The 70,713-nt window shown below is 32.1% G+C and overlaps 7 protein-coding genes, 1 long non-coding RNA gene and 1 other non-coding gene across 20 annotated transcripts; 4 read left to right on the forward strand and 5 right to left on the reverse strand.

The window, feature by feature from the left end:
* The first annotated feature begins 11,856 nt into the window (after positions 1 to 11,856).
* Positions 11,857 to 12,496, forward strand: LOC129877478 (monothiol glutaredoxin-S6-like). The gene has a single exon (XM_055952991.1). The coding sequence runs from the start codon at positions 11,972 to 11,974 to the stop codon at positions 12,281 to 12,283; it is 312 nt and encodes a 103-aa protein (XP_055808966.1). The 5' UTR covers positions 11,857 to 11,971; the 3' UTR covers positions 12,284 to 12,496.
* Positions 12,497 to 15,735: 3,239 nt separating this feature from the next.
* Positions 15,736 to 16,871, reverse strand: LOC129877488 (uncharacterized). Its single transcript, XR_008763547.1, has 3 exons — positions 16,744 to 16,871; positions 16,601 to 16,641; positions 15,736 to 16,046 (listed from the first exon to the last, which is right to left on the reverse strand). It is a non-coding gene; the product is annotated as an uncharacterized LOC129877488 (long non-coding RNA).
* Positions 16,872 to 18,643: 1,772 nt separating this feature from the next.
* LOC129880818 (systemin-like) lies at positions 18,644 to 24,509 on the reverse strand. Of its 4 annotated transcripts, none has more exons than XM_055955026.1 (11): positions 24,417 to 24,507; positions 24,234 to 24,274; positions 23,082 to 23,172; positions 22,948 to 22,988; positions 22,542 to 22,608; positions 22,390 to 22,430; positions 21,746 to 21,809; positions 21,557 to 21,597; positions 20,654 to 20,702; positions 20,462 to 20,499; positions 18,644 to 19,066 (listed from the first exon to the last, which is right to left on the reverse strand). In XM_055955026.1, the coding sequence occupies exons 1-11, from the start codon at positions 24,448 to 24,450 to the stop codon at positions 18,953 to 18,955; spliced, it is 621 nt and encodes a 206-aa protein (XP_055811001.1). In that variant the 5' UTR covers positions 24,451 to 24,507; the 3' UTR covers positions 18,644 to 18,952. The 4 variants fall into 4 exon arrangements, with proteins under 4 accessions (XP_055811001.1, XP_055810999.1, XP_055811000.1 ...); XM_055955024.1 differs by having other exon boundaries at positions 20,462 to 20,502; positions 24,417 to 24,506; XM_055955025.1 differs by having other exon boundaries at positions 20,462 to 20,502; positions 23,085 to 23,172; positions 24,417 to 24,504.
* A 3,786-nt stretch (positions 24,510 to 28,295) lies between these two features.
* On the reverse strand, positions 28,296 to 29,989 carry LOC129877496 (protein MIZU-KUSSEI 1-like). The gene is made up of 2 exons (XM_055953009.1): positions 29,459 to 29,989; positions 28,296 to 28,640 (listed from the first exon to the last, which is right to left on the reverse strand). The coding sequence occupies exons 1-2, from the start codon at positions 29,870 to 29,872 to the stop codon at positions 28,296 to 28,298; spliced, it is 759 nt and encodes a 252-aa protein (XP_055808984.1). The 5' UTR covers positions 29,873 to 29,989.
* A 1,117-nt stretch (positions 29,990 to 31,106) lies between these two features.
* TRNAW-CCA (transfer RNA tryptophan (anticodon CCA)) lies at positions 31,107 to 31,178 on the forward strand. The gene has a single exon. It is a non-coding gene; the product is annotated as a tRNA-Trp (tRNA).
* Positions 31,179 to 32,191: 1,013 nt separating this feature from the next.
* On the reverse strand, positions 32,192 to 37,874 carry LOC129880819 (uncharacterized). Of its 3 annotated transcripts, none has more exons than XM_055955028.1 (5): positions 37,521 to 37,871; positions 33,317 to 33,367; positions 32,935 to 33,068; positions 32,746 to 32,837; positions 32,192 to 32,659 (listed from the first exon to the last, which is right to left on the reverse strand). In XM_055955028.1, exons 1-5 carry the CDS (start codon positions 37,797 to 37,799, stop codon positions 32,478 to 32,480), a joined length of 738 nt encoding a protein of 245 aa, XP_055811003.1. In that variant the 5' UTR covers positions 37,800 to 37,871; the 3' UTR covers positions 32,192 to 32,477. The 3 variants fall into 3 exon arrangements, with proteins under 3 accessions (XP_055811003.1, XP_055811005.1, XP_055811004.1); XM_055955030.1 differs by having other exon boundaries at positions 32,192 to 32,648; positions 37,521 to 37,869; XM_055955029.1 differs by lacking the exon at positions 33,317 to 33,367 and having other exon boundaries at positions 37,521 to 37,874.
* Positions 37,875 to 40,411: 2,537 nt separating this feature from the next.
* Positions 40,412 to 45,549, reverse strand: LOC129880821 (glutathione hydrolase 1-like). Of its 3 annotated transcripts, none has more exons than XM_055955031.1 (7): positions 45,352 to 45,549; positions 44,200 to 44,546; positions 43,168 to 43,686; positions 42,820 to 43,055; positions 42,429 to 42,693; positions 41,503 to 41,640; positions 40,412 to 40,867 (listed from the first exon to the last, which is right to left on the reverse strand). In XM_055955031.1, the coding sequence occupies exons 1-7, from the start codon at positions 45,362 to 45,364 to the stop codon at positions 40,640 to 40,642; spliced, it is 1,746 nt and encodes a 581-aa protein (XP_055811006.1). In that variant the 5' UTR covers positions 45,365 to 45,549; the 3' UTR covers positions 40,412 to 40,639. The 3 variants fall into 3 exon arrangements, with proteins under 3 accessions (XP_055811006.1, XP_055811007.1, XP_055811010.1); XM_055955032.1 differs by lacking the exon at positions 45,352 to 45,549 and adding an exon at positions 44,824 to 44,910; XM_055955035.1 differs by lacking the exon at positions 45,352 to 45,549 and having other exon boundaries at positions 43,168 to 43,631; positions 44,200 to 44,290.
* A 7,009-nt stretch (positions 45,550 to 52,558) lies between these two features.
* Positions 52,559 to 56,914, forward strand: LOC129880822 (DNA-directed RNA polymerases II and IV subunit 5A-like). Of its 2 annotated transcripts, none has more exons than XM_055955036.1 (5): positions 52,559 to 52,667; positions 54,094 to 54,304; positions 54,555 to 54,734; positions 56,313 to 56,426; positions 56,587 to 56,914. In XM_055955036.1, exons 2-5 carry the CDS (start codon positions 54,104 to 54,106, stop codon positions 56,710 to 56,712), a joined length of 621 nt encoding a protein of 206 aa, XP_055811011.1. In that variant the 5' UTR covers positions 52,559 to 52,667; positions 54,094 to 54,103; the 3' UTR covers positions 56,713 to 56,914. The 2 variants fall into 2 exon arrangements, with proteins under 2 accessions (XP_055811011.1, XP_055811012.1); XM_055955037.1 differs by having other exon boundaries at positions 52,562 to 52,667; positions 54,097 to 54,304.
* A 3,961-nt stretch (positions 56,915 to 60,875) lies between these two features.
* Positions 60,876 to 65,539, forward strand: LOC129880823 (uncharacterized). Of its 4 annotated transcripts, none has more exons than XM_055955041.1 (8): positions 60,876 to 61,091; positions 62,415 to 62,500; positions 62,858 to 63,001; positions 63,107 to 63,215; positions 64,319 to 64,442; positions 64,623 to 64,660; positions 64,778 to 64,947; positions 65,175 to 65,539. In XM_055955041.1, the coding sequence occupies exons 1-8, from the start codon at positions 60,974 to 60,976 to the stop codon at positions 65,277 to 65,279; spliced, it is 894 nt and encodes a 297-aa protein (XP_055811016.1). In that variant the 5' UTR covers positions 60,876 to 60,973; the 3' UTR covers positions 65,280 to 65,539. The 4 variants fall into 4 exon arrangements, with proteins under 4 accessions (XP_055811016.1, XP_055811013.1, XP_055811014.1 ...); XM_055955039.1 differs by adding an exon at positions 62,125 to 62,272 and having other exon boundaries at positions 61,008 to 61,091; positions 64,623 to 64,947; positions 65,175 to 65,537; XM_055955038.1 differs by having other exon boundaries at positions 60,880 to 61,091; positions 64,623 to 64,947; positions 65,175 to 65,537.
* The last annotated feature ends 5,174 nt before the right edge of the window (positions 65,540 to 70,713 follow it).

A 70,713-nucleotide genomic window follows, 5' to 3' on the forward strand; every position in this document is an offset into this window, starting at 1 on the left:
TAAGATTGGTAAATGAGTTAGCAAAAGGAATAAGAGTCTAGTATATTAAATAGTTCAAGGTATTTGAAATTTGCTTCATGGAAAGCATCTAAGAAATGATAAGAAAATAAGACATCATGTGTAGATCTTTAGTTCAAAGTTGAAGATTGTACGAATTTTTGCCCTTGTGTTCAGTTATGACTATACAATGTCGATTGGTTTGACACAGACTTATGAGGGATGTAACAACGACTTTTCTTAAGGTTTGGTTTTGATTTGAATGACAAATAGTGAGGTATCGAAGATTATGTGATTTATGTAAGGTTAGACTCTCAAATTATGGTAGGTGACTTATGAATGCACTACGAGATGAGATATAGTTCTTCGTGGTTATTAAGGATATCAAATTGGATTGATACTACTCTGTTGATGGGTTATACGAACTATTGTGATGCGTTACATAGGCACTAGAGGGTAAATAGAGGCTATGTGCTCATAGTATGTAGAATTAATCAGGTGACCAAGAATTTCTCTAAGTTTTGGTATGGGGAACAAACTGGTTGATTGTGGATAGCAAAAAAATCAAAGTGATGGAGTCAGATGAATGAAAATGTTTGATATAAGTATTATGGGAGAAGTATCTTGTGTTATTTGATCTTGATTTCGTACATTCTTATATAACTACCTATTTTATTTCGGACATGATTTGAAGTATGATTCGCTCCTTATGCCCACAAGTGTTTCTACTTCGGTGGATGGATCTCTAGTGGTTGATCGGTGTACCGATTCTGCGAATTCTTTTGATAGGGTAGGATGCTTTTCCAAACTTGGCTATTTCAGTTATGATAGATTTGGTGTTGTAAGGGATTGTTGAATTATAATAGTGATTTTTCATGCATAATTCTTTTTATAAGAATTTGTAGAAGAGCTACCATGAATACTTATAGTTGTCCGACAGTCTTAAGGTTCAACTCTCGTCGGGGTCTCGTTCTGGCTATGTATGGTAGAATGTGGGCGGCCAATGAGTCTAGTGTTATCGCTCTTAAGGATTGTTTACAATCACAACTACTGATCTACCATATTCGATAGTGTTATTAGAAATTTTGTATGCTTGGGTGTATCGCTCGCTAAGAGGGTATTCAATCATTTCATTCTTTGGGTTAGATAAATCATATTCTCCAGTAATGAGTACCTAATATCTAAAGATCAGATTTGTATAGCTTAAGATCGTGGGAAGCTTTGATAGTGAGAATGGAATCTTGACAAAACCTGCGATGGTTTGCACATTATGAGTATATGGTGGTTGTTCAAGTTCACTTCTGGTTGTAGCCGATATTAATTTAGAACTTCATCGTAAGTATGTGAGAAAAGACTCGCCTTGGTGGTTGTGCTATGATTCAATAGGTTTCGATTCAAATGGAATTCATGGGTTAGTTTGTGTCTTGGTAATCACTCCTGATTAATAAATCTACCAAGGTTTGATTCAAAAATTCAGTTCTTAGTAGTTGATCTTGATGGAATGGTCTTAAGGAGGATCTCACTTGGAGGGATGAACACCGACTCTAGAATATAATAACTCAAGCTTTAGGTAACATCGGATATTCTTTCTTTTCCTTCTTTATGTTCGAGGACGAACATGATTTTTAGTGGTGGATAATGTAATGACCCGTTAGGTCATTTTGAGAACGAGTCTTCTTTCCTTCATAAAAGACTCATTCCGTACATTTAAATTGTAAATTTTAGACTATTCGATAACTTCATTTAATTAATTGATGGGTGATTTTAAATAATTAATTTAATTGATGGGCTAAAGTGTTAATTTATTTAATACTTATACCACTTTTCTTATATTTAATAAATTAGGTTAGTAGGGTTTGTCATTTTAGTACATAATTAATTTAGAAAAGAAAAAGAAGGGAATAAATAATAATAATAATAATAATAATAATAATAATAATAATAAATTATATATATATACACAATCTGATGGCATTAAGCCATCAGATGTGCAGCGGCAAACAAGAAAACAAAAACCCGCAGAAATAAGAAAAAAAAAATACGGAGGAAGAAAGAAAAGAAAGGGGAAAAGAAAAATAAAGGAGAAGAGAAAAATAGGGATTTTCATTCCAAAGCGTCAAGGTAATTATTCTCATCCTTTTCATTAAATTTTCATGTGATTATGAATATATTTTTAGGGTATATTGGTGGAGAAACAATGTTGAAATAAGAAAATATGACCCTAGGGTTCTTCATATAAAATCTTGATTTGGGAGTCGAATAACGATCCGTTTTAGCTGAAATTTGACATGTGAGTTTATTTTATCATGAGTGAACATAATCGGAAAGAAAATTTCAGATTTGACTTCAATGACATAGAATGAGTTAGTTCCTGAATTTTGATATATTAAAATAGATAATTAAATATTAGGTATATTATATTTTATGAATTACATTAAATTTATAATATTGGGGAAATTAGAACCTAACCCTAGGCTTAAAATTTGGAAATATGAGAGTTGACATGTTATTTGACGTCAACATTAAGAACTTGATTATAGATTTGAGTAGGTTTTGGGTCTAGGCTAGACATATAATAATATGAGTGTTGTTAGTTTCAAAATCTTATTGTGGTTATTTATTTGACTAGATTACATTGATTTGGAGACCCAACGAAAAGGGAAGGCTCAAGTACCGGTGTAATTGCTTGATTAATTAAGGCAAGTGAATTTCTAAACCTCAGTTTAAGCTTATAGATGCTTGTATTTCCGTGTCATATATACTAGGGAGTAATGAGAATTGGACTGGGTTATTGACTGTATGATTGACCTTAAAAATGGAGATGAGGGATATAAAATGGTGATCTAATGACATATATTGGTGGAATTGATATGTTGTGATTTTGGACATGTAAAATGACTATGTTTATGTGAGATAGGAAAAATTATTGTTGTTGTCATATTATTATCGTGAATTATATGAACATGAATTGATTGCGTTGGTTTTGACATATTGTGTTAAGATTGAAAATGCTATGAAACAAAAGGGGTCGGGCCACACGCTCCGTGGCAAGATATATATGTTGAGGGGACGGGCCACACGCTCCGTGGTAGGTATTATGAAACAAAAGGGGTTGGGCCACACGCTCCGTGGCAAGATATATATGTTGAGGGGACGGGCCACACGCTCCGTGGCAGGTTAGATGGACAGAAATGTCCCCCATGGGTTTCGGACTGTGATTCAGCGGATGTGTACCGATAGGACAGACATGCATCATTTTATTGCACTGCATTGCACCTTTCTGATATTTGTGACTTTGTGTTTACCCCCATATTGCTCTGTGTGCTGAACTTGACTTGGTATGATTCATTGACGAGACTATTGATGAATATTTGTGGACTGTATTACTGTTATTATTGTACAATTGTAGAGTTGGGCTGATTTTATGCAGGTTGTAGTTAAGGAGGTTCGGTTGGGAGGACAGGAGTACTTGTATCTATTAAGCTTTGCTTAGTTTTAGTTATCCACTTGCTGAGTACCGTGTTGTTTGGTACTCACCCCTTGCTTCCACACTTGTGTAGGTTGTGAGCCCAGACCTGCTTGATCTTATACTGTTTTCCACTACAGCCGAGGTTATCAATTTCGAGTGTTGAGGTAGCTGTTACATCCATCTAGCGGACACCTCTTACTCTTTTATTATGTTTTAGTCCTACTCTAGTGACAAAGACATTGTGACTATATTTTCTTTCGTACTTCGGTAATTTATTAGTGGCTTGTATACGTGACAACCAGTCTTGGGGGATTTTGGAGATTATTTATTTGTTTTTGACTAATTTAAACCTTATTTTATCTCAATTACTTCCGCATTTACTTTTCGTTGAGTTTTAGGCTGACTTGTCTCGGTGGGTTGAGATGAGTGCCATCACACCCGAATTTGGGTCGTGACATCGACCCCTTTGTTTCATATCATTTTCAGTCTCAGCACAGTATGTCAGAACCAATGCAATCAATTCATGTTCATATGATTCACGATAATAACATGACAACAAAAATAATTTTTTCTATCTCATATCAACATAGTCGTTTCATATGTCCAAAATAAATTCATAATCTCATCACATCAATTCCACCAATACATGTCATTAGATCGCCATTTTATACCCCTCATCTCCATTTTTTAGGTCAATCATACAGTCAATAATTCAGTCCAATTCTCATTACGCTCAGTGCACATAACAAGGAAATACAAGCATCTACAAGCTTAAACTGAGGTTTAAAAATTCACTTGCCTCAAATAATCAAGCAATTACTTCGGGATTTAAGCCTTCCCTTTTCGTTGGGCCTCCAAATAAGTATAATCTAATCAAATAAATAACCACAATAAGATTTCGAAACTAACAATACCCATATTACCATATGTCTAGCTTAGACCCAAAAATTCATGCAAATCTATAAACACGTTACTAATCTTGATGCCACTTAACATGTCAACTCCCATATTTTCTGAATTTTAAAACTAAGGTTAAACCTCAATTCCCCCAATAACATAAATCTAATTATGTTTGTATAATACACTATCCTATTATTTAATTACTTATCTCAATATATCAAAACTTGAATTATAATGTGATAAAAGATAAAAATAATTCAACTAGAAATGAAAACCCACCACCAGTAACCCTTGATGATGAACCACTGGTCAAAATTGACCTATACTATACCAATCCATCATAATATAATATCCCTTATAACTAACACATCATAGAACACTATCATTATACTTTGCACTACGTGTCATCATTATCTTACTGTGACTACAATGTGGTTTGCCCTATTCTAACAAGTTTTTTTTTTTTTTTTTTTTTATACAGAAACATGAATGCCTTAAGCCACTTTTCTCTATTAATGTTATTATACTGATAATATATGTATAGTAGTATCCTAAAAATTGAAAGAATTGGAGCTTTAATTAGCTCTTACATGAATAAGTGCTTCGTCCCCCTTTGCAGTTCATTCGACGCCGCAGATTGTTCTCATCTATTCTCCCTTCTCTTTCTTTTCTTCATTAATTAAGAATTAAAAGTGACAAATCCTATTAACTTATTTTAATAATTATGAAATAAGTGGTATAATATATTAACTAAATTATCAATTTAGTCCTTTAATTAAATTAGTTATCTAAAGTTACTCCTCAACTAAATAATCGTAGTTATCGAATAATCCAAATAATCCATTAAAAATTTATGAAAAGAATCTTTTATGAGAGGAGGAGAACTCGTTCTCGAAATGACCTAACGGGTCATTACATCAAGTCTCAAACGCTAACACATAATCTTTTATATCTCTACACAAACTCTCACAATTTCTATTCTTTCAATAAATATTAAGGTCATTTTTAGCCATCACCCATCTTTTGAGGTCTAAAAAATGGATGTGGTGATGAAGTTGGGAGCAGAAAGTCCAGTGGTGATTTTTAGCAAAAGCACTTGTTGGATATCATAGCATCGAAACCTTAATTCGAGTTTTGGAGCAAATCCTACGATTTACGAGCTCGATAAATTAGTTTCAAATGGAAAAGAAATGGAGAAGGCATTGGTTGAATTACTAGGGTGTAAATCAAGTGTGCCATCAGTGTTCATTGGAGAAAAGTTTGTTGGTGGTTCTAATGAGATTATGAGTCTTAATGTTAGAGGCAAGCTAGGGTGTAAAACAACTGCTTCTAAAGGCGAATGCTATTTGGATATAGAGATCATCAAGGGCGAAATCAAAATTTTTCACTAGGGATCGAATTCAATACATGTATATAAAAGTAAATACACGAATAAGCAGAATAAATATTGACATCAATTAATTACTAGCTAGCTAGTAAGTCTATATAATATTCGTCCCAAAGTATAGTTCATATTTAGTAGTCCTATCCAATATGCATCATAACAAAATGCAAGACACAGATTAAATTATATAGTACTTATTTTATTTTATTTATTTATTTATTAATGTACTTATGATAAAAGTATGCTTTTACAATGGTAATTAATTACTCCTTTTTTGATGCACCACCAAATGAACCATGCACATGTGTTGACAGATTGCATCTTGCTTGAAAGCAAATACTATCACATTGTACAATAACTGAGAGTTTAAGACAGTCAGAAATAAAAGTATGAAACTAAACTCTACGTTAAGGAGTTTATCTACCAAATGGTATAAATATAATTATTTAAATTACTATCGGGTTATCGGTTAACCCGTTAAGAAAAAACCTAAAACTGTGAAGAACCGATAACCCGATAATAAAAAAGTCAAAATCGTTATCAAAATCGCTAAATCAATAACTCACATTATTGATAAGCCAATAGTTGTTTTTTAGTTTGGGTTATCTGTTTTGGTTCGATTTTGAACAACCCTACTTTGTAGTAGCATAGCCACATACATTGATGGGTGTTCAATTGAACACTATTCATCAAATTACACTGTATATATAGAAAATTATACAAAGTATATAGGTCATAAATTTGTGCAATACATACTCTATTAATTTTTGAACACCTTTAATTTAAAGGGATTTTTTACTTCGCCATTGGACGGCATTTGCCTCTGTTGAAAGGGTCTCGTCATAATTTATTCCTCTGATTTGTGTGAATCCTATTGCCACTAACCTTACTTTATATCTCTCAATTTCTCCACTTAAATAAAATTTTACAGTATATTTTAAAATTCATAAACTAAAAATTCTAACTCCACCTATATTTACGGCGAGATCTCTTTTGGAACTTAGCTGTTCATTCTTTGGCACAAAAGGGAGGGAATAGAAAATTTTAGGAGCATAAAGGCATACAAGGACGCTAGGAATCGATCTCGTTAAACTTTAATATAAAATGACAAAATACTTCTTATCAAGTAGCATCAAATTTTATCAAAAAGAAGTTACATAGATCTGAATTATGTCCCTATCTATGTTCTAGCGGATTTCAACCATGTACAAAGAATATTATATGAACTTTAATTAGTTTTAAAAATAAAATCCATCAAATTTTAGATCTTCAATGGCCGTTTTCAATGGTACGTAATATGAGTTTTGTTGTACCACAAATTTCGTCGGAGTCAAAAATTTTACTTAGTGTATATATATATATATATATATATATATAGCTAGACACATAAAAAGTAAGGAGAGTCAACGCATATATATATATATATATATATATATATATATATATATAAAACTAAAATTTTAACCTACCTAAACATTATAATATTATGATGAAAGAGTGTCATTTCACAGGAATACAGTCTCATTTCCAAACCTAACCAAATTATTATGAAAAAATTATGCGAATAGACAAATATATACTAGTTAATTAACTAATATAGCTATAGTTTGAATTAATTACGGCTCGCGGCAAACATCTAACTGCAATTACAGTTTGAGTTTTGTATAATTCGCGCAATCATATAAATATGTTGTGCGCGATTATACAAATGTTGTGCACGAATACAATTTGAGTTTTGTATAATTCGCGTGATTTATAAAAATGATGTGCATGATTATACAAATATTGTGCGCGAATTGAATTGTATAGATAAATATACAAATACTACAAATTGTGTAGTGAATTATACAAACGTAGTGCATGAATTGTATAGTGAAATATACAAACACTATACAAAAATGTGAATTGTATAGCGAATTATACAAACATATACAAACAATGCGCAAATTATACAAACGTTGCTATAACTATAGCTATGAATTGTAATTAGCAATCTGTTGGGAAAAACGGACTAATACAAAAATATATATAGTCAAAATAGTAGAAATACAATGGGAAAAATAATGATGGAGTATAATTAAGATATTTTTGAGTGGCTATATGCGAAAATTTCTCAATTATTATTACATATAGTAGGTGTAAACGAAATTTTGAGGAAATGATAATGAAAATTAGGGTTCATCTTAAGTTTGAGAGATGATGTGTGACATCATTGTGAGAAAATGAAAATAAACCAATTAAATTACAATGGAGCAAGTTACTAAATACAGTACTAGAAAAAAGATCACCGCATATTAATAAAAAATTGTGTTATAAAACATGATTTTCCCACTCATATCTTAACGAATTAACCAACTCATTAGAAAAATGCATGGTATATTAGAAAACAAATTCTCACTGAATTAACAGTTGGAAACTTCCTAATTTTTTCATGTGAAACATTACTATTTTTCTTTTCTCATCTATTCAATCAAAATATTTGTGAAAATAGCCCGTGAACATTTTTTGGTGAGAAATTCTAGTGGGAAAATAGAAAAAAAAATTAATATTGATAATGGATAAAAGTAAAAGACCCAGCTACACATAAATATACAAGTGGGCTAAGGCCTCATTTGTTTTTATTAACATTTGGTCGTCTGAATATGAATGCACATCTGAATGATTAAGATGTTGTTTTAAAATTTGAACACTGAATGATTAAAACTGTTTATTTTTTAACATCTGAATGTACAAAAATTATTTATATGTACATAATAAAAATACATTAAATAGTAAAAAGTAATAAAATAAAATCATTATTTGATTGTAAAAAATGAAACTCTTATGCTTGCTAGTGATGATGGAGATAGTTTATAATGATGGTGGTGATGCTAATAGTTGTTGTTGATGATAGTTGTGAGGGTGGAGGTAATTGGTATTGTGGTGACTGTCATAATGGTGATGATTGGTAGTGGTGTTGGTGATGAAATTGGCTAATATTAGTAGTTGGTAGTGGTGACTGAAAAATGTGTGGTGGTTGATGATGTGTTTGTGGTAGTTGAAAGTCGTGCTAGGTATGATGATGAAGGTGGTTGGCAATAAAGATTGACCACAATAATGGTAATGGTTGATAGTAGTGGCGGAGGTGGTGACCGAAAAATGTATGATGATAGTTGACGTTGGTGCTATAATTGTGATGGCGGAGTATATTGTTAGTAAGAATTGACTGTAATAGTTGTAGTAGTGATGGAGGTGGCGGAAACTACAGAGACCAGAGTGTTGTCGATAATGGATATAGTTATAATGATGAACGAGATCGATAAGCGTGCATGGTAGCAATTGACAGTAGTGGTTAGCAGTGATGGTGGTTGTGATGATAGAGGTGGTTGGTGGTAGACGATGATAATGGTGGTAGACAATAGTGATTGTGATGGTAACGGTCGTGATGGTAAAGGTTGTTACTGGTGATGGCTGGTGATTCTCGATAATGTGATGATCAATATTATCAATATAAGAATATCTCTTAAGATATTAAGACTCTATTCTAGTTCTTAATGATTAAGACCTATTCAGACCAATTAAATAGTACTTTAAATCTTAATGAAAACAAATTCAATTAATGGTCTAATGTCTGAACCATTCAAATTCAGAATTCGGACCTCTATTAAGTGCACACAAATGAAACCTAAATGAACCTAACCCTTCTAACAGTAAGTGGGACAGTTTTGCAACATCATTTCCCTAATTTATTTGCCTTTTAACACTTGATGAACAACAAAAGGACGGGCAGGGTAAATCTAAACACTTTGACCAATTAGTTTATAAAATATATAAATTTCGTATATTTTTACTAAATATACATTTATACATACTTCTACCCAACATAGACATTATCATTATATATATTGTGTATATTTTAGTCATATCAATAAATTACTTGATCGAACTGTATATATTCGTGACTTTCCCTGTTAACGAAAGTCATGACTTGCTTGTATATATCCTTTATTTGCTAATAACATATTATATATGACCTTTCGAAGTTGCAACAGACCCTTTATATTTTCTAGCTCAAGGACCTAATTTCACTTTTACGATAAGGAGATCGATGCAGTATACACTCTATTTTCCTCATCACGTGATTTAATGTTTGGAATATTTGACAAGAATTTATTCCAATTATGTCCAGCTAATAACTAAAGCAAAAGTCAATAGTAAAGTTGTAAGAGTTATCTAGAAACCTCTTCAGTAGTACGGATAATATTATGGATTTCATGCAAAAGTATATGTTTTAGGACATTATCACAATCCAACTTCATGTCATGTATTATTTATTTTGATTCAACAAATCTTATAGTTTAGTGATCATCGAGTTTAAAATATGTTTACTATGTGAATTTATGTTATATATATATTTTACAAATTTTTCACTTTTTATCTAATGTATCATATGTCGTCTTTCTTTAACAATTAAATGTCAATATTATGTAAGTCGTACGTCTTTCTCTGTAATTAGCTTTCATCGTCCTGCCTTCTGTCATAGTCATCATGGATCGATCGATATCTCAGATTTCATTTCCCCAAATCAAAATTAAGATGCCTATATGTTTTATAGGGTTGAAAAAGAATAAGAGAATAATATTGGATTGTAAGACAATAATAAAAAAAAAGAGATCATTTTATAATCCTTGTAGTGTATTCGTTTCCGTTATTTTCTTTTTATGGATTGGATCATAAAGTTTTCAATAAAATATTGTTTTTTTAAATAGATTATTCTGTGCGTGTGAACTAGATTATATTATTTGGATAAATTAAGTACGTGAAAATTATTTTTGATAATAGATGACTGTGAGAAGAGTCTGATATATCTATCTACTTTGATATCATAGTAATATGTATGATCATCTTTTTAGAAATAATTCTCTCTCTGTCCAATTTATATGACTTGCTTTTTTTTTGAGTCAGTCCAAAAATGAATGACACATTTCTATATTTAGTAACAACTTAACTTTAAAATATTCATTTTACCTTTAATGAAATGACTTATAGGTTATAACCACATAAATATTTATGACTTATTTTAGACCACAAATTTCAAAAGTCTTTCTTTTTTTGCTTAAACTCCATATCAAGTCAAAATGCATCACGTAAATTGAGACAAAAGAAGAATAACTATTAAAAAGAACACACTTTAATTTTATTTATTATAGGGTACGATCCATTGACAAATATAGGGGGTGTTCACGGTTTGGTTAAAAACCGATCCAAACCAAAAACCAAATCAAACCGATCAAATAAAACGATTTTTCATTTGGTTTGATTTGGTTTAGTTTTACATTTTAAAAAAAACGATAATCTTTGGTTTGGTTTTGATTTTGTTCAAAAAAATCCGAAGAAATAACCGAACCGAACCTACAAATTATATACATAATTTTTTATAATTTTATATACATAACATATTGTTTTTTATAAACACTTTTTAATGCAAAAAATACAGCATACTAATTTAAAATAGTAAGGTATGATACGTCTTTTATTTGTACAACCATATCATTAACTTATGCATTATTCAGTAAGTTTATTTTGTTTAGTACATTGGATTATGTAACAAAATAAACAGGAAGTTAAACATAATTAAAGTTCTGGTATAAGAATTATAAGATCCAAAATGACACGAAGATAATTTATTTATTTTTAATGAGTTATTGTTTTTTCTTCTCTTTTGAATGAATCGTTTCTTTTATTTTTGTGTATGGTTAATAATCGAATAACCGAATCGAATCAAATCGAAATCGATAACAATCAAACCGATGATTGTATATTTTTATTAGTTTGATTTGATTTTAATAATTTTAAAATTAATTAAATTAATGTAATTTTAATTTTAATTTTAATTTTAATTTTAATCAATAATCAATCCAAACCAAATCGTAAACAGCAGTAGAAAAATATATGCTCAAGGAATAATAGTTTGCATATCCACCGTCTTGTCCTTTTTGTAATCTTTTAATATTTTGTCGTTTATCGTCAATATATCCCACCACTATAACCCTTATATATACCCTTCTACAAATTCATGTTTCTCATAACAATTGTCAAGTCTCAAACTCACTACAAGCTACAAAATTTCTTCTCCACTTACACATCTTCACACACACACAAAAAAAAAAACATCAACTTGCTATATATATATATATATAGTAAAAACCATATAATTTCTCTTAATCAAGGTCTAAATTAACATGGATATGGTGATGAAATTAGGAGCAGAAAGTCCGGTGGTGATTCTCACCAAAAGCACTTGTTGCATCTCTCACAGCATCGAAACCCTAATTCGAGGTTTTGGAGCCAATCCTACAATTTACGAGCTTGATAAACTTTTGAATGGGAAGGAAATGGAGAAGGCATTGATTGAATTACTAGGGTGTAAATCAAGTGTGCCAGCAGTGTTCATTGGAGAAGAATTTGTAGGTGGTTCTAATGAGATTATAAGTCTTAATGTTAGAGGCAAGCTCAAACAATTGCTTCTAAAGGCTAATGCTATTTGGATATAGAGATCATCAATTTACTAGCTAGCAAGTAATCAGTGATGCAATCAGAATTTTTCACTGAGAAAAAAATCAATATATATATATAAAAGTAAATACACGAATAAATTAACGCATTTCAACGTGTAGTATATATAGATTATATATAAAGATCAAAATTTACTAGCTAGCTAGCAAGTTTAGATTTTGAATCCTAATTTCATTGCAGCAGTTACAAGTCTCCCATTTACTATTTTGATGTACTAATAATAAAGATAGAGTTTAATTTTTATACAATATTAAAATGCATAAATATTATTCGTAAGTTTTTTTTTTATCTTGGTGAATATTTATATATTATTGTTAAATGTCATGGAAGTATCCTCAACATGTAGTTCTTATTTTATTCTATATATATTGTGTGGCTTGAAAAGGTTGAGTTTTCTAAGTTTATAAAATGAGATTATGGAAGTGTTGGAGTGTGTGATCATTTAATTTCAAATATTATCAGACTATTAGTCAATATATACTTTTATTTATTTCATTATGTTTTCAACAACGCGCCTTTTTAGTATGAGTCTAATTTTTTCGTAGGCCAAACACATGAAAAGACTTTTTTGATAATTGATATCGGTGAGAATACTTGAACCCATAATGACCTCCTTGCTCTAATATCATAAAGATGTGTTGCTCTATATATCTTTAAACACCTTAGAAAAAAATATATTTTTATTTATTTAACGGAAAAGGGCCAAAACTACTCTTCAACTATTCAAAATAAAGCACATATACCCTTAAACTATATTTTGGCTCAAAAATACCCTTCACGATATACTATTGGCTCAAAAATACCTTCACATCATACTACTGGCTCACTTCTACTCCTCTGTTTGACGGAATGAAATGTAGCATCTCATGTGTATTAATTTACGCCACATAAGATCTCCACATAAGCACTCCATCACACCAATCAATTAAAAGACCCAAACCCATATTTGATTTTCGTAGCTATGGTTTCCTTAACGCCCATAGTTATGACTGTCATAATTAATTTGCAGCAGTTTTTAAGCAACTCCCGTAACAATTTGCAGCAGTCAGACACCCCTGCTTGTTGGCATGACTTTAGGAAGAACACTTTAGCTACTTCCCAAGCATCTATTGATCACGTTGAATGTACGATTATGTTGCTCTACAGCTCACTCAAGGCCCAACCGCACCCATCTTCTTCTTAGAAAAGCACTTGCTTGATCAAGTAGCACATTTGTTTAATTGTTATTTTGGATAATTAAACCTATCATCCTTTATTAGCTATGTCTACTGGATGATAACTATAGTTTAGCAAATTAAATAGTCAATTAATAATTTGCTTAAAAACTGCTGCAAATTAATTATGGCAGTCATAACTACAGGAGTCAAGAAAATCATAACTACGAGTGTCAAGAATGAGTTTGGGTATTTTAATTGATGGGATAGGGTGGGGTGCTTATGTGAGGATCTTACGTGGGGTAAATTAATACACATGGGATGCCACATTTTATTCCGTCAAACAAAAGGGTTGAAGTGAGCCAATAATATGACGTGAAGGGTATTCTTTGAGCCAATAGTATGAAGGAAATGGTATTTTTGAGCCAGAATATAGTTTAAGGGTATATGCGCTCTATTTCAAATAGTTAAAGGATAAATTTAGCCCTTTTTCATATATTTAATTTTATCTTCAACATATTCCCTTACGTTTGATTTTGATTTTTTTCATAGGTCAAGCACGTGGTTTTTATTTCTTGACAATTAGATGTGGCGGTGAGATTCGAACACACAACATCTACCTACTCTGATATCATGTTAAAGTATGTGATTATTCATCTAAAAACTTCAATTTTAAGAGAGAGAGAGAGAATGCTTTATAATATATATACAATATTATATTTGTGTAGTGATTAGGTGCAAGGGAAAAGAATACTTGTACTCCAAAAAGAAAGACTATTTATAAGCAACTATCCCCTTATTTTCACACTCCCCCTGTTTTTACTTGGTAATTCGCTATTACTGTTTGATACCATTGGAGTGTATATATATATACTCTTATGGTATCAAAGAGAGGTAGAGAACACTACTCAGTTACTTTTTGATACCATTAGAATATGTGTATATATAACATGCAGTGCTTTAGTAAAAAGACTACTCAATTACTGCTTGATACCATCAAAGTATATAGTTATCATCAGAGTATATATAAAGATATACTCTGATGGAATCAATGATAAAGAAGTTGTGATTTAGTGAATATAACAAAGAGGCATGCGGGTACATATTTTGGATCATGGATTCAACTTAAATAAATAGTTTAAATTTAATCCAATTTAAATAAATATTTTACCTAATAGGTCCAATTTATGTAGTTTTTCCTAGGTGCAAAGGCTCTTTATCTACTCTAAACATGTAGATAATAATTGGGCTAATTCAAGCACTGGGCTTCATAATGGATTATTGGATCTGGGTTTTGATTGACCCACGTTTAGTTCAGGCTAAATGGACTAGATTTTTGCCTATGCTGTTTTAATTTTCTTCTCATGTCTCCACCAGTTAACTACTAGTCGGTACCTAAAGTAAATTCGAATTAATCGAACAAATAAATTTCTGGAAGCAAAATAAATTTTTGACTTTCCCTTTACTCATCTAGTTGAATGATGCAACTAAGACTTGAAATTAATCTAGAATAGATTGGTAATTGTAAGATCGTACGAGGCTTAAGAGGTGCTCATTAATATCTTTTTCCGACTCTATTAACTTTGAATATTACTTAAAATGTGAAATTTATAGTCTTGAGAATAAGATAATGTATCATTTATAAAAGGTAAAGATAATCTAAATAATATAAAAGTTATGATTACACGGTATATAACTAAATCTTTTTACTATTTTATTGAAGGAAAACTCCAGCCTAGTGTAAAAGCTTGCCCAAGCTGCCCTCGAAATGGGATTCACCGTAAAATTGATTTTCGACGGAATTAAAAAAATATATATAATAGAATTGTAACTTTAGAATATACAACCCTAATAAGAATGTATACACTTATTTCATACATTATGAAGATAATGATAAACGATATATTTTATATTCTATAGGGACTATACTTGAAAATTGAAATATCATTATTTCTGGTACGAAATTTCTACAGAAATGGAAAATTCCCTACCGTCTATTGATTTACATAATTAATAATGACGATTTAGGCTTACAATGGAACTTAAAAATCAGTCTTTATCAGTTCTTTCAATCAAGCAAGCGACCAACAATTGTCATCAAAGCAAGAAGTACAGATCATAGACAGAATCAATTTGAAACTTGACAAAACTCGCAGCTACTAAACTTTCAAAAGGATGCTTTATTAATCTATCAGTTGATAGTAAAAGTATTTTATCACTAGAAAAAATCAACCAAATTACGTTTTTTTAAACCTCCTCCCCCCTAAAGAAAATTTCACTCATTAACCAAATTTTATTTCTTTACCCCCTCCATTAACAAGCTCAATAATACTATTTTCACCTATCTTTCTCGTGACACGAACATTCAATCTACCTGATGATAGTAGTGGTACTTACCACTAATTAAACAAACTTCACTCGTCAATTAAATTACATTTGAAAATTCTTCAAAATATTCAAATATGTACAAATTTGATTGTTTTACATCTAGGAAATATCATTGCCAGTCTGAAAACGAGGAGGTTTACGTTTTCCTGGAGGTGTTTGAACGTCTTGCTTTTCCTTCTGGCCTTAGTAAATCTCCTCCCTGTTATTTTGAAATAATAATAAAATTATATTCTTTACTGATAAATACAAAAAAAAAAAATTAAAACAAAATGAAAATCATATATAATGTGTTTGGTACGACGGAAGTCATTATTCAAGAAAATATGTTTTAAGAAAATATTATTTTGTAGTGTTTATTACCAAAATTATATTTAAAATGGAGTCATTTTGGTAAAAGTCTCTTAACTTTAGTATTTGATTTAACTAATATTTAGACATTATTATTAATACTAAAAAATTTCGTTATAATTATACCTTCTTATTTGCTAATTTATTATTAACTTTCAATAGAAATATATTTCCACTCACAAGCAAAAAAATTTTGAAGTATTAAGGAAATTAATGAAAGGAGAAAAAAATATTAAATACTAAAAGAATTTCTATTACTAAAAAAAATAGAACAACAACAATAAATTCAATGAAATTTTACAAAATGGAGTATAAAGAAGGTAGATAGTACGCAAATTTTATCACTACCTCTCCGAAATAGGGAGGTTGTATTACCGACAAGAATATATATATATATAAAGTTACCTCCTCATTTTCCAACTTTGATTGTTCATGCTCATCATTTCCTGGAGAATAATATCGTGATCAAAGTTATAAAAATAAACTTCTTAATTAAGATAAAAGGTTTTACTAAAGATGAAAAAGAAAAAGAAATACTATATATATACCTTTACCAAAAGAAATAAGGAATTTAATCAGATCTAGAAATTTGTTCATGATATCTTGGAAAAAAGTTGCCATAGATTTTCTTGATTTACTTCAATGGATAATATCAGTTATGAGCTTTATAACAACACATATTATTGAGCCCTTCTCCTTTAATTTAATTTAACCTAAAGTTTTGATTAATAATGTAATATTAGTAAGATATTTTTTTTCCACAATAATAGATCTAAGTTTGATTCTCATAGAAGATCACAAGAAATAATGATGACCCAAGCACTACATGTTGTCTATTCGATTTGTAATACTTATCCGTTCAAATTCATTTGATCTGCTTTTTTTAAAAAAATTATTTTAAAATGAATAATTTTTTTAATAATTCTTTAATTTTCAACTTTATACACATGTTTAATATAACAAAATTAATTAATCGTTCATAAATAATTTGCCATTTGATAAGTGTGCATAAATATTGGAGAAATTTTGATAGGTTTCACAACTTATGGGAGTTTCATATTTATGAGAAAAATATAACTTAAAAAAAATAATCTAAATGGCATGTTCAAACAGAATTTCAACTATCAATCGGATTTAAATCATGATTTCATATAGCCTGTTTAAACAGGCCCTTAAAATTTGTTTTGAAATCAGAGTTTGTTTATGAAATGTACATAAAATCTCAATTTCAAATATTTATTTATAAAAGGAACATGGAGATAAATGATTTATTAATGAGACGCATTAGAATATTTGGATGTCTTGTTTATGAAGTATAATTTGCTCATTTGGTAAAATTGTATAAGAATTGAGTAAATTTTGATAGTGTTCAACTTGTGAGGTTTTCATGTTTATGAGGAAAAAATAAAATTTTAAAAATTTAAATTATATATCCTAAACAAAACTTCAACTTCAAATAAATCTATTTGAAATTAAATTTTCATATCACATATTCAAACAAAAACTTTCGAGTCAATATATTCGAATAATAATTTTCAATTAAGTGACCTAACACAATTAGATGATTCATGTACTCTAAGCTGTCTATTTAAATTCTGTCCCCATACTCAATTTGGTAAATTTCAAAAAAAAAAATTCTATAAGTTTTAACCACTGAACGAACTGAAATATAATTAAAATAGTGCCCTAAAAAGGCCATTTCTGCAAGTGCCAAAGTCTAAAGTTGGTAGAGCCAATATAATAGGAGTCTTTATGCATGTTTTCCGGGAAAAATTTGAAAAAAATATTATTTATTCGTGAGTTAAAGATCAAAAATACATCTAAAATTATTTTAATTTTTTGAGTTTTATGTTTAAAATTTAGAGTGTGAATTTTTTACCAAAGCTATCTTCCTATCTTTGTCCTTCCTGACATATATAATAACTCTATTAGCTGACACATTTTTATTATATATATATTTTTAATTAATTTACTTAAAACTATAAAATTCTCCCCTTCCAAGCAGGAGATATCAACGACTCGACTGAGATGAGATCATCACAACTGAGAAGGTGGAGAAAAAAAGAGTTGAATGTCGCGATGGAGAATACATTAATTTATATGATAATAATTTAAAACCTTTAACCTTAACTATTAACCTAATATTAATTTATTTAACTTTGCCATCGTGGAATTATTTTATCATGTGGCAAAAAAAAAATTAAAAAGAAAGTGTATTATGCACACCATCAAATTTAAGTCTAGGTATGCTTTGCTAACCATCGAGTAATAATTCAAGTAGAATATTCGCACTCCAATAATTCAGATATGAAACTCAAAAAATTAAAATAATTTAAATTTTTTTCTACCCTTAACTTTTATTCTTCTAAATAAATCAAAGGAAAGTAGGTAATTATGTTTAAAAAAAAAGGAAAAAAAAGTCAATCAAAAGAAAAAAAGCAACAAATACATAACAATCCAATAAGCTTCTCAAAGTACAATAACCAAATTACACTTGAAAATACACTACAAAGACAAATATCTTTCTAATAACATTCTTAACTTGCTTCGTAAAGCAACAAATACATAACAATCCAATAAGCTTCTCAAAGTACAATAACCAAATTTCACTTGAAAATACACTAGAAAGACTAATAACATTCTTAACTTACTTCGTCTCGGAGACGAATTCAGAATTTTAACTTATCGCTCTAAATTATAATTCTTTTTATTTATCATATTTTAGATAGATCATACATATATATTAAATGGGGAGTTCTAGAGTTTATTATTGTCTGTTTGCATTCTGGGAGGATCATGCTTTGATGGAGGTGTTGAACGGACCGCAAGATCTACTCGTATTACAATTTTCTTCTTTTCCTCCTCTCTTTCCTGTATTTTTTAAAAAATAAAATTAATATCCTTTTATAAATAAAAAACAACGAAAAAGCGTCAAAATTATTCCTGAACTATGCAAAATAGACCACTTATACCCTCTGTTACATTTTGGGATCAAAATGCCCATGTTGTTATTCCAAAAGACAACAAATACTCTCAAGAGTTAACAACAGTGATGTGCCAAGCCATCTATTGCTATCCCAAGAGACCATAAATATCCTCAAGAGTTAATAATAATGGTGCCAAGCCGTGTGGCGCTAATTCAACCACCTAAGCTTGCCACCTAGGATACTCACTAAATTTGATCCAATTTATAATCCTAAAGCTTGCCAATTCACAATTTACTAGGTCGGGTCCAGCAAGAATGGGTTAAGGTTAGGATTATAAATGGGTCAAAATTTAGTGGGTATCCTTGTTGGCAAGCTTAAGTAGTTGAATTAGTGCTAGATGGCTTGCCACATCCTTTCTATTAACTCTTAAGGATATTTATGGTCTCCTGAAATAATATCAGGAGTATTTTTTATCCCAAAATATAATGGAAGATATAAATGGTCTATTTCTTATAATTTAGAGATATTTTTGATCTTTTTCCATAAATAAATAAAAAATATCGCGCCTACGGCCAAAGGCTCCGTTCTTAGTTTCTTGAAAAAGTTTGGGATCTAAATTGCATGCTTCCTGTAGTGTTCATAAAATAGTAGACTCATGCTATAACTAAACTATTAGACCTTATTATAACTAAGAAATTAAATATTCTAGTAAATTAAATATTAGATTAATATATGCGATAGAGGGAGGAGGAAAAAAATATATCCTACAATTAATGTCCTTCGTTTTCCTTTCCATCTATTTTCTATTTTTAAAGGTTTGAGATTATTTTAATAAGTGAACATTTTTTGAAGAATAGAAGAAAAAATTAATTTGTCTCTTTTCATACATAACAAATTAAAAATCAAGAATAAACTCAAAGATATTTTTTCGGTTACAAGATAATAGTAATATATGTCATTCGTTTCTTTTCACTTGTCTAATTTATTGAAAAAATATTATTTATTTTAACAAATTAAAAGAAAATTAATCATTTTTCTCTAGTTTTACCCTTACAATTCAGTGATTAATTTCCAAATTACTTAAGAGTTTAGTAAAGAGATTTAAGTTTCTAAAGTATCATTAATAATAAGAATAGATTACTAAAATATAATACTTAATTAATATTTTTTAAGGGAGTGCAAATTACAAACGGGAAAAGTAGTTTAAAACAAACTATGCAGTATAAAGTAAAGGAATAAATGAAAGGAAATTAAAAATCAAAACAGACACACATATATAGGGAGAGAGACATGAGTAACAAAAATAATAAATAAAAAGTCGAAGAAGAAACTAAGTTACCTCCTCATACACCACCTTTGAGGTTTCTTGTGCATCATCTACTGGAGAATAATTATATTATGATTAAAGCTACCAAAAAGTATTAACTTCTTGAAAATGATTCACAAAAAAAAAAAGATCGATCCATACTAAAAAAGATGAAAAATAAGAAGAAAAAAACACTAAATATTTAGACATATAAATAGATTATACCTCCTATATTGATGATATCTTGGGATGGAGTCTCTTTTTCATCTCCTTCCTGTAATTTTGAAGAAAAAAAGATCAATATCCTTCTATAATAAATTATATATCTGTCAAATTTTATTGATCATGTTTAACTTCAAACCCTACGCCACCCGTGGATTACACCAGGTATATTATTGTTATTGTATATTCAATTAGATACAAAAATTCTGTTGCCAATGGGGGATCCCCTCTTCCGATTAGACCGTTCGTTAGGTCCAAATTGTATATCGCCACTATGGTGTCGATAGACAAGTGGTGGAGCCACCTTGAGTTCAGCGGTTCAGCCGAATCCTCTTCTGCGTAAACTTATTTTATCTATATATAATTAGAATAATTTTTTATGTATATATATATATATAGTAGATGTCGAATCCCCTTTGACTAATTTGTATGTCTACTCTTCAGATTTTGAACCCCTTAATGAAAAAATCCTGACTACGCCTTTGTGGATAGATTCACTACTTTAGCGGTGTATGTATCAGACATTGCAGGCTGAGTTGGGCGCTAGGTGCTCCCGTGATTTGAGAGAAGTAAAAAAGGCATGTTTCATCAAGCATGAGATGATAAAGAGAGAGCTTCGTCTATCGATGAACAACAGATTGACGAAGCTCTGGGCATTGCGCGCCACGTCACTATTATATTTGCTTTACGTGCTTGATTTTTAATATATTTTACTCAAACTGAGAGTCTATCGAAAAAAGTCTTTCTACCTCCACAAGATAAGAGGAAGGTAACATGCACTCCACCCTCTTTAGACCCTACTTGTGAAATTACCGGAATATATTACTGTTTTTATTGTTAGAATAGCCAATTACATATATACATAATTTGTGAATATGTAATAAACAGACAGAAAAATATAGTTACCTCCTCATGTTCCACCTTTGGTTTTTCTTGTGCATCATCTCCTGGAGAATAAGGTAAATGATTTAAGTTATCCAAAAAAAAAAAAAAAATTTAAGATTATTTTTTCATAAAAAGTTTCATACCAAAGTTATAAAAAGAAGATGAAAAATAAGAAGAAAATTTAATCTTAGGCATATGAAGAGATGATACCTTTGTTGCTAATATCTTGGGATGGAGTCTCAGTTTCAACTATTTTCTCTTTTTTATATTCTTCCTGTAATTTTTAAGAAAAATAAATCAATAATTCTTCAATAAGAAAAAATATCCCATCTTTTCAACTTTACTGATTATATTTGATCAGATAGAAAATTTTTAAAATATATATATATATATCATGTACAAATTACAAAGTATCAAAATCATCGCTTAAAATGTGAGAAAAATTAACTTTAAATAAATCGAAATAGACTGAATTAATAAATGAGTCATTATTTGATCCTATCCAAAAATGGAATGAGATTTAATTTTACCTTTATCATTAAGTAGCTATTTTCGAAAGAATTTAAGTACTAGTAAACAAATAGTTAGATTACTAAAATTACTAATAAATATAATTTACTAAAATAAATACTTAATTAATAGTTTCTTATAGCGAGTGCAAAAGCAAAGAAGTGAAAGGGAATTAAAATCAAGATGAAAAGAAAAAACTCAGAGAGCAATTTTAAATTTTTTAATTGTAGCATCATTAGATTTCAGATCATGTTTATTTTAAATTTGTGAACATGAAATAAACAGACAGTAAAATATGATATACAAAAATAATAAATAAAAAGTCGAAGAAGAAATTAAGTTACCTCCTCATATTCCACCTTTAGTTTTTCTTGTGCATCATCTCCTGGAGAATAATATCATGATTAAAGTTGCCAAAATATAATATTAACAGATGAAAAAAAAAAGATGAAAAAAAGAAGAAAATAAATATTTAGACATATAAATATATTAATACCTTCTATCGTGATGCTATATTGGGATAGAGTCTCTTTTTCAACTATTGTCTCTTTTTCATTTCTTCCCTGTAATTTTGAAGAAAAGTAAAACCAATATCCTTTAATAATAAATAATATTTCGTTCATCTAACTTTATTAATTTGATAAAACATGAAATTTAAAAATATATATGACATGTGGGCAAATTGTATAGAAAGTATCAAAAAAATTAGGATGGATAGAAAAAGTGTGGGATAAATGGAGTAGGAAAGAAAACATTTGTCATGTAAAATAAGTTATATATGTACAAAATTTATTTTATAAAATCTAGCATAGCAAACCAGCAAAGTACATATATACAATTTATTTATTACATATAAAATAAATAAATAAATAAATAAAAAGTCGAAGGAGAAATTAAGTTACCTCCTCATATTCCACCTTTGGATTTTCTTGTGCATCATCTCCTGGTGGATAATATTATAATTAAAGTTATCAAAATTAAAATAATATTAACTTCTTTAAGATGATTAAAATAAGAAGATGAAAAAAAAATTAACTACTTAAGACATATGAAGAGTTGATATCTTTGTTCTTGATATCTTGGGATAGAGTCTCTTTTTCAATTATGTTCCCCTTTTCATCTCCTCCCTGTAAATTTTGATGAAAAATAATTAATCAATATCCTTCAATAATAAATAATATTTCTTATGTCCAATTTTATTAGTTATATTTGATGAGACGCAATATTTTTTTAAAAAAATTATAAATATATGAGCAAATGCTTATAAAGTATAAAAACTATCATCTCAAATGAGTCGTAAATAAGGGAGATAAATTAGTGGTTTGGATTGATTTTGTGTGGGTCAAAAAGAGTTCAATTAATAAATGAATCATTATTCAACCCTACAAGTAAATGAATTGGATTAAGATGGGTTGATTAATGATAAATGAGTGGGTTGAATTGACTTTGTGTGGGTCAAAAAGGGCTCAATTAATAAATGAGTCATTATTCAATCTTACAAGTAAATGAATTGGATTAAGATAGGTTGATTAATGAGTTATAGTTGAATTTGCTCAAGTATTTGACTCATATAATAACAATAATATATTCGGCGTAGTTTCATGAGTGAAATTTGAGAAGGATGATTTATACGCCGTCTTATACCTACTTGACCCATCATTTATACAATTTCAAATTTACATTCCATGACTTCACTAATATAAGAGAGATTTATTATAACATAAAGGTTTAATACATCAATAGCCCCTTAAACTTGTCATTATACTTTATTTAGACACTCGGTTATGACTTGTTCCAATTGAGAACATGATAAAAATTTTATATTAGACATTTTTTATCCAAAATTGGGAATTCTTTTATCCATATTCTCAAGTGTCAATTACAATATAAGTTAATCACTTAAAATATGTCATTTTCTTTAACTATACACATTATATCCGCCTCAATAAACCATAAAATCTCAAGCATGTTCCAATTGAGGCTGATGTATGTAAGTAAACGAGATGACGTATTTTTATGTGGTTAACTTAACTAACTAGTAGGCATTTGAGAGCACACACAATTTTGTTTTTTCAAAATTGGAAAAAACATAATCTAATAGAAATACTTTATTATTATGATAGAAAGTGTGAACATAAATAAATTGACAAAATACAAATAAAAAAGTTGAAGGAGAACTAAAAGTTACCTCCTCATGTTGCACCTTTGGTTTTTCTTGCACATCATCTCCTGGAGGATAATATCATGATTAAAATAATTATTTGTTTTCTTTAAGATGATTCTCGTAAAACTCTCACTAAGTGATTAATATAAAATTTTAGTTACAAAATAAATAAATGAATAAATACGTAGGTATATGAAGAAATGCTACCTTTGTTCTTGATATCATATGAAGGAGTCTCCATGGGTTTTCTTAGTTTATTTTAATTGTTCAGAGCTGAGCTTTATATACTCATCACTAGGGGTGTTCATGGAAAATTGAAAAAAAATTGAATCAAACGAAATATCAAATTTAATTTTTAAAAAAACTTGACACTTTTTTTGTTGGATTTGATTTTGTTTTTAATTTGACAAACCTATATTAATGTCTTTCACTTTTTTATTTTATTTCTGATTTGATGTTTAATATCCGTATTAAAATTTGACTAATTCAACGTCACGCCAAAAGGTGGTTCATTTGGGGAAGTTTCCTATACTTAAACCTATTACTTAAGTTATATATATTGATTGTGTAAAAATTAATATATATTATCAATAAATTTTAATTTGTGATAGCAGATTAGTTATTATTTGAATCATATTAATACTAATTAGGCATAAGCACAATTTTGGTCTCTACGTTATTGAGAAATTTTGCTTTTAGTCATGATATATGATTTAGTATATTTTACTTTTAACAAATTAAAATACATATTTTTATGATATATGATTTAGTATATTTTACTTTTAATTAATTAAAATACATATAGAAAAAAATTACAAAAATACACAACTTATTTTTTCCATATTCTCTAAAATTCCCTACCATTTGGAAAAATTACAAAATTTTCTACTCTTTCCTATTCTCTGATATATCACTGTACGCAATGTATCAGCCGGATACATCATTTTACGTGATGTATCAGAATGTCAGATACATCACTTTATGCGATGTATCGGTTGGATACATCATTTACTTGATGTATCAGGATGTCGGATACGTCACTTTACGCAATGAATTGGTCGGATACATCACTTTACATAATGTATCATGACGTACATGATATATCCGAATTTCATTAAAAAGAAAAAATTTCAAATATTTTTTTTAAAAAATAAAGATAAATTGTAATTGGGAAGAATTAGGAATTTAGGTAAAATTTACCATTTTTAATCCCTTCATGCAAAAATATGTTATACTAGTGAAATTGTATATCAATTTTCATGGGTCCAACTTCTATGTAGAAAGTCTCTGTGTGTATCATTAATCAATTGACTAAATTCTACTTTACCCTCTTTAACTTTCAAGAGTTGGAAATAATATCTCCTTTCCACGTTTTAAATGAGACGATAATCTTATAAATGCAATTTTTTTTTTTTTTTTTTTTGCATAAAAATATTTTTTCTAGAATTAAAATACGAAAGTAATTATTAATTAATATCTCTTTGTATCCAAAAGAATTGCATGTGGCACACTTTTTAACACGAGATTTTGATTTAATTTCCTAGGCCTATCATTTCACAGGCAAGGCATTTTGAAATTGAATCCTATTCCATGATATGATATCTATCTAGTGTAATATATGGAATATATGCTAAAGGTGAATCTATTGATTGATTATGTCATATTAGTTCGAGTTTGGCATTCAATTGCTTCAATTTGAAGTATCCGCATAATGCAAAGTCAGTAAGCAAACAACGACTACATGAATATTTGAACCTTAATATCTAGGAAAAAATAGAAATATAAGGATGGAGAATCCTTTCGAATAATCCATTATAAATTTATAATAGAAAAGCCTTGTATCTTAATTTCAATTCTTCAAGTTGATGACAAAATCATGAACATTCTAGTGGACATTATGCGTTATTTATATAATAATGCTTTAAAGGACGAGTCAACCAGGAGGGACAATAGATAAGAAAAATGGAGGTTGGGCTCTAGCTAGAAGGGCTTGGGATTGCTCATAATTTACGAGAGATGATTACTTATAAATCGAATCATCATATCAGAGTTCATCAAAAAATACTTGGTATTACAATCATTGGGGGAACAAAAAATCTAAACTGGCTAAAGAATCAAATTTGTCAATAATTTAAAGACCAAAAATATTATTAATACTTATAATTATTTTACTTGTGACCTAGTTATATAAATATTTATACAAAATGCTTAAAACTTAAACACTGAATAAATATTGTTCTTAAAGGACATATATTTTAGTTCATTATAAACTTTACTTTCTATCTCTCAATCTATGAGCTACATTTTTTTTGAAGTCCATTCTATAAAAAATGTTATATTTTTATAATTTGAAACTATCTAACATTAAAATTTTCATTTACCCTTAATAAAACAAAGTATTTAAAGCATACGGATTAAAAATCTTAATTTTTTTGTCATATAAATTAAAACGGAGAAAGTAGATTAATGATTTTACCTTTTGAATCTCTGTTAAAAGAGATAAAGAGGATGTTACCATCATACATAAAAGAGGATTTTGACAGTACAAAGAATATTTACTTTACGTCAGAAAACTAATAAAGCAAAAAAGAAGCAATTAATTAGGACCACGTAACTCTTTTTTGTGCAATTAGGACCACATAACTTTTTTTGGTTTAATTAGAACCACACATTTGTCCTTGGTTTGGGATTTATTTTAAGGCATTTAAATTTTAATGATTTATTAAAAAATATAATATCATTTTTTTGGTGAAAAGATGCATTCTTATATAGGACACAATTGAAATTATGTAATCAATCCTTGTATTATCCCTTTACATAAATTCTAGCACTCTTCAAAGTCTCTTTCCTATGATTCAATCCCTTTAAATTATTGCACGGAATAATTCCTTATATGCTGCTCCTTTCATTTCATATTAAATAGGCATTTTTTATTTTAGACGATAATTAAAAAATTATTAAAAATTAATTAACTTTACTATTTTGCCCTTTATTCATATTAATTAGCATTTTGAAAAAATATGACTTTTCAAAATTTATTTAAATTTTCAAAAATCATATTAATTATAGGAGTAAAATAAAAAATAATAATTTCATTAACGATTTGCAAGTACTTTTTCATCGGGCTAGCTGATTCATATATCCAGTATGTAAATATATGGGGAGCAAAATTCGATAGCAGATGCACTTGTTAAAAAGAATGTACTCTTACAAATTCACCTTTTTTAGCGATTTTGGAGTACGTAAAATTAGGTCTTGAATTTAATTTACATCTATCTCAAAAAAAGCGGATTGTCGAAGTCTTATAAATTAAAAAGATCACACATCTCATTAATTTTGATATGAGACTTTTTTTTTTTATTTTTCAACACTTCACCTTACATCCAGGGCGGAACATCTAGAGTGTGAAAATTTAATTTTGGGGTCTAACATCGGGTGAGATGAATACTGCTATGATATTATGTAAAATTAGGTATTGAGTCTAACTTATACCCAAAAACTAGCTTAAAAGGAGAAGGATTGTCCAAATCTTACAAGGAGATGATCCATCCCATTAACAACACTATATATATATATATATATTAATGACATTTAATACATACAATTTCTTTTTACAAATATATATTTTTAGTTAAGCCGCTTTGGGGAAAATCTTAGTAGCTCAGTTAGTCGTTATCTAATTTTCACTTTTTTCAAGAGTTTGATTTTCTACTTTTAACGTTCTTCCCCTACCCCTATATTTTCTTAAAATAAATTAAATCGCTTTGCGATGACAGACAATTTAAATTAATAGGACCTCTAACTCGTAAATTAATAACCAAAAATCGAAAACATAGAGGAAGGACATAAACTAAAAACTATAGGAGAATGACATTTTAAGAGGCTTATCTGTAGATATTTTTTAATAATCTGTATGGGTGATACTAGAATTTTGACTTTTATATACGTAGATTTTGAATTCCTTAAACTCTACATTAAATTCCCCTGGCTAATAATATTTAGAGGGATCCAACTAATTAATAATAGTAATAACAATAAAAAGACCCAAAGATCATTGTATAATTAATTACCCATAATCATAATTAATTATATTCTTACAAAGAAAATACTCAATTCAGGTCCATCATTTGCATCTGGGCTCAACATATATAGGGTTTCAGCATCTTTTGATTTAACCACACGTTCAAAATGAGCCCTCATGTATGTCATCTCGCCGTCCGGTCCTTCCACGTCGGATTTTCCGGGCAAAACTCCGGCGCCCATCGACACCGGCTTAAGAATCTCCATCACATTAACATCTTCTTCATTGGCTTCTCTTTTAACACCATAGCCATTTTTTTTACCATTACAATACATACTCCATAATGGTTCTTCAAGAAGATTTATTTTCTCCTTTTTGTCCCTTTTCTCACATTCTAATGCAATCCTCACCTAAACAATTAGGAACCATAATAAAGGTAATCAATAATTTATAGAAGTCGAGACTCGATTAGTGGGGGAATCAGGATTTTCAATAGAGTCAAAAGTAAAAGGATTGAGGAGATTGTACACCTAAAATAAAAATGTTATCAATATACATAATATAATTTTTCAGTGAACCAATTAGGAAGCAAAATAGAAGTATGAACCATTAATACAAGTCAAGACTCGATAGTCGAGGAATCAGAATTTTCATTAAAGTTCTCAAAAATATAAATAAGTAAACACACAATAAAATTGATGAGATTTAACATATAATATGTATACATAAAATAAAAAAATTGTCCATATACGCAATGTAATTTTTCAGCTAGCGCGTAACTCTAAAACAAACTAATTAAGGATTGCATTAATTAGTAACAAAATCTACCAGAAGAGTCCCTTTATGTGGTATGATATATATATATATAACACTTCTTTTATTCTAATTTATCTAGCAGTATTACTCTTTCAAAAGTAAAAAATAAAATAATAATCTCTATGAGCTTTTAGAACACTCTTTAAACATCTTAATTTAGTACCTATATATTTGTTAACTTATATTACTACTTTGCACGTAATTTTTAAATATATAAATTTTAATTCGAAAATATTCAGGAATATAAAAATATTTTCAAAGAAATGGAAAACAATATAATGCCCTCTTTAATTATGCAGAAAAACATATATTCCTATATTGATAACATGAAAAACCTATACGTGAGGTATCTCGATATTCGTATTTCGAACCCTTTCACATAAAATAGGACGGAAGTAAAGAGAACCCTTACCATGCCTAGATTCATTTCCTTCTGCAAAACATTTGTTTGCAAAGCAAGTTCAACAACAACGGTAGGAAGAGTCCTAGGGTTTTCTTGAATGGAAAGACTAACACGTCCTTTTCGATATCCGAACAACGTTCCGGTGATTCTTGAACCGGCTATTATACGGCTGTTACTATCCGGTAACCGACCACCGGGTAGAGAAGGTAGCCTACATGCAGGTGTTATAATCGGAAACGATCGAAAAACGTTACGAAAAACTCGGAAAACCCTAGTCCGGTTTTTCTTCTTGGTAGAATTAGCCGGCTCAAGAAGGGATAATGGCGGAGTTATTGTTGTTGGAGCCGGTATTGAAGAAGAAGATGTCGATGATAGGCTTGTTCTTGGTGTTGATGATGATTGTGGTGGTTCAGCTTGATCCATTGCTGGTTTCCGTTTTTAGGGTAACCAGCAATGGATAAGGGGAAATTACGCGCGAAGAGACAAAGAAAACACAAAGAGATTAAAGGATGTTGAATTTGCATGCATGCAAATGAAGATGGAGAGAGGGGTGAAGGAGGTTTGGGGGGGGGGGGGGGTTGATTAATTGTATTTTGGTCGTTTGGAAATGATATTCTTTTGTTAAATTTCCTTGGTTTGAGTTTAGTTCCATAGAATGCGGAACCTGAATTTGTGGAACTAATTAACCAACATTATAATTACCTATTATTTAGGTTAGTTTTTAATTTTAAAAAGTCATATGAATGCTATTTTATTGATAAACAATAAGTGTGAGGCAGCCGAATCAATTGATTTTATAACTCTTTATAAATTTATTTTTAAATTGAAATGTTTCCTGTACGAGATATTTATTTGTACGCATAAAAAATATATTCGAAGTCACCTTCCCATTTATTCAAATTGTCAAGAACTACATTCTCTATTCAGTACCAAAATACATAAATAGATGTAGGCTCTACAGAATGTGATGGTTAGATCAATATTTTGTATGTGGCAGAGTACTAGCTAGTCAGAACACTCCTGTTCAGAAAATGGAGGTAATATAGATGAAGATGCTCGGATGAATGTTTGGGCTCATTAGTGTGTGTGTGTATATATATATATATATATGATTAGGAATGAAGTTATTCGATCGATCAAAGAAAAATACTGGCTTCAGTGGTGGAAAAGAGCGAAGAAAGACTAAGGTGATTAATTCATACAATGTGAAGGAAAGGTACGAGAATATACGAGCCAGTTAGGAGGTATGAGAGTTAGTTGTAGCAGGAGTTAGGAGACCTAAAGGTAGGTTGAAAAAACCTCGGGGGTAAGTGATTAGAGGTAGGAGTCTAACCTCCTCATTTCCTCTACTCACTATTTGTAGTATATATTTGTTGTTTCATTTTCTTTGTAGCTTACTATAATTACAATTAATTAGTTGTTATATTTTTCTTGCAATTCCGTTTCTATAACATTTGTTTAATTTGACACAAAAGTCTATCGTAAAACAATCTTTCTACCTCATAAAAATAAAAATAATATCCACGTTACATCCTACGGTTTCTCCAAATCCCACTGGTGGATTACTTGATATGTTGTTGTTGTAGAGAGTCCGGATACTACTGAAATATTAAGAGATTATATCATCTAAACTAAATTGTATTTCATATCACCAACAGGATCCGTGGCGCAATGGTAGCGCGTCTGACTCCAGATCAGAAGGTTGCGTGTTCGATTCACGTCGGGTTCAATTTCCCCGATTCAATAATCGGATCCATTCCTTTTTGTTGTTCTCTCCAATATTTTTTTAAAATTCTTTTTTGTTGCTTTCCCCCCAATTTTTTCTCTGAAATAAAATATTTAAATATACAAAATCTGAGACACTAATACAACTATGAAAATGCAGTTATGTGATTTTTCTCTTGAAAGCTTATTTTCACATTTATTTTAAGTTTGAGAATTTATGGTTGTTTGGTACGCGGAATAAGATAAGTAAGGATATTTTATGGGATAGTAATTCCATCATTTTATTACTATCGTGGTGACAATCAAACACTAAAAGAAACAATACATAAAAAATCATCTATTCAGATGTTTTTTGTTAGATTTATTTTGAATCGAGGATATATAAAAAACAGTCTTTCTATGTCTCACACTAATGTAGGGCAAAATTTGCGTACATTCTAACCCTTCAATCCCACTTGTGAAATCACACTGGATATGTTGTGAATAGTCTTTAATCACATGATAATGGTATCAGTCATATATGTGAGATGGAGAGGGGGAAAACTCACCCACATCTGCCTTTGCTTTGACAATGGAATTCTTCCCCCGGTCCCCTTTATAAAAAGGGAGAGATGAATTGATATATTTATTGGATCCGTCGGGACTGACGGGGCTCGAACCCGCAGCTTCCGCCTTGACAGGGCGGTGCTCTGACCAATTGAACACATGATAATGGTATCAGTCATATATGTGAGATGGAGAGGGGGAAAACTCACCCACATCTGCACCAAACTACTTAATTTCTGATAGTTAAATACTAAATTGAGATTAGAATTGATTAAGTGATAAGAGTAAGCGTAAGAACTCATGCTATATATTTATTTTAATATAAACATCAGGTGCGGATAAGTTTTTTTCCTTTATTGAACTGGACGACACTCCGCGGTCCAACATTTCTGACAGAGAAAAACACTACCTTGGACCATGAGTTATGAGATAGGATGGAAGTCATCAAAAGCTATTCAAATAGCTTCAAAATTCAAGCACAATAATGTCAAAATTATTCATTTTTCCATGTGAGCTAACTGAACTACATTATGGATCAGCCAACCAAATCAATGAACTAGGGAAAGTTGACACAGACAAAAGTCTGAAGTATATGAACATAGTAAAAAAGAAGTCTGCTAGTTCACTTTGATCAAATAACAGCCTAGCACTTGGTGAAAGTGAACATTCTAACCACAACCAATAGGACCACAGACATTTAACAAGAATTATGTAACCAAAGGAAGATTTGATTTCCTTGGACCTAATGCTCTTGGATTTATGTCTCTTCCCTGGATTTGAAGAAATTGAAGACCGTCCTGGAATACCGGGTGAAGGTGAAAAGCATTTGTAAAACTTGACAACCTTTAACTATCCCTTCCCTTAGGTCCCTCACCTTTTTTGCTAAAGCTGGTCCTGCTGTCCTGGTCTCCATTGGGACTAGTAGACCCTGCACGGTTGCTAATGAAGTAAAGATGAAGCCAAATTCATCACTTGAACCGTTTTAAGGATAAAAAAAGAGCAACGACAGCTAAATGTCTAGTAACCTGATTGAGGCATGCTTGAAAACTGTCGCAATCTTTCCTCTGCTAAGCGGACAGCTCGAGTTGATCTTCTAACGCCTTGTGTTAATCCTTGGCTGGGAAGATCAAGACTAAAACATTAACATCATGTCCAAGAATAATTCCACAAATTGATGACATATAGCTGAATAAGTTCATCTGTTTTGTACTAACCCAATGTCACTGAGCTCCATAGTTAGGTCACTGATCTCCAAACCAGAGAGTCTAACTGCAGCCATAGTGTCAGGAAGCTCCTCTCTAGTAACATCCATTAGCTTCTCTAGTGACTCTGCAGCTCGTCTAAAAGCCTACATTCAAAATTAAGCATTAAATTATTGATATATAGAAACATGCACCACATCGGAATAAATTCTTCTGCAAATTTACACTTTCTTCTGCTTCAGAGTTGAGTAAACATTTCTTTGTCCTAGAAAGGCAAGAAATTCAAAACAGCCTTAATCTGTTTCCAGAGTTCAATGCACATGTACTTTTATGCAAGCTCAGAAATAAGAATTGGACAAAATATTATGACCAGGAAGAATCTATTGACACATACCAGAAGAGCTGGAATTGCAGAAAAAAACAGCCAGGTTGCAGAAATTGCAGTCTGTCAAGGAATATAAAGCTCAGATATCAGATAATGCTATGGTGAATAAAAATCTAAGCAAATTTTTTTGTTCTTAGTCACACGTAGGCATGGGGACGGGGAAATTATTTCTTACCGTTTGCTTTCAACAATAGTAAAACTATCCGATCCAATTAGAAACTAGGGATTCTAAGTTAACAGTAACTTGACCATCACACTCATAACTTATATGTTTCATCTCAGCAACAATAGAACCAAATGCTTCTACAGAGATACTTGAGCACATCCTGTCTCAGGGTGTACTCATTTTACTTATTTAAATCATTTGTTTTTTATAGAAAAATTCTATTTCATAAACACATAAAAATAACACTTTATTTGTTTTCATTACATTACTATTTTGATACAATTTTTTTTTTGAGTAAGGTAAACAGGTCTGCGTACACTCTACCCTTCCCAGACCCCACATTGTGGGATTTCACTGGGTTGTTGTTGTTGTTGTTGTAAACTTGTATTTTTCAGCAATAAGGGTGTGCTGGCAACCTTCAAAAATTACAAGGGCAAGTAATCTTATTTACAGAGAACCAAGGATATCAAAGAACTGTTTTACTTCATCTATACCCTCTTCTTTACACCAAAAATACAGTGTGTTAATACAGTTTTCTTTAACTTTCTGCGTTGGGTTAGTAATATTCTCAAAACATTTGTTGTTTCTTTACCTCCAAATGGACCAACATATGCAGCAAGGGATTATACTCCACCATTTTTTCTGGGACTTACTCCCCCCTCTCCTCCTACTCCCCCCTCTCCTCATCCAATAACTTAAAAGATCTGCAGTGTGCTCAGGCATCACCCAGGATCATAGGATAAGGCTGAGAAACATGTGCCGTATCTGCACAGTGACTCAGCAATGGAGAAACAAATGGCTTTTTTTCCCCTCCTTTTTATTGCAGAAAAAAGCATCTAGAAACAATCTGGAATCCCCTCCTTTTCAGCTTCTCCTGAGTCAAACATGCTCTTCTACGGACCAACCATGTGAAGCACTTCACCTTGGTTGGAATATTACATCTCCAAACTTGTTTCCAAGGACCAATAATGCCCCAAGGTTGTGCCACAAGATCTCTTTTGTAGAGTCTTCCCACAGTAAACCTCCCATCCCTTTCATGTCTCCATTAGCAGTTAGCACTACAACCCCCTAACATGCCCTCACTGAACCCTGCTGTATCCCCGTACACAACCTCTCCCCCAAACCTTGCAACTGCCTACCTAACCCCTCCTGTCACAACACCTGCAACCCTCCCCCATCCAAGCATTTTACAAGAACTCAGTCAATATATTAGCAAATTTCACTAGTTCATGTAAGGTACAACGAAATAAAACTACCCTATCTTTCTAGGCTCAAATCATTAGGTAAGTTCACAGTAAAGCCACTAATGGTGGCATCACTAGTAACATTCGGAACCAAATCTGCAAATCACAGGCATACAAGAGACCCAACTCATGTAACTACTTATATAAGACCATCGGAGACCAATTAATGACAAAGTAAAAATACGTAAAAGATACATTGCTTGAATCTTCTTGTGTGTGGCATTCATTTTTAGTAAGTTAAAATTGTGATGGGAATCAGATTCATCCTCTTTACTTTTAGAACACCACCTTTTATCTCATTGGGCTTCCATTGAAGGAAGAAAAATGAAAAATGTTTGCACTAATGATGAGCTATCATTATGTAAATTACAGGTAGGTACAAATTTAGGATCATATGATGTATTTCAAACACTGTGAATGCTAATTTAACATCATACAGATGTTGCACAACATATTAATTATAATGCAAAAGATTAGGAATTAACTGCCCAAGCTACTCATTCATAATGAAGACACCAACTAGCTTCTCAGCTAGTAGCCTTAGCAAACAAAGTACAAACTGAATGACCACACCATCACAGACAAGCCAGTCACATTTCCATCGCTACTGTAAGAACAACACAACTTAAATTTCTGAAAATTCGAGCTAGGCATTTGTTTAATAGAACTAAAGTTGTAACTTAAATCAGTTTCAGAATTCATACTCTTTTTCTTATTGCATCACTCCTCCATGAATGGAAGAAAGAGAGAAAGGTGCAAATGCGAAAGCAATAGTACTTTCCAGCAAACAACCTTTACAGCAAACAACTCCTCAATCCCAAAATAGTTGGGATTGCCTATATGGACCTTCCATATTCGTTCTACACTATTTTGACCTATTTCATCCTAAAATTCCGAAATTTGTCTATTAAAGGCAAATTAGGAATTCTCCATTACTAGATGTCATCATAATTGGCTAATTTACACCAGCCATCCAGCTTAGTAATCCTACTCCTATCTTGAATAGGGGCTGACTTAGTGAATCTCAAAATATGAATCTTACGTCAGATGCAAAACGCAGATAGCCGTGGTTTATCATAAACACAAAAGGGAAACAAAAACCAAGTACAAAACCTCTGAAATCCTCAGTCGTTTCCCTTCAACTTGTTCTAGTCAAGTTATCCATAAGGAGATAGAGAACTACATTGCCACAAAATATACTGAAAGTTTCGCCAATGAACAGTTCATGAAATATGAGTGCACACACACGAGTTAGCATTCAGCTTATTTACATGTTTTTCATATCGCAAAAATCACAATTTCCACGAGTCAAAGATGGAAGTCTTCTTTCCTTTCTCGACGGTGAATCACAATTTCCACGAGTCAAAGATGGAAGTCTTCTTTCCTTTCTCGACGGTGAAGTAAGACCAAGCTCATGAGCTTATTATCCTAGGTCGGAACAAGTTGATAGGAACGTATCAAACTCCTTTTTTTCCTCGAGTAAATTACTCTTAATAGTTTGTAATATGACGCAGTTGGCTATATATTTCAAACTCAAACACTGCCTTTATAAGATAATCAAATTTTCAAATATACAAATATCCATAACCCATATTATGAGGGTGTTTGGAGCAAATCGCTCTGCAAGAACTACATAAATTAAATTTCTGAAAACTTGAGTAAGGCATTTGCTTAGTAGAACTAGAATTGTAACATAAATCAGTTTCAGAACTCATACTCCTTTTCTTATTGCATCAGTCCTCACTAACAGAAGAATGAATGGTGAGAAAGCAATAGTACTATCCAGCGAGCTACTCTACAGCAAACAAAAGGAACAACAACGCCTCAATCCCAAAATATTTGGGATTGCATATATGAACCTTCCATATCCGTTCTACACTCTTTTGACCACTGTCATCCCAAAATTCCAAAATTTCTCTCTTAAAGGCAGCTTGTGAATTCTCTAAAACTAGATTTCATCATATTTTGGCTAGTACACTAGCCATAGCAATCCTACTTCTATTTAGGATAGGGACCGACAGTGTGAATCTTGACAACATGAATCTTACATCGGATGCAAAACTCACTTAAGTTCAGTTTATTATAAACACACAAGGAAAACAAAAGCCAAGTACAAAACCTATGAAATCCTCGAGTCGTTTCCCTACAACTTATCTAGTCAAGTTATTTGTCATCCATAAGCCGATGATGAACTAGATTGCCACGGAATATAATGAAAGCTTCACCAAATAATTCATGAAATATTAACTCTGATACAGTTACCCCACACAGGGATAACTATGCATGTGCGTGCACGCACCATAGATTTTAAAAGTAAATGTTTAACTAGCTTGCAATCAACGTTCAACTTATTTACATCTTTTTCATATCCCAAATATCACAATTTCACGAGTCAACCTATCAAACTCCTTTTTTACTTCCTTCAAAAATTAATCTTAGTAGCTTATAATATGAAGCAGTTGGCTTTAGACTTCAAAATCAAAACACTGCTTTTTACAAGATTATCATATCCAAAACCCATATTATGAGGGTGTTTAGAGTAAATTACTCTTTTTTCTCCTTTTGCTCATGATTGCTTACCAAAAGAAGCATTCTTTTCCCTAGTTTTTCTAAGCAGCCAAACAAACTTATAGTAATTTTCCAATGTTTCCCCCAAAAGCTCCAATTTATGTATAACAAATCTCCCAAATTCACATTAGCAAATATCTTCCTAAATAATACTTTCAACTCGACTAAATAAACACAATAATGCAAAATCCAAAATGCGTTTGTATGTAATCGAACGAAAGAAAAGAATATGTACCGCGCAAGCAATGAAATTGAGGATATGAATATGGCGATGAGTTAGGGTGCACTGAGAGAGTTGAGGTGCCGACGAAGATCCGACGGTGGAATTCAAATTAGATGTAATCAACACCTCGGATGACGAAGCGGTTTCCGATTGAACCGAAAGGGATGCCAATTGGGGCTGCCGTAATCGGATACTAAATCTCCGGCCAGAAACCAAGTTTCCGGCGGCTACTTGGTCGGAATTGTTGACGAGCAACGGCGACGATGACTGTAACTTGAGTATACTCAACATTTGTCAGTCGGATGAAAAAATATTTGTTAGCTTTTTTTGAATGTCAATGTTTTTTTGTATATTTCATAAGTTAATTAACAATTCTTTTTTAAAAAGTCATTAATAACTCAAATAATATAATTCACATGGTGATCTTAGTATTTTATGTGCAAATTAATCTTATTTTACTTTCAATTCGTCTTTGGATAAAACAAAAAAGAACTTGAATTCTTCAATTATTTTAGATAGTTTCTTTCAAATAAATAGTAATCGAGGAAGAAAGTTCATACCTATAAAAAAAATTGATATTTGAAAGAATAGAATTTATAATTTGAAAAATAAATTTGGACAATATTACAAATGAAGTAATAATTTTTACTCAAAAAATAGATTTTATTTTCAAATGAAATTCTTGTCCAGAAACATCGCAAAAAGTTGACACTCTCATTTCTTTTGAATAAAAAAAATACATTTTTTTCTATTTCTTTCGAATCATTTCGACAAATGGTTCCATAAAAGCAGAATTTTAATATTTGTGGAAAAATTGAGAGAGAATGATCAAATTTTTAAAAAATTTATAACAAGTTTTGGACTTAAAAAAAGTTTGTAACAGTTTTTGGACCAAAAAAAAAGTTTGTAATAACTTTTAGAAAATTTTAATCCCGTATTCTTTATATATAAAATGATGTTTTACTGATCACTCTCATTTTTAATGCACTAAACTTGCTGCGGCAAAGATGAAGGAAGTTCACAACAATGAAGAAGAGGATGACGACAATGATGGTGGAATCTGTTTTCAACATGTATCCTCTTCATGAATTCTTCAAAATTGAATCAATGAATAATCAAATTCGTAAGTTTTTCTCTTCATTATCTTTCTTTTATTGATGAATCAAACACTCTCATTTTTTAAAAAAAATATTCACTCTTAAAAAGAACTTTTCAATTTTAATTAGTTGTTGTATCTGATCAAATAGAAGTTAAGTTTGATTGGTGTTAAATCTTTTAAACACTATTTTTATTTAAAAAAATTCTTACCTAGATTAAGTGGTTAATTCAACATTGAATAAAGGAATATAACCCAATTTTTTTAATATGCAGACTGAAACAAAATCTGCAACGAGTGGTTAATTAAAATATTAAGAGGTTAAATTCAAGAATTAACAAATAAACATAATAATAAGATGTAAAAAAAAAAAAAAAAGAAGATAAATCGCACCAAACCCTTAGGTTCAATGTTAACCTTTGGCAACCAACCACTACTCAGGCTATCGATAATAGAGCTTGATTAATCCACTTATGGAAGCAAGACAAAGATTATGATTTGCTTGAACAAATCCAATGCATTTCTCTTCTCTTGCTCTTTTTGTTAGTATCACACAAGTGATTATTGAAACAGCCAAAGCAATCATCGTTAAGATGATTAATATTGAATTTGGATTAATGTTAATCATCTTAACGATGATTGCTTTGGTTGTTTCAATAATAACTTGTGTGATACTAACATAAAAAAGCAACGAGAAGAGAAATGCACTTAATTTGTTTAAGCAAATCATGATCTTAGAATTGCTCTTGCTTCAATCAGTGGATTAATTCAACTCTATTTTCACACCCATAGCCTGGCCCAGTTATCAAAGGTGCATCATTGAACCTAGAGGTTTGGGGTGTGATTTATCTTCTTTTTCTTTTATTATATTTTATAATTATGTTTATTTGATAATTATGACCTTTCTCAGCAAGCATTTTACCACTACTAGTCTGGATTTTAAAGCATAGGTATTTCTAGTAGTATAGACGAGTTTGTGGTGGAAAGTCCCCTTTTACTTATGTTATATACGTGTTTAGATTTATTATTAGATACTCTCTCGGCGTTTCAATTTAATTTTCTTAATTTAATTGGACACAAAGTCTAAAAAAATAAAGAAGATATTTGAATTTCGCTATCTTAAACTAGATATATGTATAATATATCATTTTTATTTGTGTGATGTTCTGATTGCTACAAAATTATTATTAATAGTTGCTCTATTAAATGGTAAATCCCGAATATCGTATCGAAATTTATCGAATTGAAGTTTGATTTACCTAACTGAACTCTGAAACTTTAGTATTTTAATATATAAAAACAATAGACTGAAAATTTGAATAGTTGGTCCAAAAAATGTCATTAAATGAAAATCTTTGAGATATATGTTTTTTTGTTTATATATAAAAAAAAAAACTTAGGATGACAAGAACTATGTGGCCTATAACTCAAAAAAAAAAAGGTCCACCTAATCGTCAATTGCTATTATATCAATGTAACGATATTTAATTTTCATTTACATGAATATTAAATCTACCTCAACATCAATTGTTATTAAACACAATTCATTCTTTTTTTAAGGTCAGGCGTAGATGAACATATTGAACTATCTTTTATAGACGGCAACGTACACTAAAACTAGTTAGTACAAAATATCAATCAGTCAATGAATATAATGATCATCATCTTCTGCAAATTTTGAATGAAAATGGATTAGTTACCTAATTACAAATTTTTAAATTAATCATACATTGTTAGAATATGATGGTCCTGTAGCTCAGTTGGTTAGAGCGTTGGTCTTATGAGCCGCCAGGACCAATAGAAAAAATGATATCAATATAAATCATATATTTTATGTGTTTTCCCTTAGCATTTTGGCTGATATACACATTATACAGATGGTAGCTCCAGTTATATATGTCTTAATGAGCTTCTAAACATTCAATAAAATGAAAAACACACTTGACCAGCTGGTACTGATCAATGATCATATATGGCTTTCCTCTGTTAGGGGGCCTTGTGCAGCGAAGACGACTGCTTGTTAGACGTGACATGTCTAAAAACCAGCAGGAAATCCGCCTTTCCTCGGGTCACTTACAGCTACAAGCTCCCCTAACTTTGATGACTTGAATTCTTGAACAACAAATTGGCAGATTGTCCCTCCAGCAATACTTTGTAGGACATGTCCATTCTTTTGAAGGGCAGACCTTATTTTTACTGGAGCCTCTATGTGATCGCCTGTCACGACTGTCCAATTCTCGTATTGTAGCACATTCGGAATCAACTACAAAGTACAATGACATGAAGGTTGAATTAGCTTGAAAATCAGAAAATTGGAAGAAAAAGAAGAGTAATGATCTTGCAAACAGAGCACTACATTGTACGTAAGGGTAAGGGCTGCATACACTTTACCTTTTCCAGACCTCACTTGTATGTTATTGTTGTACTACATTAATATGCGTAAGATTCACCCCTAGGAAGTAACTCCATTTTATGTAAAGAAATAAGGCTTGAATCATGTATTTTCTCTTGCCCTATGTGCCATTTAGCTTCTTTGGATGGTTGTTTGTTACTTTTACATATTGTATTGTATCGTCGTTACTTCAATTAAATTGTTTGTTTTAACTGTTACTTAAAATATTAGTTACATTGTATAGTCAAATTCTTTGTTATTTAACAGTAAAAAGAGTAATTTTTACAAAATTTTGGTGTGATCACATCATAACTTTTTTTCCCCTCAGCTTGCCCTTATAATTTACTTTGTAATAGTGTCAGCTTATTCTTCCGATTTCTAGTGAGTGGCATTACAAATGACAGGAAACAAAAACAATATATCCAGAGTACAATACAATGCAATACGATACATTATGAAACAATATGTAACAAAATGATTCAGAAAAACATCAGTTGTGTAAGTACCTGATGGTAATATCTTGGAGCCATTACAGAAGAGAAGGGATCCATTCCCCTTGCAAAATGATTCAGAAAAACCTCAGCAGTGCCAGCAATGATCATTGCTCCTCCACTTGCACCAACAACAGCTCTCAATTGTCCACCCTGTTTATATTACAAGTAAGGTTCATAAAACCATAGACCATGCTACCTCAGTTCCTAAATATTAGTTGTCTGGGGCAGAGCCAAGTAGGGCCAGGGGGTTCATACGAACTCCCTTTGGCGGAAAATTATATTATATATACATGGTTAAAATTATTTTTTTTAGATATAAAATATAGCAGATGTTGAACCACATTTGACTTCTTTATGTTGTTTACTTTTCATATTTTGAACCCCTTTAGTGAAAGTTTGGCTCTGACGCTGTTAGACGCTTTGGAAAACTGAATCATTTGTTTCAAAATATTTGACGTTTTGGAAAAACAAGAAGTCATTTATTCTCTTTTTTTACTTCTTTCAAATGTACCCTCAGTCTCAAAACAGGAAGTTCAGACGAATACTTTCTTAAGGAGTGTGCAAAACCTTCTTCCTACAAGAGCTGATTAATTCGATCAGGCACTGGCCATCTATTTTTGTTCTTCAAAATCTTTGGCAACACAAAAAGAAACCATTGTTCCACTTTGACAATAGGAAAAAGCCAAAAGCATTGCCCCCTCCTCTCTATCTATCGCAGGGATATAAGGTGCAAACGCCTTTGGTGTAGGTGGATTTGGCCAGGGAGATGTAAAAATAGTATTTCAAGATCCATTACGAGTCCAAGAACTTTTATTCTTCCTGGAATCTGTTAAAAGCATCGAAAGATGAATAATATGGAATGAATGTAGTATCATTTGGTAAAGTCCCCTCTTCCATTTTTTCATGCTCATTACACTTGGAAAAATTGTAAATCTTACCTTGAGAACAATAGTAGGAGTCATTGATGACAATGGCCTTTTGCCTGGATAGATAAAATTTGCAGGTGCTGGCGGTGGAACATTCTCGGAACGTTTTGCAGGAACGGAGAAATCATCCATTTCATTGTTAAGAACTATCCCAGTACTTGGTGAGAGATACTTAGCACCAAAGTAAGCATTTACAGTGCTTGTCATCGAAACAGCATTTCGTTCACTGTCCACAACGGACATGTGGCTGGTTCCATGATCATTAATCTGATCCCACCTATTGTCAAAATTGTTACAGTTTAAGTGACATACAAATCTTGATGAGTAATTAGAGTGCTTGAAATAGGTTAAACGAAAGGAAGTATAATCATAATTACTTGAGGAACTAGTTGAAGTTGCTTACTTGCCACCATAGTGATTGGGATTGAAAGTCATGTTGTCATAAATGGTCTTCTTCAACTGTTTTGCAAATTCAGTTGAAAGCATATCATTTACGACATTTTTGACCTTAACGAAATCTGGATCCCCAAGGTTCATCCTCACTGCAAATGCATGTTTCAGGGCTTCAATTTGTCGATGAATTAGAAGGGAGCTCGGACCTTCCATGGGAAATCCATATTGTGCAAGAATGTTCAGTATCTAACAAAGACAATTATAAGGCATTTCTCCGAAAGTTGTAGTCATTACTCTAAAAGAAAAAATCCGAGAGGACACTTCTATTTACTTAATTAAACGCTCAACATATACTTACTAGAACCATTGCAGCGCCTCCTGCTGAAGGAGGTGGCATACCAATTATCTTAAATCCCATAACGTCTGCAGTGATAGGTTCTCTTATTCGAACTTGATACTGCTGCAAGTCTTCCATTGTCAATATGCCTCCAGATTTTCTTATATCCTTGATCAATTTGACCCCAATCGATCCATTGTAAAATGGTCTAATTCCATACGCGGAAAGTGCTCTTAGTGTTTTCCCTAGCTCTTTGTTATAACATATATCTCCTATCCGCAAAAGGCTGCCATTTGAAGTGAACAAGTCATGAAGTCCTTTATCGGCCATTATATCTGATTCACTTTTGAGCATTTGCATGTGAAGATACGGAGAAATTTTGAACCCGCTATGAGCTAGATGTGTAGCTGGCCTCACAAGCCTTCTCCATGGAAGCTTTCCATATTGTTTCCACGCGTTGTAAAGGCCAGCAATTTCTCCTGGAACTGCTATTGAAAGAACTCCGCTAGCTTTTAGAGCAGCATTTTGTGCATACATATTCTAGACAAGAAAGATATGACATGACTTGTACGAATTCTACCAGGTTCATAAGTTCATATATTTATTCGAAAAGATAAGAACTTGAATCAATATAGATAACTAATACTATAACTTACATGACTAAATAGAAATCGTACGAACAACACTTTTGGTGATTGTGCATCCTTATTGCACTCTTATCCCAGTCATGGACATTTCAATGATAAAAGATCAACAAATTTTATGCATATAGCATGAGAAGTCATCATGTCCATATGTCTACGCGACTCTGTATAGGTAGCTTATACGTGTATTATGTATAGGTGAGGACTAAAACATGTCTTTTCGTAGTCCTACAGAAATAGTTGAAGTATAAAACTTACTAACACAATTGGGTTCATTCCGAGTGGATATCATCTAAAGGTTTATAAACGAAACGAGTAACCATTAGTTTTTAGTTAAAAAGTCTCGAACATCATAAATATTTAGGCTTGCTTAATAGAACAATCAAAAAATTGCAAGAGATTCAAATACCTTAGAGGCTTGCTTAGGAGCAATTTCTCTCATATCAAAGGCTTGTGTTTTTCCATCTGCTGATCTTATTAGCATGAATGAACCTCCGCCTATGCCACTAGACGCGGGACTGACAACTCCCAAGCAAAATGCTGCAGCAACCGCTGCATCCACAGCGTGGCCTCCTTCTCTCAGAACATCTCTTCCAATCCTCGAGCATCGACCATCATCAGTGGCAACAACACCATGATTCGCCTTTATTACCTCGCGTCTATCATATGCTAAACTCGTACTTGTTACAGATATCACCAACAGCAATGCCAAAACAAGCAGAAATCTAGAGCAAGGCCACTTTGACATCAACAGAGCTGTAAAGGGAATTAATAAAGTCCTTAGCTTTCATAACCAACAATCAGAGGCGGATTCAGAATTTTGAGTTTGAGGGCTTTAATTTCTAGAAAAGACATCTTACAGTGGATAAATTATTTATACATATTAAGTGAATTTCTTAACAGGATTACAAAATTTTGACTAAAGCTACTGATTCAACCGAACGTGTAATTAAAACTCTAGCTTCGCCCCCTACCAACAATCTAGAAAGAGGAAAATTCAACAAATTGAGTTAATTTTTTGTCTGATTTCTACCTTTATAAAGTAGACTGACTATATTACATCCTTGTGTTGTGGCCCTTCTCCGAACCTTATATGAACACAGAATGCTTCGTACATTAAGCTATCCTTTTATACATTAAAGTGTCGTTTGGTACATGGGATAAGGTGGGCATATACCAAGGTTAAACTTGAGATAAAATTTATATCATTTGATTGACATTATAAATTTATTTCAGTGTAAACTTAGTCCTGGATATTCCACCTTATCCCATCAAATTTGGGATTATTTTATGTCCTATCTCCAAAGATTATAACCTCACACTATAATCCTGAGATAGAGCAAACCAAATGATGCCTATATGATAGAACTTCAAGTACACAGACATAGTACACTCTGCTTAAAGAAAAAGACTATTCTGAAAGCCATAACAATGAAAAGATCAAATCTCTTTTCTTTTTTTTTTTCATTTCTTGGTAAATTGTATGATGAAAAGAAAAATGAAAAAAATATATGAAAGTCCTAATAATTGAAGCAAAAAAATAAAAATCTACATTACTTACAAGTGATGTTCATCCTTTAGAGCTGGAAAAATTCTTGCAGGCTAAAAGAAGTGCTGCTCTAATGGTAATGGTTGAATTTAGATCAATTCAGTATAAAAGAAGTTTTATATTATTGGAATTTAGACACTTACCTACCAATAATAAATAAAACTAATTGCCTTCATGTTTTAGAGAGTTGAGGTGACCAAATTTTTAGGAAAAAAATTAAATGTTTTTGAATTGTAACATAATTTTTCATTGGCCAAGCACTGCTCTAATATTGACATTACTATTTTCCAAATTAATAATCAAACACACACTGTTATTCTTGCAAAATATTCTTTTTAAAAGCATTTCTAATGAAAAACACGTTTCTAACAAGGAGATTTTGAAAGTGTGAAATGTCCCACATTTTAGATTAGGTTAAATTCAAAATTTATTTCTGTAATATGATATAACATTATCGCAATTCATAATTCAGCCTTATGTTAGGTTCATCTTATCTTATTCACACTTAAAATGTCCTAATTTAGACATGTTGAATGTCAAATATCCCTCATCGAATGAACATTTATTTTCTAGTCTCTTTATATGGTTCAGATTGATTTAAACCTAAAATTAATTTCTTTAATCGAAAAATTAGTCAGTTAGGAATGATAGAGACAGTGATAATGACATGACATAAAAAAAAAACTATGCATTCTCAACTAAAGTAGCCAAAAGATGCTATAGTGGAAAAAAGAGAATTTAGTACTACAGCAATCAATGAGCTTTCCTTTTTTTTCCCATGAATTGGATGTCCACTTGCAAGTGTTGTGTAGGGCCATTTAAGTGGGCAATTTGCCCACTATTTTTTTCTTCCTTTCTAACTTTTTCTGTCTATAAATAGCCTATGTTTTTTGCAGTGAAAAATACACACAGAAAGAAAAATTTCTACTACTCTCTCTATATTTTCTTACTCTTCCTCCTTTATAAAATTATTAAGTTAGTTAATTTATAACACGTTATCAGCACGAAGCTCTAATTTTTCAGAAAATTAACTTCTATATCAGGTATATCTATTAAAGAAATTTAATTTTTAAGTTATTTTTGTTACTTTCAAATTAATTTTCATCATGTCAAACTTGTCAAAATTGGAATTTGTGGCACTTGATATTTCTGGTAAAAATTATTTGTCATGGGTACTTGATGCTGAAATTCACCTTACCGCTAAGGGTCTTGGTGATGCTATAATTGAAGGAAATACAGCATCAAGTCAGGATAAAGCAAAGGCTATGATTTTTCTTCGTCATCATCTAGATGAAAGCCTAAAAATGGAATACTTGACAGTGAAAGATCCACTTGAATTGTGGAAACACTTAAAAGGGAGGTATGACCATCTCAGGGAAACGGTATTGCCAAGGGCTCGTTATGAGTGGATGCACTTACGGTTTCAAGATTTTAAAACCGTAATTGAGTATAATTCTGCTGTATTTAGAATAACTTCCCAATTAAAATTATGTGGAGAAAATATAAATGATGAGGACGTGTTAGAAAAGACACTAACTACTTTTCATGCCTCTAATGTAATATTACAGCAACAATACTGTGAAAAGGGTTTTAAAAAATACTCTGAATTGATATCATGCCTTCTGGTGGCTGAACAACATAATGCCCTTTTAATGAAAAATTATGAAGCCCGTCCCACTGGAACTGCTCCGTTACCGGAGGCAAATATGGTAAAAGCACATGGCCAGTCTGAAAGAAGACATAATAAATATCAAGGTCACAATAATGTGCGTGGACGTGGCAATGACAGAAGACGATTTAATAATCGTCGAGGTGGTGGTCAACATAAAAGGGAGAACATTATCAGTTCTCAAAATGGCCCTTCAAGAAGTAACTGTCATCGTTGTGGCATGAAAGGCCACTGGAAAAATGAATGTCGGACGCCTGAGCATTTTGTAAGACTTTATCAAAATTCTTTCAAAAGAAAGGCAAATAGAGGTGGTGCCTCTTCTTCTAATGCTCGGATAGAGTCACACTTGGCGTTCGAAAATAATGTTGAGGCAAGGCCTTTGAATAATGATAATATTGAAGCAAATCTGGCTTTAAGGGATGATGATTTTAATGACCTCAATGATATTACTCATTTGGAGGTTGAAGATTTTTTTAAGGATCTTAATTGATGTTTAATTTCATGTTTTTCAATATGTTGTCATGTACTTCGAATTATTGTGTTTTTACGTTTATGTATTTGAAGAAAAAAAATCAGGGCCACATTTTTATGATAATTGTATATTGTTTATTACATTTTACAATGTTGTAATTAATTACTATTAGTGTGCTATTATTTAATCTTAATATCATATTGTTACTAAAAATAATATTCGCCTTATTTAATGTCATTATACTAATTGTTTATTCTTGTTGATGTTTTAGAGATTAATAATATATAATGATTGTATTATTTTTGTCAATAAACAAATTATCTATACATGATGAATAATATTATATTAATGTTTTATAATTTTATTTATTTTATATTTGTTTTTAATACTTATGTATAATATTTATTTAAGGTTAATAAGTATATAATTCCATAAACTAAATTATTGTAACATTCATCATAATTGAATCATATAATTTTTTTAAATTCTAAATTACCATAATTTAACTTTAAAAAAAAGGGACTTATGTTTTTCTAGCAAAATTGTTACTTATTTTATTTCTTACAATGCATTTTTATTTTATGAAGATAAATAAATTTATCAGTCTTCAATTGGATTCAAGATGAATAATGGAGATATGTGCATTTTGGATAGTGCCACAACTCATACGATATTAAAAGAAAAGAAATATTTTTGTCATTTAATTATGAAAAAGGCCTATGTCAATACAATATCTGGTAGTACAAGATTGATTGAAGGCTCTGGAAAAGCGGCCTTATTACTACCTGGAGGAACGATATTGGTAATTGATAATGCATTGTATTGTAGTAAGTCTCAAAGAAACTTGTTAAGTTTCAAGGTTATTCGCCAAAATGGCTATCATATTGAGACTGTAAATGAAGGAAATGTTGAATACCTTTATATTACTACAATAAATATGGAGAAGAAAATTGTGCACGAAAAATTACCTGCATTTTCTTCTGGGTTGTACCATACAAATATTGGTACTGTTGAATCACATGCCATTGTAAACAAAAGGTTTACTGATTCTAATGATTTTATCATTTGGCATGACCGGTTGGGCCATCCCGGTTATAATATGATGCGCAGAATTATTGAGAATTCACATGGACACACTTTGAAGAATCAGAAAATTCTTCAATCTAAGGAATTCTCTTGTGTTGCTTGTTCCCAAGAAAAACTGATTATCAAACCATCAGCAACTAAGGTTGGGATTGAATCCCCTGCGTTTCTGGAACGTATACAGGGTGATATATGTGGGCCAATTCACCCTTCATGTGGACCATTTAAATATTATATGGTCTTGATAGATGCATCTACAAGATGGTCACATGTGTGCTTATTATCAACTCGCAACATGGCTTTTGCGAGATTGTTAGCTCAAATTATAAGGTTAAGAGCACAATTTCCAGATTATGCAATAAAGACAATTCGTCTTGATAATGCTGGTGAATTCACATCTCAATCATTTAATGATTATTGTATGTCGGTTGGAATAAAAGTTGAGCATCCGGTTGCTCATGTACATACTCAAAATGGTCTAGCAGAATCATTGATTAAACGCCTACAATTGATAGCTAGACCATTGCTAATGAGGACAAAACTTCCTATTTCAGTATGGGGGCATGTTATTTTGCATGCAGCAGCACTTGTGCGCATAAGGCCAACAAATTATCATGAATTTTCCCCATTACAGTTGGCGTTTGGAAGGGAGCCAAATATATCCCATCTTAGAATATTTGGGTGTGCGGTATATGTCCCAATTGCTCTACCGCACCACACAAAGATGGGTCCCCAAAGAAGGTTGAGAATATATGTTGGGTATGAATCTCCTTCTATTATAAAATATCTGGAACCTATGACTGGAGATTTATTTACGGCAAGATTCGCTGATTGTCATTTTGATGAATCAGTATACCCAACATTAGGGGGAGAACATAAGCAGTTGAAAAATGAGATAGATTGGAATTCATTGTCACTATCTCATTTAGATCCTCGAACAAATCAATGTGAGCAAGAAGTTCAAAAGATGATTTATTTGTAGAATATTGCAAATCAACTGCCGGATGCATTTACTAACCTTCCACGAGTTACTAAATCGCATATCCCAGCTGCTAATGCTCAAGTTCGAGTTGATGTCTCGGTAGGACAACTTGTTCAAGCAAATGAGTCTAGGCCACGCTTAAAACGTGGAAGACCATTTGGTTCCAAAGATAAAAATCCTCGAAAAAGGAAAGGAATAAATGATCAAGATGATCATAATTTAGAGGCGAGTGCTCAAGAAGAGCCCAGAGACACAACAAATGGTGATACCACCAAGGAGGTCCAAGTACCTGAAAATAATGAGAATGAAGAAATCTCAATAAGTTATGTCTCGACAGAAAAACGGTGGAACCGAAATGATATTGTGGTCGATAATATTTTTGCTTATAATGTTGCCATTGAAATAATGCAACAAGATAAGGATCTTGAGCCAAAATCTATCGATGAATACAGACGGAGAAATGATTGGCCAAAATGGAAGGATGCAATTCAAGCAGAGTTAACTTTACTTGAAAAACGTGAAGTTTTCGGATCAATAATCCGAACACCTGAAGGTGTTAAACCAGTAGGGTTCAAATGGATTTTTGTGCGTAAACGAAATGAAAAGGGTGAAGTCGTAAGATATAAAGCACGACTTGTAGCCCAAGGTTTTTCGCAAAGACCTGGCATTGACTATATGGAAACATATTCCCTTGTGGTGGATGCAATTACCTTCAGGTATCTAATGAATTTGGCAGTTCATGAAAAGCTTGAAATACACTTAATGGACGTGGTCACTGCTTATTTATATGGGTCATTGGACCACGATATTTTTATGAAAATTCCCGAAGGGTTCAAAGTGCCTGAAGCATACAAGGATTCTCGAGAAAATTGCTCAATAAAGCTTCAGAAATCTTTATACGGGTTGAAACAATCAGGGCGAATGTGGTACAATCGTCTTAGCGAATATTTGCTAAAAGAAGGATATAAAAATGATCCAATTTGCCCTTGTGTCTTTATGAGAAGGTCTGGATCTGAATTTGTCATAATAGCAGTATATGTTGATGATTTGAATATTATTGGAACTCCGGAAGAACTTTCAAAGGCAGTAAAATGTCTGAAAAAGGAGTTTGAAATGAAAGACCTTAGAAACAAAATTTTGTCTTGGTCTACAAATTGAACATTTTACAAATGGGATATTTGTCCATCAGTCAACATATACTGAAAATATTTTAAAGAGATTTTATATGGATAAAGCACACCCATTGAGTACCCTAATGGTTGTGAGATCTCTTGATATTAATACAGATCCGTTTCGACCTTATGAAAATGATGAAGAACTTATTGGTGCTGAAATACCATACCTTAGTGCAATTGGTGCATTAATGTATCTTGCCAACAATTCTAGACCAGATATAGCTTTCTCAGTAAACTTGTTAGCAAGATTTAGTTCTTCCCCAACACGAAGACACTGGAATGGAATTAAGCATATATTCAGATACCTTCGAGGTACCATTGATATGGGATTATTTTACTCAAATGATTCCACGTCACAATTGATCGGTTATGCAGATGCGGGATATTTATCTGATCCCCATAAAGGTCGATCGCAAACAGGCTATTTATTTACATGTGGTGGTACAGCTATATCATGGCGTTCAACAAAGCAAACTATGGTTGCCACTTCCTCAAATCATGCAGAGATAATAGCCATTCATGAAGCAAGTCGAGAATGTGTTTGGTTAAGATCAATAACTGAACACATTCAAGAAACATGTGGTCTTTCTTTGACAAAAGACGCTCCAACAATATTGTATGAAGACAATGCTGCATGTATAGCTCAACTGAAGGGAGGATACATCAAAGGAGACAGAACAAAACATATTTCACCAAAATTCTTTTTCACTCATGATCTTCAAAAGAAGGGTGAAATAGATGTCCAACAAATTCGTTCAAGTGACAATTTGGCGGATATGTTCACCAAAGCATTGCCAACTTCAACCTTTGAGAAAATGAGATACAAAATTGAAATGCGTCGTCTTCGAGATATTAAGTGATATTTTCATCAGGGGGAGCAAAATACGCGCTGTACTCTTTTTCCCTTAGTCAAGGTTTTGTCCCACTGGGTTTTTCTGATAAGGTTTTTAATGAGACAACACTCAAGGCGTATTATCAGATGTGTGTACTCTTTTTCCTTCATTAGGCTTTTTCCCACTGGGTTTTTTCTAATAAGGTTTTTTTAGGCACAACATCTATGGATGTTCAGAATAACTATGTATATTATTTTTATAAAGTTTTTATTGATACACATTTCAAGTGGACATCCAAGGGGGAGTGTTAAAAAGCAAGATGGACAATGAATTGAATGTCCACTTGCAAGTGTTGTGTGGGGCCCACTTAAGTGGGCAATTTGCCCACTATTTTTTTCTTCCTTTCTAACTTTTCCTGTCTATAAATAGCCTATGTTTTTGGCAGTGAAAAATACACACAGAAAGAAAAATTTCTACTACTCTCTCTATATTTTCTTACTTTTCCTCCTTTATAAAATTATTAAGTTAGTTAATTTATAACATGGCCATTATTGTAACATATTTTTGTTGTAACTTTCTTTCACGCGTGACTTTTTAAAAATTCAAATCAGACTATTTTTATTAGTTGAGATTTTTTTTTTCAATACATTAAATTTACTATCATTAAAGAATAATGATAATACACATCTAAACACTTCAAATTATTTTTAATGTGTCAATTTAACATTTTAATTTACAAAATAATGTTCAAACACCTCTAAAATATACTATATACTAACTACATCAATAAATGTCCATAAGACATAAAAAAAAATAGTTTGATACACTAAAACTTTAGTTATGTGTGAAATTCGGGAAAGAACCTACCGTACATGACACATAGTAAAAACAAATTAGAGTGTTTCATTACCATTTAACATCAAATTAAGAAATCTAATTGTACATTTTTAAAATTGAAATTTTTACTTGTCCCGTTGAGATTTATATGCCTTTTTGGTTTCATTTATATATATACACACCCCAATAAAAACCCTTCAAAAGGCGCCAGCGTTTATCGGATTTCTTCCTTCTCTGTATCGCCGCCGCCGCCGCTGCACCACCGCCGCCGTCTAACGTAATTTCTTTACTCTGCATCGTTTAACTTGAGTAGTTGTTAGACGTTATATTCAATTAGTTGAGTTGATATTTAGTTTTTATTTTTGAATTTTCCGTGTGCTGATACATAATAGAAAAGATGTTTTGGTATTGAGTTTTGCTCCGATTCGAATATTTAGGGAAGTTTTTATATAGGGTTTATTTGGGTATTGGGTATCTGTAACTTTTAAGTGTTTGTCACTTTCTTTTGAATACCCAAATTTAGATGGGAGCTTTGCTTAAGATATGATTTTAATTGAGTGATTCACTTGTTCATTCAGGGTCAAAAACACCCATAAAGTATCCGTTTGTTTGAGTTTCATATCATAACTATCAGGTGCCTGAGTTTTTTAACGTGAACTATCTTGAGATGTTTATCGAAACACAACTCAACTATTACTTGTTCACTTTTTCTATCTGAACGTTCAAGTAGAAAAAGTGAACAAGTAATCGTTGAGTTGTGTTTCGATAAACATACTCGTATGAAACTAAAAAAAATAAAATACTTTAGGTGTGTTTTTAATCTTCGCTTTTTCTTTTAATAGAAGTGTTAAGTAAAAAAGGAAGTTCCTATCTTTATGCTGGGGCGTGTGCGCGTATCTTCTTCACATGCCCAGATCATCTGTCCCTCGCTTCCCTTATCTTATCCACTACGGAGCCACTCCCGCCTTATCCTGAATATCTTCATTCCAAATCTTTTATCTCTCTTAATATGCCCACACATTCACTTCAATAGCCTTATTTCCGCAACTCTCATCTTCTGGACATGAGAGTTAAGAACACTCTGCCCCGTACAAATTGATAGCATGACATGATTGTTAGAAAAAGAGAAGATACAAAATTTACATCCCTTTTCCAAGGGGTTTTAGGAAATTTGTATCCCTTTCTTATGGGATTCTATTTTTTTATTATTTGATCTAGTGACCAGAAAAACAACATTGCTTTCTACTCTCTGTGATGAAGAATAAGCATCTATGTATTGTATTGAATATAGGTTGAGAGTTTCAAGAGAGAAATTTGCTATATAATTTAACAACTTATATGCCATTGAACCTCTTTTTTTTTTTTTTTTTGCATTAGTGTTTTTATTTGCAACAAAAGCTATTGAACAGAAGAACAGTTTTTGCTAGAGAAGTTTTTTGTGCGTCTTCAGCGTAGTTTTTCTGTCGGTCTTGTTGATGCATTATGTAGTGATATTTCTTTTTAAAACTTGGTAACCACCACGCTAGAGGGGCGGGAATTTCAGCTAAGGAAGTTGCGCAAAGTTTCTTGTTATGAAAATGACATATTGAAACTCTTGTTTGATGCGTCTGGTGTTCAGAATATTAGCTGTAACTAGGAGTTCTACCAAATTCTTTACCATAATAACTTCTTCTTCTTTTTTTTTTTTGAATTTTTGAATATAGTAGCACAAAGATGAGTCTATCAGAGGAGGAGCTCTCAAAACTTTTCAGAGTTCGTAAGACACTGATGGAAATGTTGTCCGATAGGGGCTATCTTGTTGGAGATTTTGAGATAAATATGTCAAAACATCAGTTCCTTCAGAAGTATGGTGAGAACATGAAGAGAGAAGACCTTGTAATTCAGAAAGCCAAACGTAACAACAGTTCTGATCAGGTGTGCTCTTTCAACAGTTTATTTGCACTGCTTTCTTGTCTATGATTTTGTTCTTTTGATGAAACACTTTGTGTTTGTTTTACTTCTCCAGCACAAATTTGATTTTTTCCCAGGTTTTATGGCTTAAGTTGCTCTTTTTCTACTAGTATGTCAGTACAGTATGCCACTTCATCAATTCAGTGTATACCTGAGGATTTCATAATTATTTGCCACCCATGTCTCAGCCGTTTCCTTGCTTTATTGATTCCAGATATATGTGTTCTTTCCAGAGGAACCAAAGGTTGGTGTTAAGACAATGAAAACTTATACAGAGCGCATGAAAAAAGAAGATGTCTTCCAAGCAATTTTGATTGTACAACAAAATTTGACTCCCTTTGCTCGTACCTGCATAAGTGAAATATCTACAAAGTTCCACTTGGAGGTTTTTCAGGTTACTACTATACCATTTCTACTATTAGCTTGTTGTTACTACTTGAATGAAGGATTTGAAATTGTTATGAACTGCTGAGGAGCTTAATTACTCCTAGTTTCGTGATCATTTTATTTTTCGTACCATTTGGTTTCTTCAACTTTTGTCCGACAACTTTTCGTTTGGGCACCTGATACTACTCAAGTATGTTTTTATGATACCATTTACATTTTGTGAAGTGGACTATCTTTGTAGCAAAATGGCATAATGATGATGCCACTTCACATTACCTAGATATGTGTTCTGAACGCGAAGCTTATCTCTGGTTTTCTCGTAATTTCGTTCTTATTTTTCGGTCATTTGTTTAATTGGGAAAAGTGTTTGAGATTCATTAGGCTTCTTGTTTGCTGTTGTGTTGCATGGCTAGTGCTATGGGATAGAAATCTGTGGTCTGGTATGCTAAAAGTGGTTGCAGACTTGCAGCTCATTATGAAAAGATGTCATTGGGACTGTGAATGGTTAATATGATTAAAATGTAGGATCAGATTATTTTATATAATTCTGATTTGAATATGGTTGATACACCATAAAAAGTCTTCACTGTGTGTTCTAACTTAGAAAATTTTATATCTAAGATATCTTTCTTCCAAACATTGATATCTGGATTTTCATCAGATCAAGATCTACATTAAACAAAGAGTCTTTTGTGACTAGTTCTTAATAGAATTCGTCTAATCACTTGCGAGATATTGCGTCGGACCAATGGATCAAATAAGGGCAACTTTTAGAAAGTATGGAGGGGGATAGCACCAAGCTTCGAAGCTGAAAACAGTGGATTTCTGGATATTTTAGGAAAAAATACTTTTAGATATTACTCTCCAGTTTCAGCAGGCCCTGTATCTGCTTACAGTCCTTTCCATTTGATGACATTTTCAAGCTTCAGAGGATAAATGCTCAAATTCTCTCTAGAATTAGATTGAAATTGCAAAGATCAATTGTCAAGTATAAGAATCTACTTCCTACGTGCAACGGTGCAAGCCTATCCAAAATGCCTAGCAGCCATATGGGGCTTCCAAGACCGCATCAGTGAAAAGGAGTAATGTTCAGGATGAGACTGCTAAGAGCCACCTAGCCCCCCTCATCAGATAGCTTATTTAGTGAATTTCAACTCTAAACTAAAATGATAATAGAATCCAAAGCCCCTGTTCAAGTATATGAGGAAATAAACTAGCTTATATGTCATTATGGAAGAAACCATCCTAGACAACCTGTACTTGACTATTATACATTATATGAACAAATTGACACAACAGAATGACTTCACACATTTGAAAAAATCGTTTATTGGGGACGATTCTGCAACTTTATGTTATCCGAAGCTGGTATGGGTTTTGATAGAGAACTTCTAGCATTTTCATTCAAAGTGTTATTTGGTATTCCTTTAGGGGTGACACTTCTGTTATTCGTTTGATTAGGAAAATCAAGGAGCTCACTTGGGTTCTAATATGCACATTTAGACGTTTAGTTGCTTTATGTGATTGATAATTATCTATTGTCTTAGGTTGCTTAATCATCGAGGTGTATGCTTTAATGTTTCAGGAGGCAGAAATGTTGGTAAACATAAAAAATCATGTTCTAATTCCTGAGCACCAACCACTTACTCCTGAAGAAAAGAAGACCTTGTTGGAAAGATATACTGTGAAAGAAACACAGGTTGGTCTTTCTAATATCATTGCACTTGCCAAACACAGCCATTGATCATCTTGATTACCCTGCCATTGTTTTTACTTATGCTATTTACATAGGCACGATTAATTGCTATTGCCGATTTTCTATCTAGTTGAATGCCTAATATTTTCTTCTGCCTCAACAGCTTCCTCGGATTCAGATCACCGACCCAATTGCTAGATACTACGGGCTAAAACGTGGCCAAGTTGTGAAAATTATTAGACCAAGTGAGACTGCAGGCCGTTATGTTACTTATCGATATGTGGTTTGAACTAGTTTTTGATGTTTTCACCAGCTGAAATGTAAGAAATTGACAGAGCGGTTAAGTAATGTATTTGTTTCCTTCACCCCCTATAAAGAGCGATTGAGAATTTCGAGGACCTTGTATTTTGTCTTGCCATGTAAAAGCAGGGATGCCTTATGTTCTTGGACCGAACTATCTTTCGGTTAACTTGGCCTTTTTTCTCATTTCATTTTCTTCTGGCTATTGCTGCTTTTCCTGATTGCTAATGCTATGATTAAATTTTCTCTACCCCTTTGATACATAAAAACTCCAAACCCATCGTCAAACGTAAATACACGACATAATACATAAACATGTCTTTTAACTTGACATTATATCTTTCATGTTTGGTGTGTACAAGTGACATTTGAACTATTATAAAGTTAATCAGTAAATGCGCCTTTTACATGGTAAATTATGTTAGATTTGTCATGTAGTATGGAGTACTGTCCTAAAACGGACACTTTTTGGACACTGTAGACCAAAACAGATCCTCCCTAAAAATATTTACCAACATGGACACTTTGCCCATTTGTGGGCAAACTGTGACAAAACAAAGTTAATACTGCACACCCAAAATTAAAAATACATCTCAAAAATTTTAAAGATAGTTTGCCTACAAATGGGTGAACTACAATTCGTTCTATTAACATCTTACGTGACGCTATATAATGTCTCAATTTTATGTGTATTGTGAAGTCTATTTGATACATAAAATTGTGGTTTTCTTCAATAATAAAAATATATAAAAAATGAGAATTTCTTTTCATAAAATAAATTTTACTATTTATTTACTTAAAATCAATAATAAAAAATTACTGAGGTCGATAGAAACTGTGATTTCTCTTAGATTAATAATTAGACAAATTATAACTACTAATAATAACTCTCTAAACTATAGTTGTTTATGAAACTCCTGCTTTTCTTTTATAATGAACAGTAAATTGTACTCTACCAAACTCCTAAAAGAATAATATCATTAACATCAGTATAACCAGATAATATATATATAAATTCCAAATAGAAGTGATTAAATGTTTGAGTTATTAAAAGTTGCGAGAATTAGTACGTGCAGTGCCTCTTATGGAATATCTATATTTTAAAACAATGTGGATTTTTTTTTTGGAACTCAGGATAATCCGCAGCTGGCCGCTACAATCTTTGGCACAACCTCCGTCCTTCAGGTGAGCACCACAGAGTGAGCACTTTGTGTGCGCTAGATAAATCTTCACTGTGTAATAGCCTGCAAACCACGGAATGTAAATCGCACTAGGCAATTCTTATGCGACAGGCTCGACTTAGAAGACATTGAGGAGGGATTGATCTCGGGTCATTCATGTGGATAACCACCCTCCAAACCAACTGAGTCATTCTGAAGGACAAAAAATTGAGAATTTTTATATAGTAAAGGAATTAAGAAATTATTTTTCACATTCACACTATTAACTTCCAAGTTGCTACCATTCGTTTTGGGATGGATGAAGTATAATATATATGTTATTAATCCAAGAAGTATAGTATTTCGATGTAACGAATTAAGAAGTATAGTTCGTCTATAATTAAGCAAATTGTCTATTTTTTTTTATATTTAAGTTCAATCTAATTTTTGTTGGCAACAACCGTAAATTATCTTTAACACACAAAGCCAATACGCCAAAAGAGCTCCTAATTCAACACAATCACATTCCAGGAAGGATATTATGAGTATTAGGCCTCCAACAATCAAGTAATTACAATCTAATTTATTCATGATTATAATTTACATAAAATGAATAGTTGTCCCTATCGACCCCAACAGTTTTTTTCTATTGATTGTAAGGAAACAAATAGTATTTTATACTTTTATTATTGAAGAAAATCATGATTTTATGTATCAAATAGACTTCACAATATATATAAAATTGAGACATGATATAACTTCACGTGAGAAGTTAATAAAAAATATTGTAGTTCGCTCATATGTAGGCGAACTATCTTTAAAATTTTTGTGATGCTTTTTGGATTTGTTTTGTCACAGTTCGCCCACCAATGAGTGAAATATCTGTTTTGATATGTGTTTTTAGAGAGGGTCCGTTTTGATCTGTATTGTTCAAAAAATGTTCGTTTTGGTGTCGGACTCATGTAGGATGCATCTGTCTACTTGTTTAACTTTATGATAGTTTGAATGTCTACTCGTGCGCACTCAAAATTGGAGAACACAGAATGTCAGTTGAATCCAAGTTAAGTAACACATTTATGTATTTATGACTAAATATACTATTGTTCAAACATGTGAATTAACCATAGTTAAGTGAAGTGATGAGATAATTAATTGTAATTAAGTGTTAAAAGTTTATGTATAAGCATATGTAATGCATCTATTGCTCTGATGTGAACATAAAATACGGATAGATTTTTGCTATTCAAATTGTAAATACTTACTCCGTCAAATGTTTACACCAAATCTAGTAATTTTACTATAGTTCAAGTATGCCAACTTGTAGTTTTAAGATTTTATTATGTTAAATTGCTAATAAATATATGGAACAACGAGGTTTAAATTTAATCAGAGAGAATTCTTTATGATTTGGAAATTGTCAATCAATAGATTTATTTCATTATAATGAAGAAGACGACTTGGTGTACTTAGACCTTAGTATACGCAATAGGGGCAATACCCACCATATAGTTGAAATTTCAAGTTTTATTGATAAAATAATATTAAAAAGTATTATTCTTGCCTTTTAATTTGTTTTGACAATTTCAATCTAAAATTTTTAATTAAAAATAAAAGAATATTTGGCTATGATTAGGTGTTAGAGTTCTCAACCTAGGAATAAATCAAAGGACATATTTGTAAATATGTTATTAATCAATTATTTGGAAAACTGAAATACTTTCCTCGTTTTAATTTGTTTGTTTTATTTAAATTGGACATAAAGTTTTAAAAAGTAAAAAAGATTTTTAAATCCTGTAATGTTAAATTAAAAACATATCAGATATACTAAAATGTATTTTAAAGAGTTGTTAAAAATGAAAAAAAAAAATATTTTTTAAAAAAGATTAAAAGATTAAAATAAAACAAATAATTTAAAATAATAGTGGAATAGTAGAATATTATAATAGTATAATCGTTTACTTTGACCATATTGTAAGATTATTTTGCCCCCTTGATCATTGTTTATTCCACACTATTTTATAGACTTTACGAAGAATTCTCATCTTGCTTAATCTCATCTTACACAATTTTATACGCACAATTTATTATAAGTATATTAAAATGTGTAATAAATATATTATTTATGAATAAAATTTATATTATATATATTTTATAAATTATTCTCTGTAATATATATTAAAATTATATTATAAATGTCTAACAAAAAAAATTTTATTACTATAAATAATAAATATTTTCTTAATATACATATCTACGTAAGTTCTCTTTTCAAAAATAGCTACCATGCTGGTTTGTTTCTATTATTTAAAAAAAGAAAAAAGAAGAGGTCTTAATGATATGGTATGCCCAATTAAGAAAGATTGAGATTTTTGAAGTGCTAAGCATATTTGGAGGAAAATAATGATCGTTGAGTAATATTTTAGTACTAATTGAAATAAAAATAATATTTAAAAGTAATTTCTTATACTTGGGTGATTATTTAGGGAATTAACTCTATTGTTTTTCGTGCCGAAAAATTTCGAAAAAATATTTCCTATCATAAGCGATTTTATTCCAAAGATTCATAGGATTGCACTCGAGGCCTCTGGTTAAAAACGGAGGAATACTTACAACCTATGACACTCTGTCACTTTGAAATTGTTGTCATACCCATATCAAATTCTTGAAAATTTATTATTTTTAGAATATATGACATGTCGATTGATATTTTTAGAGTGTTCGAGCTCCACCAAAGTCTTTGATAGTCTTCCATTATTTTTTTCTTCTTATTTTTACTTGATATCTGATATGATCCATACCTCTATTAATAGTAAATAATAATATTTGTTATAAAATAAATTAACTCAGCAAAATATGAAGGAGAAAATAACGAAAAGAGAGAAAGACTATTTGAATATTTCTTCAGTTATCTTTTTAATTTTAATTGTATAACAGCAATGACTTTATAAAAAGTAAAAAGAGGAGGCAAAAGCTAGAGGAGGAAAAGCAAGAAGAAAAGTAGAAAAGTAAAACAAACTAACTTATTTTTCGAATGCTAAACAAACTTAACTTTTTATGCCATTTAATTAATTTTTCCAACTAAAGAAAAAAATGTCTTATCATTTTGATTCTTCTTTAGTTCCTCCTCTGATCGTTAAACCCAGTAAAGTTGAACTTGAAGATGGAAACGTTGACCAATTTCAGTGTAGAATTTGCCTTGAAACTGATGGTGAGTGTTTTTGATGACCCTTTCACTTATATTCACTGCTTTTGTTCAAATCTTGAAATATTAGTTAGTTTTTATGTGTATTATTAAGATTCTGTTTTTGAATTTTTTAAGTGTAAAGTAAGTTTGGGTGAATTGGGTGTTCAAAAGATTTTGAGTGAGTGTGTTTTTGTGGTGAATTGTAAAAATTTTTCAAATATGGTTTAGATAGTCGTGATGTCTGGATCAGCTTGTGTAGCGGGTTTTGCTCCTTTTACCAGCTGAAAGCCTAAAATATTTAAGCCCTAAGTAAAGTTATTGCATTATGGAGAGACTGAACTGAATGAAAATTTACATATGGGAGGCAACGGTAGATAGAAGCGGAACCAGGATTCGAGAGAACCGGTTACCGGTATGCTGCCAGTGCCTCTGGTAGCAGAGTTCGGATTTTCACTTAGGGGAAGTAAACACCTAAGGTGATTCAACATCTGCTATAGATGCATAAAAAATAATTTTGACCTTTGTATATACAATGTAATTATCTGATGGGATTTGCAGTGGCGGAGCTCGGATTTTTGTCAAGGGTGTTCATACTTTAGGACAAATAAAAGAATAAACTGATGTTTTTTTTTTGAAAGTTAAAAAACAGAACTAAAAAACTTAAACAAAACACCAAAGTCTAGGCTTAAACCCAGGCCACTAAGGCAACTTTGAACAGCCTTCCATTGAGCTATCTTTCTTTGCTATGTAAGGGTGTTCAACAACTAGTATATATTCAAAAGAATCAATATTTAACATATATACCCGCAAAAATTTTCCAACAAAGGTTGTTCATCTGACCACCCTTGCTAAGGTGTGGCTTCACCCCTGGGGTTCGGATGAACCCTGTTGCGTCCCCCTAGCTCTGCCCTGGAGGGAGTTGAAGATGTGGTATTTGGTTTGTTGTGGTATTCTCAGTTTGAATTGCATATGGTTGGTTGCATTCTCTAACATATCACATAGCTTTTATTCTATTTGAAATAGTTTAGATTGAACTCCACATATATTTACATATCAGAGCTGATTCCAAGTCTGGTTAAAGGAGGAGGGTTGCAGTAGGTTGAGGTTCATAAAATGTTGGTCAAATTATGATAAAACTAAACCCGAGCTGATTTTGGTTATGTTTGGGCAAAGCAAGCATAACAGATTTCCGATCGAAGGCATAGGTGATTGATTTGAATCATTCAACTCAAATGATGGAAGGAAGAAAGAACATTTTGACAAAGAGGAGTTGTTAGTTTGTAACTATCTTTTATTGAGTGCTTCTTGTTGAATTCTTCCGTGATTATTTTAACTTTTATTTTTTAGGTGGGGATTTTATTGCACCTTGTAAATGCAAGGGTACATCAAAGTATGTTCATCGTGAATGCCTCGATCAGTGGCGTGCTGTGAAGGTATTTTTTCAGATCGTTTGTTTGTAAGAATTTTTAGCCTTATTACCTCTAAGCTTTGCTTAACTTGGAACTTATTAGGCATGCGTCAATACTTTAAAAAGTATGATGAGGAATCAAATTGTATTCATTTGTACTTGTATCTTTCTTGAGTAGCTTTCAGATTTGGCGTGTTACAAGCTGTCATTTGTTGTATGTGCTTACGGTGTCCTGAACTAGATCAAGTATTCAATTAGTTATTGGCTTTTGCATCATTATAGACAAAGGCTTCAACTGCTGGTGGATTACTACTAAATACCCGTAAGCTTTAATCATCAAAATTGAATATATACTTGTCCCCTAAAGTTTGTCTTTTTACAGGAAGGAATTGCATTTTCTCATTGTACAACCTGCGAGGCTCCATTTTACTTGAGAGTTAACGATCTTCAAAGAAAATGGCGAACCATAAAATTTCGGTTCTTTGTGACCACAGACATTTTGTTCATCTTTCTCGCAGTTCAGCTTGTACGTGGGTGACCCTGTTTACAATTTTTTATTCATTTCTATATATTATCGTTAGTAGTGCTGTGGACAATATCTTCAATGGATCACTAACCTTCTGTTTTGCAGGTTATAGCTGCACTGGGATATTTAGTATATGTGATTGATACACACCAGAAGTTTTGGCTTCGTCTGCACTGGGGTTTTGGGAGCGAACTAGGCTTCTATTACATATGCGGTAAAACATATTCATTTGCAGTAGTTATCAACATTTATTTATTTGTGTATGTATGTGTGTCAAACTGTTGTTTTGTCTCCGTAATATTCTTTTGTCTGATTGATTGACCAATCCAGATAGATGCACAATATGACCACATGTCAGATACAGTTGTTACCTACCTATGTTTGACATGTAATTCGGTACCAATAGGCCCCGAAGACCTGATGTTCCTTCTGATTTTGGGATTCTATATCTTATCTAGTTGCCTTTAGTAAATGAGATTTGGTTGGGGAGTGGTGGACGAATATGAGATAGACAATATTTACTTAGTTATTTCAAAGTTTTCACATCGTAAGAGTGCAAAAACCTTGTGTGACTCCTGTTTGAACTTTTGACAAATTCTAGAGTAGGTGCTATTGTGTTGTCCAACTATCCATTCCTTGGATTGCGAAAAAGCTAATTACTATCTTCACTCATGGTCAAAGAGGCAGATCCAAGATTTGAGCTATATGGATTTGAGTTCTGGATTCTACCACAGCACATTTGGTTTACCAGGTTCAAAATCTGTTTTAATATACTAGTAATTTATTGGATTTTTAATACACATATAGGATCTGAGCCAAAACTATTCAGTTCGGATGAACCCTTAGCTAATGCAGTAGGTCCGCCCCTACTCATGGAAGAACCATTGAAAGAAACCACCAAGGCTTTGGTTCGGTGGTTAGAACACAACACATAAAGCGTGGATTAAGCGCATGTCACGAGTTCAAACACTATCAGTTGACGAAAGCCTGGTATTTAACTGGGAGAATGTTAGAGAGGTGGGCTCATACTACCTTGAGTTTTGACCTTGTGAGATAACTGGGATTGGAGGAGCTGACTCAGGAATTTCTCGGTTATTAAAGAAAAACAGTAGGAACAACCATGATGAATGAGGCATGAGGTCTTGAGAATGGTAGATTTGTTTTCTCTCTTGCCTATTTTGGAAGGAAAAAATCATTTTCATACGTCCGTCAGAGCATGAAAGGAACATCCATTGCGTACATCTCTGAAGATGTAAATAGTGCATCATCCAAAATTTTGAGTCTACGTCTTATAGCTATTTGCTGGCTTTCTTGCAGGAGCACTGTTGTTTTTCGCTTTGATGGGCATATCTGGCTGTTTCTTAACTTGCTTTGACGAAAGTGTGCGCGATGATTTGAGTCAGCCCTGCCAGAATGTGTTGTCTTGTTGCTCTTGCACTAGGTACAAATAATGTGTTTTATGTACTTCCAGAACATAGTAACATTAATACTGTAGTCTTCTTTCATCCTGTTTTCGTCTTGCTCATTTTTGCCACCAAGAAACAAGTAACGGAAGCTAACACACATATTAGTTTCTTTTTGATCTGTTTCTTCTTTCTAATCCTTTTTCATATCTTTGCAGCATCTGTGCAGACTGTCGTACGCTTACACCTCGTACAGGTACAACTTATATCTGCATTGATTCTAACATATGCTCCGACAATTGTTCAAACTCGACATGTGAATGTTGTTCCGAGAATCATTCTTGCACGGACTTTGAATGTGGGAATTGCTTAGGAGGCAATGATGATCAATCTGGGACACAAGCATTATTAGTTGTGGCTGTAATTGTGCTAGGACTATTTGCCCTCCTTGGCATGTTTTACAGTGTTTTGGTTGCTACGATGATCGGACAGAGAATTTGGCAGCGACACTACCATATACTCGAGAAAAGAATGCTGACAAAGGTAAATCGACACCCTTGTTTTTTTTCAATTTGTTTGCCATTGTCTAGGGGCGGATCTACAACACACGAGCGGTGGCTCAAACTCTATATTTTCGTTAAGAAATACAAATTATCTATTTCAAACCCAGTCGTTGTCCTGTCTTTAAATTCTGAACTCATAAACTGAAAATCCTGAATCCGTCTCTGTCATTGTCATTTATCTTATATGATATGCTAATTCTTGTATAGGAATATGTTGTGGAGGACGTTGGCGAGGTGGCTTGTAACGATTGGTCACCGCCACCACTGCCACAACAACATGTTCAGAGGCTGGAAGCACTTGGACTTGTATAAAACTTGAAGGAGTTAACAAAGGAAACAACAGATAGATTACAACTCCATATTGGCTCAAGTCTATGCAGTTCCAAGTGACAATTCTTATATACCAAAAGAAAATCTTTTTTGAACTCAATATTTTTTAGTAAAAATTAGTTAGAAGAGTACTTTTTAGTAAATAATTACTGATTTTAGTGATATTTTTTATTTATTATCATTTATAGCAATGCATAACAATACTATGATAAATCTGCACTATGTATTAAAAGTGAATTATGCATATAATATAAATGTATAATAAGTATTATAAAATATATTATGCTTGCTTAGTAAAAAATCGACACAGTATATTATAATTGTATTAAAATGTGTGATAAATATATTATCTATCAATAAAATTTGTATTATAGATGTTTTATAATTGTTTTTTGTAATATGTGTTAAACTGTATTATAAATGAATTATAAATGTTCTGCAAAAATAAAAATGTTATTGATATAAATGGTAAATATTTTTTTAATATAGTATATCTATGTAAGTTTTCCCCTTTTTATTTCCACATTTGTGCATAGTTTATGATTGATCACAATTCACATAAATGTAATTGTTGAAGAAACTGATTATTTTTTTTAATGTATCAAAACTTAGAAATAACTTTAGATAAAATCTTAATTTAACTTCAAATGTTGTGTCTTTAATGTCTGAATTTTTATATAGTTAAAGTTAAGGTACTTGTGACCCGTTGAAATTCAAATAATTTTTGCTTTTAATTCAGTCATTTTTCTTTTTTGAACTTTAGATTTTTGCATAATTTTAATTATTTTTGCCTGAACTTCATCGATATGTACATTAACTTCAAATAAATATGATCGAGATCAAACAAAAATGATTTAAGTCTTACTAATTTTATCTCAACTTCAAATAAAAATAATTGAATTTTAGTAATAAGTAATTTTAAATATTATGTCAGAATTTAAACTTTATCGAGTCTAACTTCAAACATCTCATGTTTGAGGTGGGTATATGTGTAAAAATTTTAAAAATAAGTACATGTTAAATGGCAATTGACAAAACAGATCACCAAAGAATGTGATAAAATAAATAAGATTTCTTAATTTTTAGATAGGTATTTCTTATTCGATTTGAAAACAAAGACTAATGGTAAGCGAAAGAATATCTAAATATCACCCTAAATTTAATGTGTTTTATTTAGATAATAAATTTTAAGCACATTGATTAGATGATTTGAATCGTTTAATTGGACGATATGTATATTATTTGATATTTTAAAATCGATTATTTGAACCGTTAGTGTTAAATGACATAAATGTGCATATTATGTCACAATGATAATATAAATATGCTCAATCATTAACGAATAGTAAGATTGAGTCATTCCTATTAATTCGATAACTGTTAACCATATGCAAGCTACCATGGTTAATAATTTGTTAGAAGTTAGTTGAAGTTTGTTAGATGTTAGTTGTAGGTTGATAGTGACTTGTAACTAACTACTCAAACTCTATAAATGCAACTCACTCACACCACATGAAAGGTGAGAGTGTGTATGCATAATGTGACTATTGATAGCAATGTGATCTTCTCTCTTCCTCTCTTCTTCTCTGCAACATCTCCTCTGCTTCTTCTTCCTCTGCTGCATCTACAGCTTCTTTACTTCGACTTCCATTTTTTCTTCTCGTCTAACTCGTCTTGATTCATATAGTCGTCTAACAAGACTCCATCACTGAAGTTATCATGGTATCAGAGCATTTGGTAAGTTCCTAGAACTGGAACAAGCAGTTAAGTACTGAAAGAAAAAAAAAACGAGAAGTGTAGGTGCTCATCTTTGAAAGGTGTTTGAGTCGCAGTCAATTTTCAGCATTCTCAGTTTTGAAGCAAGTTCAATGGTGAATCTAGGTGAATCTGCAACTGGAACACTAGGTGCTGAGAATTTCAACTCAAACACAACAGCATCTGAGCTGGTAATACCAAATATTGACCACAATCATCCTCTCTTCTTACATCAAAATAATACTCCAGGTAGCTTATTAATTTCTCTTCAACTAGTTGGTTTAGAGAACTACGCGATCTGGAGTAGATCAATGAGAATTGGATTAATAGGCAAGAGTAAACTTGGATTCATTGATGGTAGATATCCTAAGTCTAAGTTTGGACCTGAGTTTTCTGATGCTTGGGAGAAGTGTAATGCTGTAATCCTCTCTTGGATTATGAATACAGTTCGACTAGGATTGCTGGGGACTGTGGTGTATGGAGGAGATGCACACAAGGTTTGGTGTGATCTAAAGGAAAGGTTCGACAAGATAAATGGAGCTCATGTGTATCAACTCCATAAAGAAATTCATGGTCTAAGTCAAGGAACCATGTCAGTTTCAGATTATTATACAAAACTCAAAGGCTTGTGGAATGAATATGATTCAATTATGCCTTGTCCAGGTTGTTCATGTCCTGAGTCTAAGAAGTTTCAAGATCATTATGAGTATCAAAGGTTACTAGAGTTCCTAATGGGAATAAATAAAACCTACTCTACAGTTAGAGGACAGATTTTGATGTAGTCTCCAACTCCAACTCTTAACAAAGCCTTTTCCCTTGTCATGGATCATGAAAGTCAAAGGAACATAGCACACACTAACTATGAATCATGCCTTCCTAAACTGATGGAAAGTACTGCATTGTTTAGCCAAAAAGGGAGTGGTCATAGTGTTGGTAATGGGAATTCTGGTCATCAACCTGGTGGAGGTGGTGGTAATCCAATTAGAAGTCACTATGAAGCTCAGTTCAATCCTCAAAAACCACAAAAGTCTGTTATTACCTGTGAGGTGTGTGGCTACAGAGGTCACACTAAGGAGCAATGCTTCAAAGTCAAAGGATATCCAGTTGGCTGGAGATCCAAGAAGAAAACTGGTAGTTCTACACCTAGCTCTAGTTCCTTTGCTAACCAAGTTACAGTTGCTCAAAGTACAGGCTTATCACACAATGAAGAACCTAGTGCAGCATACAAGTCACCTGCAGCTTTCTTTACAAAAGAACAATATCAACAAATAATACAGTTACTAACCAAAGGCAGTGACACTGGTGGAGAGCATTCAGCCAAAGCAGCCACAACAGGTAGAGTTTTATCAACACTAGTGTCCAAATATGTAAATAAGGAGTGGATAGTTGACACATGAGCCACTAACCATATGACATCTCAGCTGTCATCACTAGATAAATATACCTCAGTGTCTAAGCCTAAAATAAGGCATGTACTACTACCAACAGGAAATGTTGCATTAGTGTCTCATGTTGGCAGCACAAAAGTCTTTGGAGATCAAGTTATTGACAATGTTCTCTTTGTTCCTGATTTCAAATGCAACCTCTTATCTGTGTCGCAACTAACTAAGGAGCTTCAATGCATGGCAACCTTCTTTCCTAATTTTTGTGTCTTTCAGGATCTCTACAGTGGTCAGGTCAAGGGGATTGGTAGAGAAGATAAAGGACTCTACATCCTCAAGGAAGGCTTCCACCATACTGATCCTACTCAGAGGAGATGCAGTACTTCTACTAGTGCTGTATATGGTAGTAGTTCTGAGTCAAGTACACTGTGGCATAGCAGGTTAGGACATGCTCCTATTGATGTAATAAGAAGGTCCTCTAGTCTTTCAGGAGTAGATATCTCTAACAGCTCACCTTGTACAGTGTATCAATTAGCAAAACAAACAAAAGTTCCCTTTCCTGTAAGCAATCACACTTCAAAGGCACTCTTTGACTTGGTGTATTGTGATGTCTGGGGACCATATAGAGTACCTACTCATAATGGAATGAAATACTTTGTTACTGTAGTAGATGACTACTCCAGATTCACTTGGCTATTTCTTCTCACAGCTAAATCTGATACTATAGTTGTGATGAGACATTTTTTTGCTCAAATCCATAATCAGTTTTCAACTTGTGTCAAAGTGCTTAGAACTGATAATGGGACTGAATTCATGAGCACAACCTTTTAGTCCATGCTGCCAACTCTGGGAATATGTCATCAAATCACATGTGTTTACACTTCTCAGCAAAATGGTGTGGTAGAAAGGAAGCACAGAACTATCTTAAACATGGCAAGATCCTTGAGGTTCCAGGCATCAGTACCCTTGCAGTTTTGGGGAGAATGTGTTACCACAGCTATCTATATCCTTAATAGATTTCCATCTAAACTGTTGTCTTATAAGTCTCCCTTTGAGATACTGTATCAACATCCTCCATCCCTCTCTCATATCAAATTTTTTTGTTGCCTATGTTATGCTACTTGTCCAGCCATCACTGATAAGTTCTCTCCTAGAGCTATACCAGCTGTGCTTATGGGATACTCTTTGTCTCAAAAGGGGTACCTCCTATATGATCTAAATACTAAGTCCTTGTTTGTGAACACGCATGTTGTGTTCAAAGAAGACATGTTCCCTTTTAAAGACTTTCAAACCTCATCCAATCCCATCTTTCCTGTCTTAACTCTAGTACAACCTGATAATGATCATCCACCTACTAGCCTGTCACCTGATGATCCTCCTCAAGATTCTCAGCTACCACTTACTCCTGAAAACCATTCTCCACTTCCATCTCCCACAGCAGCTCCTACCAAAAAGTCCTCCAGATCAACCAAACCTCCTATCTGGCTTCAGGATTTTGTTACTCAATCCAAAAGTCACTTTTGTCTGTTTCCAGTTTCTAACTTTGTTAGCTACAAACATTTGTCTCCTTCTTACAACTCCTGCATCAAGACATTCTCAGCTATCTCAGAGCCCTCTTCTTATCATGAAGATTCTCTTGACCCTCAGTGGATCCATGCAATGCAGTAGGAAATAGATGCCTTGATGGACAACAAAACTTGGAGTCTGGTAGATCTTCCTCCTGGTAAGAAGCCTATTGGCTGCAGATGGATCTACAAAGTAAAATACAAATCTACAGGTGAAGTGGAGAGGTATAAGGCCAGGCTAGTTGCTAAGGGGTATAGCCAACAAGAGGGGCTAGATTATGGGGAAACTTTTAGCCCTATGGCCAAAATGGTTACTGTGAGATCCATTATAGAACTTGCTGCTTCAAAGGGTTGGCTCATCCATCAGATGGATGTTCACAATGCCTTCCTTAATGGTGATCTGTTAGAGGATGTCTATATGACCATTCCTCCTGGGTTTGCTAGATAGGGGGAGAACACTAAAGTCTGCAAACTCCACAAGTCTCTATATGGCCTCAAACAAGCACCAAGGCAGTGGAACTTTAAGCTAACACAGTCTTTACTTCGGCTGGGATTTCATCAAAGTCACTATGATTACTCACTCTTCACTAGACATGATAAACATGATATACTTATTGTGCTGGTATATGTAAATGATCTTTTGATCACTGGTAGTAACCAGGATATCATCAGAGACACCAGAAAAGATCTACAGAAGGAGTTCAAGATGAAGGA

Source organism: Solanum dulcamara, chromosome 2, assembly GCF_947179165.1.
Source record: "Solanum dulcamara chromosome 2, daSolDulc1.2, whole genome shotgun sequence".
NCBI lineage: Eukaryota > Viridiplantae > Streptophyta > Magnoliopsida > Solanales > Solanaceae > Solanum > Solanum dulcamara.

Excerpts from the sequence above, each read along its gene's own strand:
- LOC129880823 (XM_055955038.1), top strand. The coding sequence starts at position 60,974 with ATGTCTTATCATTTTGATTCTTCTTTAGTTCCTCCTCTGATCGTTAAA. Across the intron at positions 63,216-64,318 it reads AGGCTTCTATTACATATGCG|GAGCACTGTTGTTTTTCGCT; the intron begins GTAAAACATATT and ends GCTTTCTTGCAG. Across the intron at positions 64,948-65,174 it reads AGAAAAGAATGCTGACAAAG|GAATATGTTGTGGAGGACGT; the intron begins GTAAATCGACAC and ends ATTCTTGTATAG.
- LOC129880822 (XM_055955036.1), top strand. The coding sequence starts at position 54,104 with ATGAGTCTATCAGAGGAGGAGCTCTCAAAACTTTTCAGAGTTCGTAAG. Across the intron at positions 54,735-56,312 it reads TCCACTTGGAGGTTTTTCAG|GAGGCAGAAATGTTGGTAAA; the intron begins GTTACTACTATA and ends TTAATGTTTCAG. Across the intron at positions 56,427-56,586 it reads ATACTGTGAAAGAAACACAG|CTTCCTCGGATTCAGATCAC; the intron begins GTTGGTCTTTCT and ends CTGCCTCAACAG.
- LOC129880821 (XM_055955031.1), bottom strand. Across the intron at positions 43,687-44,199 it reads CTCCTAAGCAAGCCTCTAAG|AATATGTATGCACAAAATGC; the intron begins GTATTTGAATCT and ends TTTCTTGTCTAG. Across the intron at positions 40,868-41,502 it reads CTCCAAGATATTACCATCAG|TTGATTCCGAATGTGCTACA; the intron begins GTACTTACACAA and ends TGTACTTTGTAG.
- LOC129880819 (XM_055955028.1), bottom strand. The coding sequence starts at position 37,799 with ATGTTGAGTATACTCAAGTTACAGTCATCGTCGCCGTTGCTCGTCAAC. Across the intron at positions 33,368-37,520 it reads TCAATTTCATTGCTTGCGCG|ACTGCAATTTCTGCAACCTG; the intron begins GTACATATTCTT and ends ATTCCTTGACAG. Across the intron at positions 32,660-32,745 it reads TTCAAGCATGCCTCAATCAG|CAACCGTGCAGGGTCTACTA; the intron begins GTTACTAGACAT and ends TTACTTCATTAG.
- LOC129877478 (XM_055952991.1), top strand. The coding sequence starts at position 11,972 with ATGGATATGGTGATGAAATTAGGAGCAGAAAGTCCGGTGGTGATTCTC.
- LOC129880818 (XM_055955024.1), bottom strand. The coding sequence starts at position 24,450 with ATGGAGACTCCTTCATATGATATCAAGAACAAAG. Across the intron at positions 22,609-22,947 it reads CAAAGGTGGAATATGAGGAG|GGAAGAAATGAAAAAGAGAC; the intron begins GTAACTTAATTT and ends TCAAAATTACAG. Across the intron at positions 22,431-22,541 it reads ATATAGCATCACGATAGAAG|GAGATGATGCACAAGAAAAA; the intron begins GTATTAATATAT and ends ATTATTCTCCAG.
- LOC129877496 (XM_055953009.1), bottom strand. The coding sequence starts at position 29,872 with ATGGATCAAGCTGAACCACCACAATCATCATCAACACCAAGAACAAGC. Across the intron at positions 28,641-29,458 it reads AGGAAATGAATCTAGGCATG|GTGAGGATTGCATTAGAATG; the intron begins GTAAGGGTTCTC and ends CTAATTGTTTAG.